Source organism: Aplidium turbinatum, chromosome 2 (assembly GCF_918807975.1).
Source record: "Aplidium turbinatum chromosome 2, kaAplTurb1.1, whole genome shotgun sequence".
Taxonomy (NCBI): domain Eukaryota; kingdom Metazoa; phylum Chordata; class Ascidiacea; order Aplousobranchia; family Polyclinidae; genus Aplidium; species Aplidium turbinatum.
The window spans coordinates 47,973,192-48,030,563 of NC_137473.1; the positions used below are offsets into that span (position 1 = coordinate 47,973,192).

At 36.8% G+C, this 57,372-nt stretch overlaps 1 protein-coding gene across 2 annotated transcripts; it reads right to left on the reverse strand.

Annotated features, from left to right (window-relative positions):
• Positions 1 to 4,275: 4,275 nt before the first annotated feature.
• LOC145764983 (dual specificity calcium/calmodulin-dependent 3',5'-cyclic nucleotide phosphodiesterase 1A-like) lies at positions 4,276 to 47,217 on the reverse strand. Of its 2 annotated transcripts, none has more exons than XM_082576702.1 (15): positions 47,093 to 47,217; positions 28,907 to 29,204; positions 28,474 to 28,590; positions 28,016 to 28,134; positions 26,097 to 26,248; positions 24,345 to 24,461; positions 23,823 to 23,963; positions 15,645 to 15,745; positions 14,334 to 14,459; positions 12,184 to 12,285; positions 10,870 to 10,953; positions 10,516 to 10,634; positions 8,846 to 9,029; positions 6,943 to 7,058; positions 4,276 to 4,528 (listed from the first exon to the last, which is right to left on the reverse strand). In XM_082576702.1, the coding sequence occupies exons 1-15, from the start codon at positions 47,103 to 47,105 to the stop codon at positions 4,347 to 4,349; spliced, it is 1,971 nt and encodes a 656-aa protein (XP_082432828.1). In that variant the 5' UTR covers positions 47,106 to 47,217; the 3' UTR covers positions 4,276 to 4,346. The 2 variants fall into 2 exon arrangements, with proteins under 2 accessions (XP_082432828.1, XP_082432827.1); XM_082576701.1 differs by lacking the exon at positions 47,093 to 47,217 and adding an exon at positions 37,822 to 37,932.
• Positions 47,218 to 57,372: the final 10,155 nt, after the last annotated feature.

Genomic DNA, 57,372 nt, shown 5'->3' on the forward strand with positions numbered 1-57,372 from the left:
ACTACCAAATAATGGTCTGGCTAGGACAGGAGGTGATATGGAAACTTACGGGTGGGGTTGGAAACTGGAAGGCAGTCAGTTTGTGACAACAGAGTCGGACATGGATGCTGACCCAGATTCCCTCTTATAGAACCTACAGCAACTGTACAACTGGCTGTAGCACTGCCAGGTGGAGCTGTAGGCAGAATAATCTACCCTGTACCGCATCATGTGGACAGTGCAACTTGATGCCTGTAACAATACGTACAATCAGTCATTACTGGATGAAGATGATGACCAGGACTAATTGATGGAGGTTTTTACGTAATTTAACGTGGAAAGTAACCGCTCACACATCATTGGCCAGTTGTTCAATTTTAAGTTATCTGTTATTTTTTCTTGCCTTCAACCGCACTACAGTATATAACCTTGTGAAGTTTTATTTTGAATGTTATTCGCTCTGAGGATGCGCGTTCTCATGGTGCGCGAAACGTCAGTAAAGCAATAAACCATCCTGTTTGTTGTAGCTTTTACTTTCAATTTCATCAGATGAACGTTGCAACTAGTACTAGAAGCGATAATTGTCCTAATGAACACCCAAACTTTTCAGTATTCAACTGAATGTAAATAACTTAATAAGTGGTCTGCCATTCCTGTACAGCCAATGTTTCACGTTATTGGTTTTGTTTCATATAAGTCTTTCCATTAAACTAATGAGTTAATTTCATTTTCAATTGTTTTAATGAATTCTTTACCACCTTAAGCTTAGGGATAGACGCCAGAATTAAAGCTCTAGCATGAATATTAAGTGAATTATTGTCATTACACTGTTTTGTCGGCCATCTTGAAAATGACAACTTTCCGGTGCTCTGATTCTCCTAGATTTTTAATATATTATTCTTGATGATAGCCTAAATAGGCCTACTAGAAAAAACCTTTTGGAAAACCTTTTGTAGAAAATTTTTTTTGTTTTTAAATTTTTGTTTGAAAAGTTTGTTTATCCGCCAGTTTGAGAAAAAAATTGGCGGATTTTCAAAAAAAGCGGATAACTTTTTTTCACCAAAAGATTTTCACGGGGATTTTTTTTTGGTCAATGTACATAATCAACAGAAGCAATGTGCAAAGTTTCAGCTTTACACCAATTAAGTCAAGGTTCGACCCTTTTTTTCGCTTCAACGACTGGACTATTACGGCGTTGCTCTAGCGCAGATTGTAGGCTGTCCAATACTGCAAGAAAAACTTCCACCCGGAATCTATGATTGATTAGGGAACGTTCAAATGTTACGTAACGCCTTCGAGGGGGAGGGGGGGGTTTATGCAAAGCGTTACGTTAGCATCACATTGGGGGGGAGGGGGTTCAAGCAAAACGTTACGTAACGCTTTCGAGTACGGAACGGTAGTTTTTTGTGCTGAATTCGTACTGAAAAAGCGTTACATGGGGGAGGGGGGGATTGAAAAAAGCGTTACGTTGGCGTTACATGGGGGAGGGGGGGTCAAAAATTCGGAAAAAAAGCGTTACGTAATATTTGAACGTTCCTTTATATCACTGGTCTATACGATTTTTGCGCCATGAACTTTGAAAACTGATTTAAAGTAATTTTGGGGTGCTGAATCCGAATCTGACCTCAGATTTTGCCTATCACGTCAGGTTTGTGAGATATGGTAACAAAAAATTGTTACTTTTGTCAAAAGTGGAAAATTTGACGTTGCGTTTATCACACATACCTACCCTGTAAACATCACAGTATTGAGCCGATACTGGGCCAGTATCGGCCCAATACTATGATGTTTGCTGGGTATTGTGCTATATCCAGGCCATGTGGTGCATATGTAGCTGAAATAAACCCACAAACTACAATTTTAATACCAATTTGTTTTCTAAGCAACATTATTAACCATGCAGTAATAATAACAAGCTAAAAGTATAACTGACCCCCTCCCCGTCAATGTTTTGCATGAAACCACAAAGATTTAAGCAGGCCTATGACGATGCTTGTTCATTAACCTCATTTAAGCTGTTTTTGCCTGTCTAACACTAACCTTTCGCTATAGCACTGCACATATTGGTAGTAAACGCAACGCCAAATCTTTCACTTTTGGCAAAAATAAAGTAGCCTATTTTTGTTATCATATCTCTAAAATTTGATGTGATAGTAAAAATCTGAGTTCGGATTCAGCAACCCAAAATTACCTGAAATCAGTTTACAAAGTCCAAACCGCAGAAAAAAAATCTTTTTTTGTAGACCAGTGATTGCATCTGGAACTGAACGGCCGCTGCCTACATCCTCATCGCGCCTTCGATTTCGGACAATTCGTTTTGTGCCTGTTGGTCGGTAATCCGGCACTTGAGTCAGCTTCTGCGCCTCTGACTCAAAATTAGCGAATTGTTCTCTGAAAGTCTGTAGAGATCCTGCAAAAGAGGCACATAACGCTGAAGCAATGTTGAGATTTTTTTGCTTTGCTTGAAGAGAGGCTTGAGTTGCCTGGAAGCAATTATCGAGTAAGCTATTCCAAAAAACCGTTGGGACTAGTAATTTATTCCTACAATTATAATGTTCTCCTTTGCCATTCTAGTTTGCAAGCCAAAAATTACTTGCCATGTTCGACATTTTTTTGCAAAAAAAAAGTTTTGCTCGCCAAGCGCGGGGCCCGTAGCAGCTGCTACATCTGCTACTATAGTTAATCCGGCGCTGGCAATAGGATGGTATTGCATTGGCATAAATATTGTATAAAATTATATGTCGCATTTCAGTACATTTTTCGTTTCCCTCTGTAATGTCGCCAACTACGCAACAGTCCTCACTACATGGTGTTGTCTAATTTAACAGTATGCTTTCAAAAGCTTACTATGTATGGTATTCCATACTGCTGAAAACCAGCTAATGACGTGACGCTATATCGGGCACCTGCGTGAAAGGTCACAAATTAATGCAGTAAATTCGCCAACCGTATGAGTGTATGTAATGTGCTACAGATGAGTAGCAAGATCTCACCCAGTTGAGAAGTTTCGCGGGAGGGGGTAGGAGATCACGTTTCTCACATTGTTTTGTCAAAATCAATCAGTAGGCGAGTTTTCAAAAACATAAGGTTGGCGTACAAGTTTTCGAATGCTAACTTTTTAAGACAGGCTACTTTCTGATGGAAATTTGAGGAAACCATTACGTACGTGTTCTTGCGATAAAGTGCTACTTTCTAAAAATTGTCTTTATTTGGAACCCGAAAATCTCGTTGGTACCGGGCCCAAAGTATTCTCAACGGTCCTGAAGGTGGCGGCAAACGTTCAATATGATTTGCATTTTGCAATGCTATTACAGTAGAATTCGCCTATAAACGGCTTCGTTTATAACGTCAATTCGCCTATTACGTCACATTTCGCTCGGTCCCGGCAGAATTCCTATCTTTTACGTACATTGTAGTTCGGCTACAACAGCATCGCCTATAACGTCAATTCGCATGTAACAGTACCCTTTATTGGTCTCCAGACGTCTTTTGTTAGTTTATAACGTCACCAGCCTTCACCACGAACGGTCAGTCTTTTAATCCAGTTGGCGCTGCTACTTGCAAAATGTCTTCTCTTTATTTTGCTACGTCGTTCGCAGCAGGGACTTTAATTAACTGTAAATTAACTTTTGATGGCGACGATCCTGTAGAAGCCGTTTCAACTCCAGTAGAAGCCCTGAAGTCAATCAGACAACTAGACCGATACTTCCGAAGTCACGACGATAGCGAGCAAATCCTACATTATTTAGCAAAAACTGAACCCTATGTGGTAGAGAAATCCGTGTCAAAACCGAAACAGCTGAAGATCAATGCCTGTTTTGCTAACAATGAACTTCTCTACTACTGTATGTAATGAGCTGTATTGCGCAAATTTCCTGTACTTTTCGCTGTAGGTTATTTTTTTTAAACAATTTCTTTGTTTACTGTATTTTCTGCGTGACTTTTGTCAGTTTGGTAGTACACAATAAACCTGACTGGATTATACACTTCTTTCTTTAATCAAAAGACAGTTTTGGAATAGTTTGCGGTAGTTCGGCTATAACGTCAGTTTTTGCAATCCCCTAGAGGTGCCGTTATAGACGAATTCTATTGTAATTATCCTAGACAGTGAATCAATCTGTTTTGAAGGTTTGCCTTCAAAACAATGGTTTGAATAGAATTGCACGATAGCAGACTGACACTTTCCAAATCACTCCAGCCCCACCAGCTGTACGTCAGGCTACCCACTGTCAACATTGCTGTAAGTAAGAGACAAAGTTTGAAGTTCATAGCTGTTTTAAGCTCTCGAGGTATCATTATATAAAAAAAAAGTTTTATTTCAATAATCAACAAAGCAATGTCCATAAAAAGAAAATGTCGCTCGTTTGCTAAGTAGGCGCTGACACATTAGCGACTTGCAATGTTCTTTTCACAAATCCATTTTCGGAAGATGGATATCTAACAGACAAGATGCTGTCCAAATCCTTCTGAATGATCGAAGGAAGAATGTCTGCATTGATTCTTGCAGCTTCAGTAAATGCATTTTCTCCCAGTAACGATTTCTCCATCTCTATTACAATAATATGGCATCAATTTAATCTTAAGTGAACCATTTCTAGTAGTAGACTACGTACACATTTTTGGTTGGTTTTTGAATCTTTATTCTCGCATTGACAAAGCCTTGATAGGTTGGTTATTCCTGGTAGTTTCGCATACTTGTAGAGCAGTGGTTTCCAACCTGGGGGTAAATTACCCCCGGGGGGTAATTTGCTTATTTTTGGGGGGTAACGAGACCCGATTTGGAAACAGTGAAGGTTGTGAATTTTATAAAAGCGAAGGAATTGACCAGTCGTCTTTTCAAGGAACTGTGCAAGGAGATGGGAGAAAGATCTGAAGCATTACTGTACCACACAGAAGTATAATGGCTGTTTCGTGACAAAGTGATAATCCACCTGGTAGAACTTTGTGAGGCTGTCCATGTTTTTCTGATAGAAAAGCCTGACTTGGCTGAATACTTCACTAACCAACAGTGGATTTCCCAGCTGTGCTACCTGGCTGATATCTTTGGTGAATCGAAAATAGGCAATTCAAGGCAAGAATGTAACTGTGATCGACACCAAAGTAGCCGTAGCAGCAATTATCGCAAAGGTTAAGTTGCAAGCGAGTTGGAAGAGGCACAGTGGCGCAGTTTCAGACGCTCGACAATCGACATGTACCTCGAAGACAATGGACTTGAGTTGACAGCGGCGTTGAAGGAGGACATAGCTGACCACTTAGGCCAGCTAGCCAAGAAGATGGACAACTATACTTTCCGAATTGGACATGCACACGGCTAGTCTCCATTTGGTGCATAGAGCCCTTCACATGTGATGACAGCCAGGTGGATGATGACGACTTTCCGCCCAAAGAAGAATTGATCACTCTCCGAAAGAACGAAGCGTTGAAACTTGATTTCAAGGAGAAAGGCTTGGAACCCTTCTGGATTGGCAGACTCCAGGACGCACTAACAGTAGCGACACGGGCATTAAATATCCCGACATCTTTTTCAACAACTTATCGCTGTGAACAAGGATTTTCAACTGTCTTGGGAATGAAGACAAAGAAGCGCAATCGCCTGGATGTCGAAATCGACGCAAGAATCGCCCTCATTAGCCTACCACAAAGCCCAGGATCACAAAGCTGGCGGCTGAAGTCCAGGCCCAATCTTCGCATTGAATGTTTACCGCGCATTGTTATCTTGTATTCAGTGAAATACATAGCAATAAACACCTTTGTTTTTGAAAATTGATCGTGGGGGTAATTGCCTCACTTCAGGGTGTAGATTAGGGTAACAACCAAAAAAAGGTTGGGAACCACTGTTGTAGAGGCTCTTGACGCAGGGCCGGTTACCGAGATTGGCAGAGTGAAGTTTAAACTTTACGATAATTGCCTCTACCCAGAGATCGGTTTCGAGTAATGGGTAGTACCAAGTTTAAGTCATAAGTAGAGTAGACAACCGGAAACAGACATTGCCGTCGGCTGCAGCGTGGGTCAGGTGTATGTCGGAAGGCGTATACCGATGCATAGCGCTCAAGTCCGCTTTCCCGCAATGCAAGATAAAGATATGAAAAACAAACAAACAAAGACTGGTCAAGACTTAATAACAAAACTGCAGTAGAAAAATCTCACAACAGAGAAACTTGGCGCATCATTGCCTCCAACCCTCGGCGAGAGGAAGGAACTTAATGATGATAATGAAGTCTTGATGCCGGGTAATTATTCCATTCACTAGGTGCCGCTGAATGGAGAGCAGTCCTGAATGCGTTGCTCAAGCGCACACCCAAGCTATTTTTCTTCGCACAAAACAAAAATTTTATGCTTCACTTGATCACTATGAACTATAGCTAAAATATGAGCCTGCATTAGAAGTCCAAAGATAAGGGTATTTATCCAAAAATTTAGGAGGCAAGAAATTATGCACGCATCCAATAGCCTGTAAGCCATTCAAAGTAGTAGGCTAGGCGTGTGCCGTGTTGTAGATTAACGGAAAAACAACAAAGGTAATAATAGGCCTACGATATCAATTTCGGAGTATGGATAAAATACCCAACAAATTAATGGCCTACGGCTACGCAATTCACGATGTTTCTTAAAGGGAAGATAGTTTTCAGCACTTGATGAAGGTGTTCAAAGTTATTTTTGCTTGCTAATTTCCTTGAATTTTTGTAATAAACCGGGCTAAGCCTAGTTCGTATTTGTAACTAACGTGGTTGGTTGTTTATTGTTTATACTGTCAAATGTTGCAGGCATAAGTTGGCTATTAAAACAAAAGCAAATTGGTATTACGCTAGCCCTGACAAAGATAGCAGCGTTCAAAAACACCAGCATTCATTGATAGCCTATCTTGATGCAGTATTAGCATACAATGGTATCTTACATTATTATGCTTTCAGTCATATGATAGACATGCTATAGTAAGCAGTGCGTTTTAACACCAAACCTTACCGATAACATCTTTTTTAATCCACTGAGATTTGTTGTAATCGATGCATGAAAAACAAAGCTTTTCGAAGTTACTCAACCTGGCCTCTGTGACGTCGAAGTTTTTCATGATTTCATCGCTGAAACAAGCAGAAAGTTATGCTTGTTTGATGGCTTATGTATCGATACAGTCTATTGTTTGGATGGTAGGCCTATAAACTCGTTCTTTTACTCCGGAAATAAATTATGAATAAAGTGATCATTTGTTGAGCTTACGTTTTGATGCCGGCTAATTCTTTAGACTTGATTGTCGGCTACGTAGGCTAAAGCAAATCTACCCATTGTCAGAGGTGGGCACCCGCTATTTTTAAAGTAGCGCGCTACCCGCTACCACTACTTGGGCCAAAGTAGCGCGCGCTACCGCTACCAATTTACAAAAGTAGCGCGCTACCCTCTACCGCTACTCGGGCCAAAGTAGCGCGCGCTACCGCTACTTCTTCCGCTACTTTTGTCTAAAATGACACTAGGAAACACTCAAGTCCCTAGTGACACAAAAATGACCTTGAAAACGAATGTTATTCGTTTACACTGTCATTTTAACGTCGTTATAGAAAACACCCTCTAAGGGAAATTTATTGTTACGCATCTTTCAAAAGCACGAGCATTTCAAAATGAGAGTCACTAAGTCCTGCCGACTTTCGCTTAAGCACATCTTTTCATCGGAGAAAAGTCTCCACCGCAGCACTGGAAGGAATTGGGGTGTTGTATTTAATGAACAGATGTTTTAACTCGGTATTCGAAAAGCTCAAGGACTTGCTCTTGTCCGAAAAAAAGGCGTCTACAATTGTTGCTTCCTTCTGCACCGACGTTTCACGGGATGGCGCAAACACTCCAAAAAATACATCCTCGGAGTCATGATTGGTGTTGGTGTCACTCTTCTCGGTATCAACCTGGCTTGATGTCTCCCGCAACAGTCGAATTACATCTGTCTTGACGTTTTCTCGCAGTGCGTCAGCATCATCCGTGGAAACGTGGTGCAGAAATTGTAGCCACGACGTCTTGAAGGAGGGATGAAGACATGATGCCATAACGCATTTCATGTTGTTGAAGCACTTGTTGAATCGTTTCTTCACCCCTTCAAGGACTTTCACTTTCAACTCCTCACAGGTCACAAGATCACTGATCTCGGTCAACTTCTTCCCGCAAATTGCGATGGTTAGAAGCAAGACTCCGTAATATGCCTTGAACTCGCCCTGGAGAATGTCTAAAGCCTGGCAGATAGGTTTCATCATACGGAGATATTGCCCAAAGAAATTGACGTCAGCTAGAAAAGACTGAAACTTTGCAACCAAGCCGATTATATAGCTGTTTGACCACGCCAGTGTTGCAAAAAAAACAAGAATTTTTTTCAATTTAAATTAAAAAGTAGCGGGAGTGCGACTGAAAAAAAGTAGCGGCTCTCCCGCTACTTTGCAATAAAAATAGCGCCGCTACTGCAGCCGCTACTCCAACTAAAAAGTAGCGCCGCTACCGCTACTTTTACCAAAAAAGTAGCGCCGCTACAAAAGTAGCGCGCTACTGCCCACCTCTGCCCATTGTAGCGTTTTGCTTATAGGCCAATGCTAAACCAAAACCGTTAATAGATGCATTTTATGATGCATATTTAATTGCAGAAAAAGTACCCTAAGAAAGAAAAAGTGAGCCACGACAATCATTTCATGAAAAAACGAGTGAGAAATACTGCTGAAGTGGCCTATACCAAATTACTTAGGGGCTGGAGCTACTCAAAGGCTTTCATTTTCAGACTGAAAGTTTTTACAAAATAATTTAGGCCTACTGAATTACATCAAATGCATAGCCAAACGTTTTGTGTTCTTGTCTTTAACATCGGTTGCAAAGGTATCGGAAATATTGGTCATTAGCCTACCTTGCTGGAACATCACAAAACCGCAACTTTAAAATATCATTCGGAATGGTATTTGTCTCATCAGAAGAGGCGCCATTGTGTTTGTTTTGTGCTTCCACGGCTGAGCGCACAGCTGGACCGTTAATCGCACTGAAGACTCGGAGTAAGATGGAGAACGTGGGTTGAACAACACACTCGATGAAGCCTGGAAACACAAAGTGAAAAACATTCTGTGATTTTCCAATAGTAGGCTACTACAGCAATTCGATAGTAGGCCTAACCTAAATAAATCGGTATTATTAAAGTTTCATTTACGGCTGACTTTAATCATAATCTTTTCAATGCGTGATTGGAGCTTCTGAGTTTGTTCAGTCCGGTAGCGTGTTTAGGTACCATACTGTAAGTGAGCGATTACCGGGAACTTTCAGCCCATGATAGAGATTTCACTTAATTGTATTTTTGACTAAAATGCCATAAATCTGGCAGAAAAAAACTGTGTCAGTGGTGGAATTTAGCAGGTTCTCACCAGTTAGTGCAAAAAAGATCAAGTCAGGAAGGTCAAAGCAAGTCAGGAATTTAGTTAAAAGTAGCATATCCCAACTATTCTTGTTGCATTAAAACTAGACCTACCATACGTCCCGGTTTGGCCGGGACAGTCCCGGTTTAAACGTCTGTCCCGGTGTCCCGTCCCGGTTAGCAAAATGTCCGGGAATTTTACTTTAGTGAAATTTTCAAAATTAACTCCAACCTGATGCAAAATTATGAAATAATTCCGTCCCAAACGGCATAACTTTGCTTTAACTCGAGGCTTATTTTAATATCCTAATTTTTTTAGCTTATTAGGTTGAGTAAAATATCGCGCATAGCTTGAGAAATCCTTTAGTTAGGGAATAATGAGTGACGTTTATTGCGTCATTATTCTATTGACTTCAATGAAACGATGAAGCCAATGGTTTCTGAATGCATCCCCCTATAAATGTTTGATTTGTGAGTTAGTGTTATTTTTTTGTTCTCAGTGTTTGTTCTTTCTTTGTTTTTTATAAATGTCTGATTTGTGACTTAGTGTTACTTAAATTAACATGTCTTTTCCTTTAAATAAAGTAATTAAAAATTTTATTCAATCTAAGTAGAATACTTTATTATGCAATATTAAAGCTTATAAATATAAATATGGAATAAAAATTTGCCAAGCTCAGGCCTTCGGCCTTTCGTCCAGTTATTTCATTCATAGTTTTGAGTTTGTTCCGGATTATGCCCAAGAAATTATGGTAAGTCTAATTAAAACAGGTTGGTACAGTCTGCGTAGCCTACACTTGGTTGAAAACGGTTTGAGAACATTTAGGATCACACCACGGACTTGGGCATCAGGATTTGTGATGCATAGCTTATCGCTTGGGAATTTTTTTTATATCTAATTTTATTTCTTCGTCATGATGAGCTAAACACATCAAGGATGTTCCATTCACGACCATCAGACTTTTGATAATGTACGAAGACCGAAAACATCCAGTAGCAACTTTCTACTATTTTTTGTTTTTTTTAATCATAGAAAATTTTGAAATTTTCCCTTGCCAAATTTAAAACGGATTTTCTTGTTTCGATCTCAACCACATAACATTCGCGTTTTGTCGCTCTTACTTATTTTAGAATTAGGCCTTTGATATAAGTAAACGGTAATGTTATATATTTACTTATTTGTGATTGCGCAACTCGAGCGGAATGACGGTCACACAGGGGCGATAGAGGGAGGCTTTCTACTCTTTCACGATCTCCTTGATCAAAGAACTCGAACATGAGACGTTTCGTCCATCTGTTGAGACATTGCATGTGACTATTAATTTTAATTTTGAAAACTAACATAACAATTTTAATTAAAATCGAAATGACGACAGCGAACCTGATAAACAATTTTAAAAAATCGAGAAAAATACAGCATGTAGCATCAAAATCGAGTTTAACTCCATATAAATTTGCAATTGCACGTATAGGAATCAGAAGAAGAAAAACCTCCATCAAACGAACTTTTAAAACTTGATTTTACTTACTGGTGATGGAGGAACCATGGCTTGGATGGATGGTTAATGTCAGATGCATGAATCAACATACACATTGTTTTCGACTTTTCAAACCTAAATACATATATATCTGGTATTCTGGTTTCAATATCAAATATAGTTATTACTTTCTAAAACTTCTACAGCCTGTTTCACCCAAAAAGGGAAAACATCAAAAGGTCCTTATTCAAATAGAATCTGGTTTCAATGTGCACCACATAAGGTTGGCGACTTTAGTATATCTTCAAACTAACGTCAAATGCGTAGACAAAACGTACACTTTCGAATTGAACTCACAAATATGAGCAAGATTCAGTTCTTATCTCTTAAGGGAAATAAAAACAACTACACTAACCAGTTAAAACAGTTGTTGTTTTGCACTTATCAAACGTCTTGTAAACGTAGACAACAAAACCAGAAAAATTTAAGGTTGTAACAAATCAGCAACAGAATTCATCAGGATGTAAACGACAAAAATGAGCTATGTTTTTTTTACTGAGATCCGACTTTGATTAAAGATCAATGCAACGTTGTTTTTGTAAACTTATTGGAATGCCAAACATATTAACGTAGGACTCGGTTAGAAGTTAATATTTTGCCATTATCTTTGTTGAGTCATGGTTGAGCCACAAGCAAATTTCACCAACCCACATGACAATTGCAAAAACATGTGCTCAAAACATCATTGCCAAATGTCAAACATGTTTTGAAGAGTACATTCGTATTTTACTTCTACAAAACAACGACAAAATTAAGTTATGAAAATGCAGTACAAACAGCTCATGGTTGAGAACAACGGCGCATTGTATCCAACCCTCAATACAAGGAAGGAACATAATGAAGATAACAACTTTTAAAGTCAAAGGAGTTTGTAATGCTGTAGGCCTACATCGATTTTAAGAATTTGTTACATCTGCTTAGTGTAGTCTGAAGGTTTCATTCTGAGGCTGAACTTTCTGCTTTAATTTTTGTTCCTGAATAAACTTTTTCATGAAAATTAAACTTTGTTGACTTTTAACAATAGAACGACGTGAGAAAACTAAACAAGAAATGCTCCCAACGGAGGGTAGTGGATTTGCTGCGAAGCTTATCACCACTCTAATTAAACATAAAACCGCAGACCACATCATCAATAATTGTACCATCTTCAACCCATCTAACAAAGTGGAAGGTCTACGTGTCTTAGATAATGACACCAAAAACTGGCTGCTCTCTAGTAGCCTTCCAATGTTGTCTCAAAACGTCGTAATCTGGGATAGTAAAAAGATAGACCCTGGGCCCCAGAAGAAAAATTATATAACTTACACGTCTGGACATTGCACAGCGGCCTCCATTCGTTGAACTTGCTCCAGATGTTGTTTCATGTCCGTAGCAAGAACCATTTCAATCACTAATGATCTGCAATCTCTGTCGAAAACAAAGTAGGTTAAGTTATGTTTGTCTTTTGCAAAAAACAACTTCAAACGACTGAGCAAAAAATATACAGTATATCCAGATTCTAAAGTTACAATAATTAATTATCGTCGATTTATCGCAACATTGTGCACTGTAGGCTACAACGCTCTTACTGCTGTTTGTCCGACATAAGCTTCAAAACCTGGTAATTTTGTGTTTACAATTCGCAACCGTAAATTAGTAATACAGCAGCTTTGCAGTAACATTCTTTCAAACGATGGATGTAAGAAGAAACAACCGACAATTGAATCCGGCTAAGTTAAATTTCACATTGTTAGCTGTGTGTCAATGCCAAATAAAAGCGCAAGAGAAACTTTCCTTGGCATAGCCTACAATACTTTCCGGGTTGATCATTGAGGATACTGTGACTTGACCGTAAAATAAGTTGCCGGTTTGATACATAGCACATTGATTTACAGTATTGCAGCCCTACTACAACCTTTAAAAAGTTTAGTGTTAACACATGGTTTAAAAATCTTGCTAAATAAGATTAAGATTGTTATCCAAAAGAAACAAAAGAGTATAGTGATAGAAATCATGCTGTGAAAGTAACTTAAAAGGCACGATTTCGGAAGATCTACGAAGACCTTTAATTTTGTCCACATCTTCACATAAAAAGGGTACAAAATTTGATTGATGTTACTCTATTACCGGAGTAACCAAGTCGGATAAAACTAAATTATACGATATCAAGCTATGAGTGGTGTACCAGTAGCTACATAAATGGAGATTTCTTTTTCTAGATAGACCATCGCCTCAGTAGAGGCCAAGCTGTAATAAAGTGTACAAACAATGGAAGGTTAAGATGTCAACCAGCAGATTAAGTGCTGGTTTACGAACATATCCTTGCTGAGATAACTTATTTTGGTCACGGTTTTTCGCTTAAAATTGCACAATCTGTGCAATAGTTTATTTTGTTAACAAGTGATAGCAAAGCTGACGTAATATTAGCACATAGGATATCTACGCCTTTGCTTTTAATACTTTGTCAAATTTACTCTGTTGTATGAAAATAACAGTATATTAAGTACAAAATGTGAGAGCAGAGATTAAAAAAACAACGCTACCAATTCAAGGTTTAAAGGAAGCAAAAAAAGTAGCATTTTTAACATTAAATAAACTAGAAATTGTTTTTCATGTTTTTGTTTGGGTGATACAGTAGGTTACTATTTTTGCATTATTCAAATTTTTTATAATAATACAAAAAAAAATACCTTTAATTAAAGAAATAGAGGCTGATGTCTCTTAACGTCTGCTCTAGTTTCTCGATGTTATTGAGTTTTTTTTCAGTTTTAATTTTATTTTTCATTGCTTACGCGAACATGTAAAGAACGATAAAGTAAACAGTAAAATATACAAGGATCCTTGATTTAGAATACAACCAAACAATTAAAAATAATAAATAACTTATTATATTACGTTTTGTTTTGTTTATAATGGTTGCCAATCCATGTTAAATTTTACTGTAGTTTTGTCATTTTTCCTTTTTGTTTATATAGTAAAAGACTTCGCTCAATATCAACTTAAAAAAACAAATTTTTATGATAATTTCTGATTTCCATCCGCAGCGCCAAAGCCAGCATCAGTGATTCAAAGATTCTAAAAGTAGCCTACACTGATTGAGGTTTATAAGCCTCTACAATGGACCTAAGATTGAATCAAGACGAGGTTTTCTAAGTCAGATAATAAATATTGTCTAAGAAAAATATACACATCCACGACTCAAGATATGTATCACAACATAACCTGCTTATTGCACGTGTAGAAATCCGGATATAGAAGGAAAGGAAAGGCAGTTGTTATAGGATTTGTGACATTTTAGGATAAGCTTGTGACACTTTATAATGCACTGTGGTAACATTGCACGCAGTACGTCGAAACGTCGCTTGTGTAATATCACGAATCGAAATTAAAAAAAAACATTTTTACTGTCTTGAAATATCTATTGACATCAAAAACAAAATACAAATTCCTTCTGTATGCGTCCTGTGATGACTTACTGGTAGTCTTCTTTCGAAAAATTTGCTAAAATATCACAATCGTTTTCCTTGAGTAGCCGGAATGCGGCGCTGACATGGTGATTTTCCAGCACAGACTTGTCATTGTACAAAAGGGCTAAATTTGACCTGAAATAAATCAAAATAGTTTGATTCAACAGTAACTTCGAAAGTAAAGACCTTTGTTGTCTTTTTGTGACTGCAACAATAAAATGATCGCCCCGTTAGCTCAGTGGTTGCGCGCCCGGCTCAAGATCACGCGGCGCTGGTTCGAATCTCGCGGTGTGCGCTTGAGCGACGTATTTCAGGACTACTCTCCACTCAGCGGCACCTAGTGAATGGAATAATTCCGCGGCAACAAGACTTCAACAATCGGAAATTTTACTCTGTCAATCTCTGTAACCGGCTCTGCGTCAAGAGCCTCTACAAGACTACAAGTATGCGAAGCTACCAGGAATAACCAATCAAGGCTTTGTCAGTCCGAGGATAAAAATTCAAAACCAACCAAACCGCTTGCTCAGATTAATTTCGTCTGCTCCTGCATTGCCATTACAAGCATGAAATCTCAGCACTAGCGGGTGATTTGCCCTAACTAGCTTCAACAGAACCTCGTTAGCCTACTGGAAAGATGTTCTAGAGTCTTCACGTCTGCACCCCGTTGAGGAGAGATTGATTTTTACGAACGCCGCCGAAGATATAAGGACTACTTTTACCATTACTTGAGTCCACATTTGAGAGAAGTGTGCTTTTTATAATAGTCATAAACTGGGATGGCCAGAAAAGGTCAGCTTAAATTACCGACAATGCTCTTAAGAAAGCAGCTTTGTAATTGCCGTACTAAATTGTCGCAAATTAGTTGAACAAAGTTCTGACGCAAGATTAGCAATTTTTGTTTGGGAAAACATTTCTTAAATCCCAGTTCTTCTTCTCTGTCAAAGTTTACTGACACCTCGCTTTATCACAAATAAGATCGTTATCCCCTTCCGATGTGGTTTCATGATTGTTGTCATATAATGTAAACGCATCGGAATCTCAATTTATTATTACCGCTCAAACAAAAGACAATCGGTGTCATTTTTTAAGTGTTTAATGTGGCTATACTGGCTAATCAATGTTAGGTTAGGTAGGCTTGGACTAACCGGAGTAAAAATTTGCTTTGGAGACTAAGAGCTTTAGTAATAACTTACAGTATTGGTACTTTAGTATTTTTAGTAATAGCATTTAGTAATTTATCATTAGTAATATACACAAGTAGCCTACTGTGTGACATAGCACAAAAATGTAAAACTTCTTTCTAGCAACGTTATGGCCAACCTTGTGTGAATGTGGAAGTTGTTTGTTGTTCCCGTGTGCTCTAGGTCGTGTATTATTGCCGCCATTATCATAGAAAAAATCTCCAAATCTGAGAACCAGCTCTAAACATAAATTTGCAAAATCAACAATTAGATATAACCTACAGCAAAGGTTTGTAGGCCTATTATGTCGACCCATAGATTGCTATAGTTCCTATAAAGGTATGGAAATGCAGTACACACTTTTCTACAAGTGAGTTGTGTGGCATTTTGTATGCATGCAAAACATTGCATCGATTCACGTGTTTTTCTCATTCTATTTATTTTTTCAGCATATCCTATTCCATCAAAAACGTAAACCATTTAAGTGACTTGATTTTTAATGTTAATCAAATTTTGAACTTTTATTCACTCTTGAAATTTAAATTTAAAACAATGGGACACCACAGTAAAATACCCATACAGTGTTTCCATTTTTATTTTTCTCTTTTCCATGTAAATTAAGACTGCTGAACTTCGGTCATATGTTACAAGGTGCTGCTTTTACAAATGTTTTCCAGTAATACTCTGACATGATATTCATCAACTAAACACTGTCACACACAAGAGATTAAACATCACACAAACACCATAAGATCGGAGTCCTCATTCGATTTTCAAGCACAGTTTCTGGAACTATAACAACTGAAAAGTCACACTGGCATAGATATCTACTATCCAAGTGCAAAGTACAAGTTCAAAGCATATTTTTGCACACGGATGTTGTAAGTCTATATGAATAAACATTGGCTGCTGGTGAAGAGTTTTGTATTTGTGATGGATTTGGCTACTGATGAAAGTGTGGTACCGCATGTCACCACAAATTAAGAAAAACGACTGAAACCTATGATTTGAACATTTTATTTTAAAGTAACAAGATTGCAATAAGATAATGCGTAATCGTCAAGTGACCTGGGAAAATCTTCCTCTTGGCAAGCCAAACGCAAAAACTGCCTTTTTTGATTGAAAACCTGAAACTAATCTGCGTTGTATAGCATATTACAAATTTGCAACTAACCCTTTTCTAGCATTAAGTCCGAGGTCTAAGCCGAAGCTAAGGCCTGTATTAGTAACATATGTCAAGTTAGTGAGGAATAGTTTTTAAACCGCCACGCTTTGCAAATTATTGTCGGCAATATATTTTGGAAGCCTGCTATATCAATTCGAAGTAAAATAAACACATAGCTTACCAATGACAAGCAATCGCTGTTCATGATTAAAATAAAAATGCTTAAAAAAAAAAAGGGAAATCTTATTTCGAAATGAAGAAGAAAGCTGAAGATAAAAATGTGTGGGTGACTGAAGAAAACCAGACCTACTACGTAGCTACAAACAATTTATCATGCCATGCCTGTTGTTAATATTATTGATCGTTTGCCGTAATCACAGTTACGTGTCTTTTCTGCAGAAGCTGCAATCCATGCTGCGAAGAAATGTAAAGTGTTTACAGAAAAAATAATAAATCGATCAATTTGCCACCTACCACGAAAAGTTACAAATTGCTTTCAGAACTGAGAAAGCTTTACAAAAATTGACATTGATTAGCGTAATTTATGTCAAATTATCTCTTTCTTATAATTGATTTATTTTAAGGCATAAAAAATAAAAAACGAAAAGTAGCAATGAAGTTTACAGCAATGATAAGCCGGTAACTTCAGTTTCAACAATTTATAGAAAATGTTCAGTCTATATACGGTTATGGTATGCAGGCTTGTGAAGACAAAGAACAAAAGCCAATGCTGCAAATTTTTCAAACGACTTCAATCACACTTTGTTGGGATTATCTTTATTCGAAGCTGTGGTGTCTGAAAGCAACGACCAGAAAATTGTGTTTCTGATACGTGCGCAGACCGCCTATCTCCTCAGTGAGATCAAGATCAATGCAAAATGAATTATCGGATTTTTAAAAAGTGAATATATTTTTCAATGCAACTCCTTCGATTCGAAAAAAAAACGGAATAATTTCACGACATAAAAGTCGATTGGAAATGAAACTGCATCCTTTGCAAAAAAAGTAATTCGAAGCAAATATTTCGTTCCGTTTCAAAACTGTAAAAAATGAGACATCTGGTTGCCTATGACGTTGTGTCAGAGATGGGGCACCTACTCTTTCTGCCGACAGCAAATATGCCGCCTGTCAAACATCACCATATAACAAAAAATTAGTTGTGTCAAGTTTTTAGTATTTTTTTAAAGATATTGCTAATTAAAACATGCTTCTAGCAATTTTTTTCCACAAGTGTCGTTTAAAAAATATTTATTTAAGGTTTTTAAACTTTTAGTACCCTATTTCTTAAGCTCTTATTCTAAATTCCTCATAAGGTCGGTAAAGTGTGACGTCATAGTGGCTATCATTTTAGCTTCATAACTGTAGCTTGCATCATAACAATGATCTTTGTTTGGTCATAGTCGCGGAATAGAGCAAGTACAGAAATTTCAAATTGTTTTTATTTACTATCAATGTAATCAGAAAATATAGAACTTAAAATGTTACAATCATTCATTGTTTCTTACAGTGTCCTGTAAAAAGCTCTAGCCTAAATTGCAGATAAGTTGGGAATTGGATCATCACGTGAATGCAAACTTTCTACGGATTCAAAAAATGAAGGGGTGTACCAGCAAACATCTATAAGATTGGCCCATGATACAAGAGAAGGATCCACAGAGGATACAAACTTAAAAAAACTTTTTTAAACTTTAAACTTTTTTTAGAGGATTTAAACTTTTTTTTTAGACTTTATTTTTAAACAAACATAAAAGAGTTAAAATGTCTTTATAGACATTATTTTTAAACAAATAAAAAAAGAGTCAAAGTCATGTAAATTTTACTCTGTGTGGAGCTACATGTACTTGAGAGGTTAACTGTATTTCTTTATTCACTTGTTTTTCTACTGATTGTTTTGAAACTGTTTGCTATGTCTGTGGTCTATCTATATCAGTAACCATATCAGATTAACAAGCGAAATGTGCAATGAAACAAAGCTAGAAGCAAAGCTTTTATACTTATGAAATGTATTGTGGTATGGAAATTAATGACCAAAGTAATCAAGTAAAAGCTGTGCACCTTATGTGATCTGCAGAACACATCTCGCCAATTTAGATGGCTGACTAAGGGAAAACGACATTTGATACTACAGTATTTGCTATTTCAAGAGTTTGGAGAGAACCCCGAAACCATACAGAAGACCGTTGTTGCTATATGGTTGCCAGGTCACGGTTTAGAAAAACAAAAAACCGACATGACATTGCATATTCTTCCATATTATGTTCTATTACACCTGTTTCGCATAGCAGTCAGCAGCTGAGTTGCCGATTCTCAAACCCTCGAGCAAAAAAGCTGCATAAGACACGGTAGTGTCTCAAGATATAGAAAAAGTCTCTCATGACGAATTCAACATACCTAATACAGACATAAATTCAGAATTTTGGTAATAGGCTCAACGAAGCAATAACTAATTATCAACTTTTGGAAACAATGTGATGAAAGAATATGAAAAATGGTGTGTTTCATGTCTATAAAAATGCATTTTTTGCACTCCCATCTTGATTGTGTTGATCCTTGTATGGGTGATTGGTGGAAGCGGAAAAGATGGTGAAAGGTTTCATCTTATATGGAAAGAAAATATCTAGGGTGGTGGATTTGCAACATGAAAGAGGGGGGGGTGTATGGTCCGCAATACAAGAAGATTTCTCAGTGTATAGACGCAAGTCACACAAATGTGATCACTTTTGAAGTGTTTTCATCTTTGCATGATGCATAATATATGGCTTATATTTGCATATTATTTCTTTGTGTTTGCATGCTTACACGTTTAATAGAAAACTATGCTGGTTAATACAGAAAATCTTTGAGTAAAACTAACAATCAGAAAAAGTGACATTTTATCAAAAGTAGGGACACTTCAGATGTTTTTTTGCTATTTTGGTGATTAGTTTGAAGTAACAGAACACAATAAATAAAAAAAATTCTGGAACTACAAATTTTGCGAAATTTTGTTAAATGGTAAATCAACGACTCTATGGACCTGTGCATAAACCATTTTTAAAATTTTATTATTCAACCACAAAAAAATGACAAACGTTTCCTCTGGAGAAAGCTTATAAGTATATTGGGGCAATGCAGACTAATGCATTGGAGATTTATGAAGGAATTGATCCACCAATGCTGTATGTTTAATGTTGCCGCACGTTTTATTGACAATGCTGTGATTCAGACATCTTTGGGTTTTCAAGTGGTTCTGACACGTTTGACTGACATCTGATGTTGCTTGCTTGACGTGAAAAGAATTATACGACTCGAATAAACCGACGCAAAATACTGTAAAGGACTTTTATCATTTTGTGAAAATGTTTTCGAAAATAAATCAAAAGATTTTGACAAACTGTTTAGTAAAAAACACATAGACGAAAAAAGAGATGCGTTGTTGTTTTGATGCAATATTGATGTTATGTATCGAAAAATAGACGTACAACTTGCCAAGGTCACAAACAATAAATAAATTGCCAAACGAAATTACAGTAGGTTAGAACCAACACTGTACGGTATACAAGGTACACATAAGAAAACCGAAAAACTACCACCAGACAGCATCACCGCATTCTCACATAGGCTAAAGTTTTGTTAAGAAAATACTTTGGCTCCTCATGAGTCCAACTGAGTTGTCCTGCTTAACAATCTCAACATAGTTACGTACAATCGATTAAGCAAACACAATGACGCCAAAAGCAGTTACCATCACAATAGAGAATGTAGAATTATTTTTGGAAAGGCTTTTGAACAGCAGGATGTTAATTTCAAGCGCTTGAAAAGGAAGCGTTTGTTATTTTGACATATATTCTACATCCCGATGACTTCAAATCATCAAAAGGGACAGAGAAAACTCATAAAAAAATTTATTGTCCAGCAAAACATTGGACAATAATCATTCATACATACATTTCTTTTGGCTCTCTTTTGAAATGTACATCAAGTGAAGTTTAACGTTTTTCTCCTTTTCGTCTCATGTTTTAGCAGACACAAATCGATTTAAGTGAAGTGATGCTACTGAGACAAAGATGGAAAAACATTCAGACACCCATATTTTGCTATTGTTTCTGATAATGATCTTTTAATGCTGCAATTGCCTCTTTCACTGTGGTTCAAAGTATTTCTAGACTTAAAACGATGTGAACTACAAGAAGGAAATCATTTCGTGAGACAAATCTCATTACTTATTTATGTTATTCTATTTTATGTTGTTTTACGATTTATTGTAAATCAAGAAGAATGGTGTTCATAAAAGGCAACAGCTTTCAAATTAAAGTTCACGGACCTCTTCGATTTTGTTGAATGGGTGATTGATAACAGCTTGATAGGACTGAATTGCATAATTCAAAAATAATACATAAAACTAACAAAATAACAACATTAAATACGAACGTGTTCGGCAAGAATTCCAGCCGTCGTCAGAAAATAACTTAGTTCATCTACATTCTACACAAAACAAAAACTATAAATGAAGCTATTTTCTGACGAGGGCAGAAAGTCTTGCCGAAAACATTTGCATTTGATATGTTGTTGTTCTTACCTATCGTTATTAAATTGTGCAATTCAATCCTATCGAGTTGTTATCAATCATCTGTCTATGATGTTCTAGAACAGGGGTCACCAAACTACGGCCCGCGGGCCGGAACCGGCCCGCGAACTGATTTTATTCGGCCCGCCACGTGCTGTGGAAATAACAGCTGCACTACAACTGTTAAGGAAAAAAGTTACCAAACTTTTTGCAAAGGACTGACGTTGCTGTTGAGCCACACGCCGCAACCTGCTAATGATTTTTCCATATTGTTTCTTCTTATGACATCACAAACTTTGTTGTTCAAAACACCAATGTTTCATCACTGTAATGTTTTTTCAAAAGCACGATGCCCTGTAGTGTATCACAGCAGGGGATACCTTTTCCAGGAACCTTTCGATTTTCATCACAACACAACTTTGCTATTCCACAGCTGACTTTGTTATTTATTGTGCTCAATTCAAGTCAATGGAGATTCTAAATAGTTGTATATCTTTTCGCAATTTGCATCCGGCCCGCAGCTGTTAATCTCGCAGCAATCCGGCCCTCAGAGAAAAAAGTTTGGTGACCCCTGTTCTAGAATTATCTCTGTACCAAAGCTATACTTTGAAGGGGATCTGTGAAATGCATTGTTTTTAGGAAAAAGTACTAAAATTTAAAGATCAAAGTTCCTACATTTACAAAAAACGTTCCGAAATGTACATTTAGGGTTACGGAAACGTGTGAAAGTCGGAAGGCTAGAAAACTCTTTGAAAGGGTTTTGTGGCTTTAAAAAATTGAAAACCACTGAACTTTTGAAATATAGAGGTCCATGTCCGAGCCGATCAAAAGGGAAACTTTTAAAAAAATGGAAATTAATTTTATCAAACAAACCAAAATGTTTATGAATAGAATGGAGCTTCTGTTTTTTTAATTTCAAAAGCAATGCACCGAACCAATCAATAGCTTTCAAGAAAAAACAGATCAATGATGCAATTTGGGGCGTCTTGTGGGCAAAGGTTTTACAAATAATTCGATTAAAGATTAGCTATTAAAAAGCATTAGTCAGCTTAAAGCAATGCAACAATATATTAAAAATTATTCCTTTCAATCTTATGTTCATCACGCCAAATTGGAGACAGATTTAAAAAAAATAGTTTTTCTATATTATGCTGCAGCGGATCTTGAAAACCTTTTTCATGAAAACATCATAATTTCAAGGAAGTTACAGTTGTAAAACGCTCGCTTTTCAATTATGGAATTTTGGTTCGACACCCAGCTTAGGCTGGTTGTTGAAAACATACTGCTCATTTCTAGCCAGGGTTGTAATAAATCGGGTGGGCGCGCTTGCTGAAAGAAAGGTGGCCGAGAGAATGGAAGTGGCCACTGGCCACCATACTCTCATTAATGCCGAAGGCAGTGTATGATGAGAACCTCATCTTCTCACCTCCGGATGTTTGGATCAAGTATGGGAATATCTATATTTTTTACTAAAACATCTTTCTTCTTTGGTGACCCATCACCGGGATAGGTCAATTACTATGTAAATTTAAAATAGATGAGGGAGAAAATATTGGTTGACGCAAAATAATTTTTTAAAAGTTTGTTGGATGGCACCTGACCAAGTATTCGCCTTCCTTGCACCTATTACTGTCTATTTCACGATAATACTCTTTTGTATATCAAAAAATGAAATAAAATAACCAACAAGGAGATGTTATGGCTTGCAAATAATGACTGTCGTTGATTAGATTACATATGCTTCAAAGCTTGCTATTAATACTTCACGGGCCTTGTAGAAGTTTAGCCTGAGTCTATCAATAGATTATTATCAGAAAAGGAAAATTGGCTACAAATCAAAACCTTTGAACGGATGTGACGTTTCAAAGGCAAACGAGTTTCATCAGCAACAACAAACTCAAGTATGGAAAGTTTCGAAAACATAGCGTTTGTATGAAAAAATGTCTATTGAAATGTTATGAAATCTATCATTAGCATACAAGCTGATTTCAGTTCGAAGTTTAGAAGATGCAACACGATTTGAAAGCGGAGACCTTCTGCAGCATGTATATGCGTCATAAGCGATATTAGTCACATATAGGCATAGCCTAGTCTTGTGCTTTACATACCGAAATTTGGGTTTTTAACAAACCGAAAAGATAATGCACTTAACACAGTGAAAGTATCGGAACAAGCGACCAAATTTCAATCCAGAAAATTGATTTGTTGAGCAAATAAGACAAAACTCAATATACCCCTTTTCACTTATTTCTTTTTATAAATCCACGATTGTCATTACAAACAGGATCTTAAGAGCAGCGTTGACAGGGGGTCCAGGGATCTTTGGACTCGGACCTGAGAAGATTTTAGAGGCCCGCAACATTTTCAAGAGGCCCGAAAAGAACGAACCACCTCGTATTCTTGAATAGTGCGTTTTTTCTAAGAACTGTCTTCGTTTGGGGCCCGAATATCTCATTAGTACCGGGCCCAAATTATCCTCTCAACAGCCCTGAACGTGCGAAAGTGCCATACCAAACTACTTCTGCAACTGTCATAAAGTCTTATCCATTCAATAACATAATCGTAACACATACCAAGCCGACTACCAAAAAGACGAACAAACTTACCAGTAACCCAGTGTGAACAAGTAAACAGTTTAAAGTTTGAGCCACATCTGCAGCGTGGCAAGGGTTATGGTACCGATTTCCATGCTTGTTGTAGCCCATCTGAAGTCGGTTACAGTAGGTGAATAAAACAGGAACAGGTATCTGCAACACAACTCGGTCAAAACTTGGCCCTGCCTATTTGAAAACTCATGTTAGCTTTGGAAATCCAGTTTGAAATGTACGAGTGCTGAGAATGATTGGAAAATCATGTACGCTACATTTATGCATTCATGCTGCGAGTGTATTTATTAAAAGAAAATGAATATACAGGATATAGAATATAATTTAAAATTAAATGAATTTCTTGCCTATTTCCAAAACGATCCGTAAATAGAAGCATTTTGTTGCACCAACAAAAAAAATTAGAATTTCAGTAAGCCAAGTCATGTTCACCAAGATAAACGACGTATGAATATAAAACTAAAATTAAAAAAACAGCAATACATTTTACAAGGCTTCGCAATAAAAATAGTCTCATCTCACCTTAAACTTTCTAATAAGATCATACTTGGTCAAAAGTTTGTAGCAAGTGAATCGGAGTGCATTTCCATTGCTAATGCAGTCGAGTTCAAAAACGTCAAAGCTCCATTTGTCAACATTCTGATAAAAAACATCAATGAAGTTTCGAAAATTTGAGTGAATCCTGAAAGCTTTCAAATCAATTTCGGGATTAAAAAGTGGTCGTGGGAAAAAGCACGCGGAGTTGATATGTTATGAGCTTGAAAAAATAATCACAATTAATTTAATATTCGTGCCCTTGTCAAAGATAAGAATATATGAAAAAGATAAATTGACTATTGCGGTTGATCACAATGATCAGTTGTTATTGAAAAATGCTGTTAAAATGAATCTCCACACTTTTCTCTATGCTTGGATGAATAACATTCAGTGCCTAAAAAAACATGCAATAACAAACAACAGAAACATTTTTATGCTTTGTAGGCTACGATAAGTCTCATCAACATGGGCCACATCACTGTGAGTAAACTTAAAGCATGGTTTTTTAACCGGGGCACAATACCGAGGCATTTTCTGACCATAACTGGAATATTGTGTAGTAGAAATTATTTTTTCATTCCGTTTTCTGATCTACTTTGTCAAAGAAAAGTTATTATTAATTTTTATGTTACAAAACCAAAAATGAAACAAGCTATGTCGCACTTGAGTTCACAAAATACTCCAGTAAATGTGTCACCGATACCCCTTTCGATACATGTCATCCTCGGTAAAAATCCCCTCGATAAAAAACAATAAACGCAAGTAGCCCTAAAACGTTCGAGCAAAACGAATAAAACATCAACATTAGGTTACGTACGTACGGGCTGAAACAGTTGGGACGAACAGACTACATCGACAGTCACTGCCCATAAAGACATGTGACTTTTCGGTAAAAAATATTTCATTTTAGTTCAATCAAGCAAAAATATACCAAATTTTCATAATGAGCCTCAAATGTACTTTAATTGTGTGCTGGCTTCATGAATAAAGGAACAATGTTGTCCATATTTAGACTAGGCCTACACAAAAACAAAATGCCAATTAAGGTATTCTGTAAACAATGCAATTTATACAGTCCAGTCGAATTTCAAACATATTACTTTACGTTTAATTTCGCGTCAACTATTGCGCAATAATTGTTCGCTGTCTTCTTCGTTTCAGTCTCTGGGGATAAGAGTTCATAGATTCATAGAGCCACCCTAGATTGGCAGCATTGATTGCTGTATGAAACAAAATAACCCGAAACGTTTTCGAAACAAAGCTCAAACAAAGCGTTGATTGCGAATTGGTAATAACAGTATCCTGATGAAAGCCTAATAAGCATTGGTATTATATCATCTTTTTTACCAGCTGTATGCCCGCACAACTTTACATAAATTGAAATTACAAAAACTAACTATACATTTAACTTCCATTAAAAATTGGAGACAAATTATGAATCTTTCAATTTATCTAAAATGGTATTATTATGTGACATTATCATCTGCATAACCAAGTGATAAGAGTCCATCTTCGACGATCGAAGGGGCGCCGGTTCGACACCACTCAAAAGCATGCGGCTGTGTCTTTGGCAGGACACTTAAAGGCATGCCTGAAGGTGGACACGAAGGTTGGCTTCCTTGCCATTCCGTCAATTTAAACTAAATCTTCAACCACTGTAAGCCTGAATACGATACAATTACAGCATATGACAATAAAAGTTTGATACGCGGCGTTAGTCTGCCGCTATTTGAATACCTGCAAGTGAAGCTCCACCTCACGAGGCAATGCACTGTCTCCATTTTCTCCAAACAGTTTTCCAAACTTTTTAAAAGCTATTCCTGCATGCACCGCTTTAGCAACACAGCGGAATCTTTGTCTCTCCCCGGGTGAACGCTTCTTTTCAGCGGCTAAGTCATGAAATAGATCGTTTGAAAGAACAATTTTTTCAAGTTGGTAAGTTTAAGATACATACAGTAATACGTAGGTTCTATACCGTGCTAGGTCTATTTTAAGATCTTATAAAATGGCACTATAGTTTTTATCAGCTCAGCGACCATCATTGAAAGAATTGCTTAGGTTGATGTAGTTGAGTCGTTTGGTTTGCACATCTCATATGCAATATCTTTGGCGCGGTTAAGCAGTGGTAAAACCAGCCATAAGCAAAAGCGTTGCCAGAGAATCCAGAGGATACAGGCCAAAAACATATCTGAAGGGTGTGTGAATTAAAGAATCCAGGCTATATTTTTTAGATTTAGTGTATTTGCTTCTAAAGTCGCTCTGTTTTTTGGAGAAAACTCTTGCTTTTGGTGGAAAACTATCAAAATCATATCTCTCTTTGATGGTTTTACCAGCAGACTAATTTTCTTTTAAATTTTTTGAAAAAATCGTTTTTAGAGATATCTTGAGTTAGGGGCCCGTGGATCGCATTGTCACTGGTATCGAGCCTAATTTTTTCTCTTAACGGCACTAGGCATTAGGTTATTATTATCGTGAAACAGTTCAAGCAAATTCTGTGAGAAGCCAAAATTCGTCAGTAAAGTAAAATTTCAATATGTTAAAACTTCAACACTCTGTAGCATACACATTTTTGTGTAATTTTCTATGCGAAATATTATTTCAGGCAAAAGAAAAAAAAGCAAATTAATAATTTATCAGTATTTACTAGTTCTCGGTGCAAAAAATGCAATGATGTCTTGCTGAACAGAATCTTTTGGAAAAAGCTGGTCCAGTTTAACTTTCAAAATCTTTACTTGATGAGAGAAAATATCAAAAAAATTAAATAAGAAAAACTGAAAAATATTGAAAAAATGATCGTATGATAGTAGGTGCTCGTGATCTACACATGATCATAATACTTTAAGCTGGTGTTAATATTTAAATGGAAAAACCTGGGACCGTAGGAAAGGGGCCATCCATAGGCAATGTTAAAGAGTCATGTAAATAAGATGTTTTTAATGTATTTTATCAGTGATGAATAGGTGGGGTCGTTAGGCTGTGGTGTGGAAGCCAATCTACTCTTCTTTTAAATTCACAACGGGAATTGTCACAGAAAATTTGCTTCAATATAAAAATAAGTCTTCAAACACTTAAGACTTAAAATAATAAAAACTCATTTTGGCCACTAATTCAATTAATCGATATAATTTGCACTTCAAAAGCTTCGTTATTTTTGTTACGTCAAAATGGCAGGGAGGATAGCTTTCAGACAGAAATGACATTTGCTTGATGACGAACTTCTAGAAATTAAAAAAATACAAACGGTTCTTGAAGGATTTTAAGTTTCATGGAATCGATTGCGAAAATAAGAGCAGACATTCATTGAAATTCAAATCAATTCATTAGAGCTGTTTGAAATAGGGCATACTGAACCAAGTTGTGAAGATCATCTTTTAGCAGCGGACATGAATGTTGTTCATCAAGCAGCATTCTATAGTGATCAAAGGATCATACAACATTAGAAATTATAACGTTACTAACACAGGTAGGACATATAAATTTTAACAGCAATTTTCCATTGTAAGAGTCATAAAGAATAGATCCATCCATGCCATATTCATTCTACGCTACCACAACGTAGGTGACGTTTAGGATAGAAAGAGCAGCAAAATACGACCGCTTTTCTAAGAACCAAAAGACCTCTACCTGGCCAAAGCGGAAGGTTTTAAGTGTCTTACCTATTCTTTTTTTACTAAAGGTTTCCACAAGCCAACTTTTAATCTCTTGGGGTACTGGAGCTTCCCCAGAGAGGTTTTCCAACATTTCATCATCTGCTGATGGTAGAGGATCCGGTTTGCTGCAAGAAAATGGACCTAATTAAAAAAAGCTGATTCTGCGTCAAGAAAAGGTCTTAGCTGAAGTGACGAAATAAGAACAACGCAACGTCAACACTTGCCCCAAGAGACGTTTCGCTTATACGCCATACCATTAAAAAGGATACTTGGAAAAGTTCAATTCTTTAAAGGTCATCAAGACTTACTGAAAGATTAAAATCTTGTGACATGTGCTTTCTTGACAGTTACAAATAATGCCACCAGATTAAGATACAAATAATTTTTTTCTGGCATTTTACGTTTTCCAAAGCTTTTGCAATGGCAAACCAATGAAAATCTGCTTAGTGTCTGAGAAACTATACCTAGTTGCCTTTAAGTAACTTGATTCTAAGACAGATATAGCGTATTCCAGATTTTGCTGCAATACATCCTTTGATAAATTAGTTCCTCTTGCCACTGCTGATACTAAGTTTCGAAGTCTGAAATTGAAGAAGAAAAGATTAAACAATTCTTCAATGTCATAAAGCGAGAGTAAGACAGTCTTTGCTGTGGAAAAGGAATGGAACGTTATTTTCTTTTTCACTCTTTGCCGACATTCTATAAGGATGATTTATGTCTATCAAATATTTTCGAAACAGATTCTTCACAATTCTTATACATTTTAATTTTCCGTTGTTTACGTTTAATGAATCTAATTGTATTTATTCACTCTTTCTTTTTTAGTAAGGATAGCCTTTGGTTAAACTTGTGAAACCTTTCATAAGTAAACATTGAAAATACGCACATACAGGTCACCTTAACGCAGCATGATCCAGAGCTTCGGTTTTGTTTGGATCAACAAGGTCATGAGAATCACAGTGATTGACGTCCATTACTTTTGATTTCTTAAGTCTTTGATCATGCCAACAGTCTGGTTGATCGCTACTTTTGTTTGACGCAGGCTTGAAAAGGTCATTGTTTACTTTACTGACACCGTTGGACATGGGACTTGAAGGCTGGGACTTTGTGTTCTGTTTTAAAGATCGTCTATCCTTGGAATCTCTCTGTGCTGATGATTTGCTTCCCGGTTTGAAGTTGGAAGATCTGGGTGGTTCTACAATAAAGGACGGAGGAAAAGTTAAACATCAAAATTTCTGATTTGCTATCGTATAATAATAATAATGTGTGTTTTTATATAGCGCAGTTATATCTATCGCAGACATGTGTTGCTCTTCAGCGCTTTCCAAAGCAGACAGTATCAGAGCAGCCGTATAGAGGCGCAATCAAGTATATCATTACCCGAATCTATTCCATAAGATTTATAGTACCACTTTTAAAAAGTTTTTGGTATGACTCGACAAGGTATCGAACCCATACCTACCGATTCAGAGGAGGATACTCTAATCACCAGGGCCATTTTTATTTTGACCAAAAAAATTTTTTTTGACTTTATTTTTATCAAGTTTTGACTTTATTTTGACCTAACGAAATTGCTTAATTTGTAGAGGTCACAGTTCTTCCTTGAATTGATACCAGTTACCCAAACATAATATTTTGTCGATTTCAGACCTAAACGTAATATTTTGTCGAAAAGTCAAGGTGTTTTATGAATTACAAAAAGTGCGTAGTGTTATTTGGTGATAGGAAAATCTCCACAAATCTGTCTAACTTTTGTTGAAGACAATTTAGCTAACTCAGGCATTTTTGTATTATAGAATGTCAGTAGGCTATTCCTAAAATCCAAACTGGTGATCTTCGAAAAGACCACGTTTGTGAAGAGGGAGTGTTTTATAAAAATTATTTGAATAAGTAGCAATAAATAAACAATGGACAATTTGCGATAAAAGTTACTGCTGATCCGTGGGCAATGGGCATTGTGACATATTTTCTGCTTTTATGGGTTAATATGGTTTCATTGTGTCGCAGTTCCTGATTTACAATGCTACTATACGAGGATTTTGACAAAAATTACTCTCAAGAAACACAAAAAGTTTGTCAAAAGCCATAATTTGACAAATTTTGACTTTATTGTCTATTTTGACTTTATTTTGACCTATAAACTTTTTAGAAACAGTCCCCTAGGTGCTGAAAACAACTTTATTCTTTGATTCGTGAATAGACGAGGTCCTTAAAGAATTTTCACTTTATTGACTTTTGCGGGCCCTACTAATCACTAAGCTACCGAGCCAGTGTACCATGGTGAACATCAAGGGTCTCAAACTCAATTTACTCTGAGGGCCAAATGAGCACTTGTAAATTAACCCGAGGGCCGCAACAATATGAAATAACAGTTAAAACGCAATAAGAAAGTTAGTAAGAACGCACCAAAAACGTTAGATCGCAAGAAAAAGTAGTAAGAACAAAGAGATGGGAAAACACTGTATGAACCCAAAAAATGCAAACGAAACGACGGACCTGGGGAGTAAAAATCTTGCCATCAACTTTCAAAAAGCGTGAAAAAAACTAAACTCTTGAATAACTGACTTGAGCAAATACCGAGGCTACTATTACGAAACGATACAACAAGTGAATAGGCAATGTGATTGTGATGTAACAATGCAAGTTCCGGACACGCAATAAAATAGCGCGATAGTAGTGCTAAAAAGTCGGGTGAAGTTTGATGAGCATTTTATCTTTCTAAATTTGTAAAAAAAATTATATACTGTAATTGTTAATTACTTCAAAGTTTAAAAATGCACCACGAAACACATTGAGTCCTCGTGGGCCGCATGCGGCCCGCGTGTTTGAGACCCTTGGTGTACGGCGTAATACCATGCAATAAAAGTAAAAGCTTATAGGCCACAAAATACGGAGTTTGAAAAGCCTTCTCAATCTCAACACTTAAGTGAACTTTTATGACACAGTTTAATATTTTTTTTGTAGATTTGATTAAACGTTAGTTCCATAAGGTTTTAATTTTTATGGGCTGGGAGCGGTGAAAGTGACAAAATGGGTAATTTATTTCTATTGAATCAACAAAGAGCATTGATGCACGTCTATCAATAAAGAAAATAGAAAACTTTGACTTTAAACTAATGAGGGAATCCAGATTAATCGATCAAAACAAAATGCATCTGACATTTCTTAATAGCCTTGTAGTGACATTTTCAACAGGAGATAGAAAACGTTTGCAGACATTTGATGAATGTCAATAAAACTGTTTTTGTTGGCTGACAAAAAAACCAAACAATTTCAACAACAAAGCAGAATCCACCAAGCAAAAAATAGTGTATAAATACAATTTGCGTAGTCAGGTTGTTTTTTTGGAATGTGCATGCTGAGGGACATTGCATTGTGGGACGCGCAGCTCCGCTTTTTCGGCAACATTAGAAGAGTCAACTGCCAGTTTTTACGTTGCGCTATACTAGCTTGCTTTCAAAAAACACCTTAAATTACTTTAAACTCACCTTTACTCTTCTTATATGACCCATAAAATGTACATTATTTTGTAAATGAGAAAAAAACGTAGCCTAACCATTCTAGTGTTGCGAATAAGCCAAAAGCGGATGTAGTTTAACATACCCATGATCTTAAATCCCCAGTAAACGTTATTAAAAACATCATCCGCCATGCCTGAATAAGGCACCGGCTACCGTGATTTTATAACAGTTCTAATGAGGACGCCAGGGATACATACACCCAGAGCGTCTCCACACTTCTTCATTGGTAATCTTATCAATCCAGTTAATTCCCATCATTCTCCGTATGAACCAAATTAGCAGCACTGTAAATCTTCTTTTCTATCTGAGGACAAACAGTCCAGGATTCATAGCCATATAGTAGAACTGATCTATATTAGTAACTTAGTAGTAGTAGAACTATCTAAAACATTGAAGTACATTTTTTTCAAGGTAAAAGGTAAAGGTGGTCCCATACTTGATTCAAGTGTGAAGAAGTAAGGTTTTCATTGTACTAAGCCTTCGGCAGTAAGGAAAGTAGGGTGGCCAGTTCCTTTCTCTCGGCAGCCTTTCCTGCAGCAATTACGCTCACCCAATTTATTATACCCTAGAGGTGAGCGGTGTTTTCAACAACCAGCTGAAGCCGGGAGTCGAACCAGGTTTGCATAATTGAAAAACTAACGCCTTATCCGCTGCGCCATCCCACCGCCATTTCGTTCAAGGAGTGGGTTCAAATTTGATCAAAAGCAAAACTCGCATTTTGTTATCGGAGACAAAACATGATAAAAAGGCGTGCACATAATCACAAATAGCCCAATAACGTTTTTGTTGGAATTAGCTTACACACAAATAGCTAGGTGACTGCATTAGGTCTTCCTCTTGAAAGTCTTCCAAAACGTTGACTTCACTGCAAGCAGGCCGCTAGGACTGTTCGAAAGGAATTGGTCAAAGTGAAACGACCGAAAGTCTTTACAAAGTCTTAATTTGAAACAAAATCAGGACAGTGAATTTTGTGTCGAAACGAAATGCTACAACGTTTAAACAGAAAGTATGGGCCCAAATAGAAATCGACAATTCAGCATGTTGCCATCACAACTAAAGAATGTCACTGTAAAAGTGAATCTGTCTAAAGTATGGGCAAGTAATTAAAGAAAGTCACAAATCAATTACATTTCTCAAACTTACTGAAGCATGACAATAGTGTAGATTTCTTCATAATATCTGACTATTGTTTCTTCCTGGTAGATTGTAACATCAGATTTATTTACGCAAAGCAACTGAAATCATCAAGAGCACACCAAAAACAACTTAGCCTATTTATCATAACAAAACTGGAATTTTATGAAACTGTTCACCAGGCATTTGTTTTAAACCATGGTTTCATATGTAACAAGCTAAAATATCACAAAATGTTAGGAGTAAAGTGGTTAGAACACCAGGTCAATCTGAACCAAAAACTCAAGGCCTAAACCGCCAAAACTAAACTACTGCATAAAGAACAAGAACTGGAGGCTCCGACCTCATCAGTTCAGTGATAACCAGCAGTGCCCTTGAAAGCATAATTTGGATTAGGTAACCTACCAAACAAAGGTCCGGAACCCCCAAACAAAACAACAGGACTCTAAAGAATACGCAATTCTTTTTTTGTTTCGAGCCTCCTGGAGGAGTTCCGGCCCCTAAAATAACTATGGGATCGGGTCCAAAGGCTAAGTAAGGTTACTATTTTCTGGGAGAAACGTTTCCTAAACTAAACTTCGCTACCTGAGACCGTTTTTTGTTTTTATTTGTAATACTTATTTGAACCCTTTTCCCTTGCCATCAATCGTAGGCTACTACAGTAGCAAAAATTTTTCGAAATTTTATACGGTATTGTTCTACATTATTCGTTTTGATGATACACACTGTCATGGTGAGTGAAACGTCAATGAAGAAATTAAATAAATTTTATGCTTCTGCCTTTTCTTTCTCATTCATTTAGATTAGATGACTTGATGAAAAACAACGCAAGATGCCCTCAACAATTCCGTTCTAAGTCCGCTACTGCTCGAAATTATTGCATCACTCAAAACATCTTGTGGCACTGCACTTTAGCTTATTTTACACTATCAGAACATTTCATTCTTTTCAAACGAGGTTATTTTTCAACGTAGCCTACAGACTTTACATTGCGCTTCTCAACAAACTAAAGTTGCTTTTTGTACAGCTTTAAAATCTGAAGGAAACAAGCAAAGCAGAAGTTTGTAACATTCAGTTCAGTTGTTTTTTTTATTTCTGACCATCACAGCAAAAACAATACACGTCAACATAGCAAAGATCTAGAAAAAGGTAGAAGCGACAAAACGCGAACTTTAAAACGTGCTTGAGACCGACATAAGTTATCACGTTGAAAGAAAATCGGCATGGTTGCAACACTTTCAACGTTTTCAAAAGTTAAAGCGATATAAAAAGCAATGTTAGATAGGTTGCTTTTAATAACTAATACCGATTTTTGAGTTACACCACTTCCAGCAGCCTTTGTTGATATAATAGGCTACACTCAAATTGACAGATTATATCAAGCTTGTTCTTTATGTAGCCTACCTCATTAGTCTTGTTTTTCACATTTTTGTATCTACAGTATAAATCCTAATTTTATCTTGGTTTCGTTTTTCTAACATAACACAGACTAGACCTAAAGCGAACAGTCACAGTTTTTTTTATGCTGAGCCTACTAAGTTCACTGCTAGCATACTGAAAGAAACACACGCACTTAAGCGCGATAGTGACATGACATCCTGACACAATCGTGTCTGAATTGCGTCGAAGATCAATGCAAACAGAGTAGAACAACTCGCTCAGCGGCATGCAGACTCTCGAAGACTAGCCAAAGTTTTGCAAATCATATTACGAAGCGCAATGCACTCCAGTGAATACCGTGCAAATTCGATAAAAGCTGCTGGCAAGCTTGGTGAATTTTAGTTCTTGCAACGTCGTTACTTGTCGTGTCTACGCATAAAAACGCCACATTTATTACCTTGTACATTTCAATGCGCTTAGCAAATGATGCAGCACAAAAAAACTCCAGACTTAAAGGAAAGGTTCGTGAATAGTGTGATGATGATGCTTCATCTATCACAGTAAAAACGATACATGCTGTGCAGCAACAAAACGGAAATGTCAAGACCTACAGAATGCTGATGACCAATACTAGATAACAAAATGAGTTAACACGATTGCATCCCTTTGGAAAGCCATGAAACGCAAAAAAGGTTGCCTCAAATAAAATAAAATGACAGAAAGAAGTAGATGACGTGAAGATGGACTTTTGAGCGTCAGCAAAAGTGCATTTGTTTAACCAATGTAAGAAAGAGTGATTTCCTAACTAGGGTGTTGAACTTTTTTTTAGTCGGTGTATGGAACACAAATGTGTTCATCTTATCATAGAGATACTAATCAAGACAGATTAGAGAACCATACATGAAGAAACCTATCATTAAGTTATTTTAACAAACATCATTTATGTAATGTTAGTTTGTCTCTACAAAACTACTTTTTGACGTTAATCGTCCCTCCAACCATCTAGGCTGCCTGCTCAATTGCGAATCATAGCCTCCGAATTTGTTATACTAGAAAAATGCCATCATAGAAATGAAAGCTAATGTAGCAGATAAAGATTTTCATGGCATCTTTGTAAAAAAAACTGAACATGATACAACCGAAACATTATAATGACTAAAACTCATTCTCACTGAATTGCGGTTTGAATTGTTCATAACCGTCATTGCAACGTACATGTTGGATGATTAAAGCAAACATTACCACCATCAGTGATCACGTATTCTATTAAAACTTTGCTGGCATTGCCAACAGCTAGGCCTACCCAAGAAAAATTGCAAAATCATGCTCTTTAATCACCAAATAGTCGAAAAGGGGTTAATGAAGTTGAAGAGATTAAACATTTCACATTCAAAACAAACAATCCGATATCAAAGAAATATAATAATCTGTCCGAATTACTTTTGGTTTCTTAATCTTTCGTATTCTAATCTTTTGAAAGGCTTCATATATTTGAATCGATCTCCGCTTTTCAAATATTAAAAAAATGCCATCATTGGTATGAAAGAAATTAAAATAAAAGTCCTCACTTGAAGCCTTGAACTACTGTAATCGTAGAACTATTACGGTAGGCTATACCTCAGAAGTATTGATCACTTGCACTAATGTTTAAACAATAAATAAATGATGATATTGATGGTGCAAAATATTTGTGTAAAAGATTTTCAATGCCAAAAATGTTTTAGAGGAGAAAATCAAAGTTGACAAGAACACAAAATAATTTAGATACCATTTAATGGAATCGATTATATTAGAAATTCAGAATATATTTTTACATCGTTTGCTATATTTTTTATTATTTTCTCACAAAGTTGTTCCAATAGCTTATGTTTAGCATTTTATCATTTTTTAAACAACTTGTTCACCTTATTGCTTGCAGCAGACAACAACGAATTCAAAACGAAAATTCAAAACAAAAATATAACAAAAAATTCAAGACTTTTATGAAAACTTTGTTGATTAAGCATTAAACTTTTTTTGTAAAAACTATTTACTCCACTTTTTTTATTCCTCACTCACACATTCTACAGTAGAATGTTCTCATCCGAAGCTTCAGTTCAGTTGTTTTTATCTTTTAGGCTTATAACTTATTTTATTATGGTTGAATGTATTCAACCGAACGTATTCAATGTACACATAAGGTTAGTTACATTTTATTTGTGAAATATTTGGGAAAAGATTTGTTGTGAAATATTTAACTGAGAGAATGACAGCAATACCAGATTCTTTGTCAGTCAAAGTAGAAAGAAAAGCAATACGCCAAAATGACAGATGCCAATGCTTTATATAATTTGGCAAGGTTCGTGTTTTCAATTGAAGATAATTTCAAACGCAATCGAAAAGCAGACATGCAATTAATTTTAAACAAAAAAACATTCTTTAACGTTTTTACTTTGATTATTGAGTATGTAAATAAACGAAGCCATCAAAAGCCAAGCAATAACTGATGACAAAGAAATTGTTGACTGTAAATGTCTTATTTTGTTCAACACGACACGGCTCCAACGTAAGAATACATCACTTATTCTGATCTTTTTGTTTGCAATTTATTCTTCAATTTCATTTCTGAGATTTTATTTCGTTTTAAAAGTGGTGAAATTAAAACCATTTTTAGCATCCTAAAATCTTCCACCCTGTATATCAGCAGTTGGCAAAGTAATAAGACAGATTGCAAGAAAATGATGACCAATGACAAAACTACATCTCAAAATATAGATAGACTGCAATAATTCTATGCTATTTGAGATATGAAACTAAATCATCGTCTTAGCGGGCAAAGCCTTATTAAATAATAATAGGTTAATCATGTTTCATTTTGCGTCCATTGCGATGAAACATGTAACAGAAAGCAGCAAAGTGACATGTCTGCTACTCCTCTCATTTGGCATGTCTTTAAGTATCTCTACCGAGACGCAGCCGCTTACTCTGGAGCGGTATCGAACCCACATCTTTTCAAACAGTGGCCAGCAGTGGCTGTTGGCAGCAGTGGCCGAGTGGTTAGCGCGTTGGGCTCGCAGTCGAGAGCCTGCATGTTCGACTCCAGCCACCCGCACTTGCTGTTGTTTCTCTGGGCAAGAAACTTCACTATAAGTATAATTGCCTCTACCCAGTGATCGATTTCGAGTAATGGGTAGTACCAAATTTAAGTCATAAGTAGAGTAGACAACCGGAAACAGACATTGCCGTCGGCTGCAGCGTGGGTCAGGTGTACGTCCAAAGGCGTACAGCGATGCATAGCGCTCATGTCCGCTTTCCTGCAATGCAGGATAAAGATATAACAAACAAACAAACATCGCGCAGACGTTCTAAACACTCGGCCACGCAGCCGACATTTCATGTTGTAATCTTCTTTCCTCTTCTCACGAAATAAAGCAAACGATCTGCGTATCACAGATTAGTCCGGCCCTATGTCAAGAGCCCTGGCCCTGAGTCAAGAGCCTCTACAAGACTACAAGTATGCGAAGCTACCAGGAATAACCAATCAAGGCTTTGTCAGTCCGAGGATAAAGATTCAAAATCAACCAACTAACCACAGTTGCTTCATGGCCAGCAAGGAGTTGCCCTCAAGTAGACTCTCACAGTAGGCCGCAATAACACTGAAAACCATGCGGGTGGTAAAAGAACAGATCATGTTTACCTGGAATCATTGAGAAACCTTTGGCCCAGAGGTTCAAAGAAGAAGCGATATACAGAAATGTACTTTTAACAAGTGCTATAGTAATCGATTAGTTCACCTACCTATCGGAGTGTTGCTGCTACGTTTCCGAGTTAAACTTCTGGTTTGTAGTGGAGAGATATTTGAGAGCATATTAGGAAATATATTTGTTTTAAACAAAACAACAAATAGAATCACTTCAAAACACTGAAAGAAATACTCGCATAAAACAAAACTGCTTTCATCATCTATGCAAAAAATAGTTGGATACAGATCTCATTCTCAACTTGCAAATAAAATCAAAAACTAAACATAGATTGAAAATTGCAGATATGCTTCATCAAGGTAAGAATTGTCAAAAAATGAATCTTGTCTTGGTCTTGCAATGACAAGGTTTAATGTAACGTAATAAAGTAAACTGCGATAAAGCTTCGGAAATGCTATTTTCAATCTCAGAATACTGTTCAATCAATCAAGCAAGCAAGAAAGATTTCAGAAAAAGTCATTTTTGGTTGATAAAAATTCGATTCATGCAGTCAGCTAAAAATTCGTTCAGTTGTAGCTGGTAGTGCACTTACAACAATATCATTTGTTAATTTTGCGTTAAAAGTTATTCTAATTTATTAATTCGTACAAACATTGACAAATTCCAAGAAAAAACAAACCGCCAGTTATAGGTTTTGTGACTTTGTCGGTTTAGTTGGGCAGAAAAGTCGATAAAAACAGTTAAGAAAAGTGACGCGTTTGGCTATAAATGTATCGAAAGCCAAAGTTAAAAGTTGTTCACTGCAAATTAAAATCCTTTTATAATCTTATTTCAGCTGCAACGAATGAATGCTGGGATGTAAACTTCCATATCGAATAACGCTGCTTAAAAAATCCTTTTTCAATCAAAACAAATTTTGTTGCAATAAATTGAATTTTAAAACAAAATCAAGACAAGAAATGTTGTGTTAAAAAGAAGCAAATTGGCCTGCTGAACACTAAATGATCAACAAATCGTTTATCTGAAGGTAATAAAGCTCCAACGATTCTAACGCGTTGAATATAGGGCCTGATATTTCTGAAAATCGAACAGTCTTATACACTGGTGGCTTCCTGCTAAAGCTTATTCTTGCAAGACTGCATTGCGTTTGCTGCAACTGATACACCTTTGTGACACTAGATTATAAGTCGACGTATCCACTCACATGCAAAAGGCTAAACGTCTTTCAAATATGTGGAAATCATCTCATCATCCCATACAGCTTTCTCGTAAAAACTAAACAGCTTAATCTGACTTATATACAGTATTGTGCAAAATAGATTAGGTTAAACCTTTTTATTCTGAAAAGTGAACACACAGTTTGCAACAGTATCAGCTGATAACTGCGCCTGCGCAAATATGCTATAAGTTTAATTGCAACAGTTGAAAACGTAAATCCCATTTTCTTTCTCAAGCGCTTGCCATTGCATTAGGCTACTAAGTTAACACTAATCTGTTAACCTGTCCTATTATATAAATGCATAGGAATGCAATGCTGACTAGCCAGCAACTAGATCGCACTCAACAAAATGATCAAGAGTATAAAATACGACGACACTTTCTTCCTTGGGGGCTTGCGTTACGAAGAACACGCGCAGCGGCAACAGCAGCTGTCAAAAGTACAAGTTGATATAAAAGGATGCACTTAAGGCTTCAACTGAAATGTAATCGGCAACAGCATTAATGGTTGAGCACGCTATTTTAACAGGAAACGAGGCACAAATGACTAACTTTGTTATGCAACGCAACGTCCTGTAGGCTATATATTTTTTCTATTCTGAATAAACTAAGATTAGCCTGATCTGTCCTTTTCTCAATCGCCCTATTTACTGTACAAGCTATATTGTGTACCGACTGCAAAAAAAAAGCGGCAATGGCTAAATTCAACAAAAAATAAAATTAATTTCAACTTAATCACAATTTTGCAAATCCACTGTTTCAAATCAATAACTTCAGCCATGGCCACCTAAAGATACGGCCTGATTTGTCACATTTTGCAGAAATTTCCAGGTTTTTCTAACTTTGAGCGAACGTTTAAATAAATTTTTCTAAAAATTATATTCTTACGCTTTCTTTATTCTTTTCCCCAGATGACACAATAGGTTTTAACATTCTCACATGTTGAAAAACAAAGAAAATTTGATTTTGAAGATTTTAGTCAGACTGTTATATAATTTTCAATAACAGTCTGAATTTGCGTTTTTCAACTTACTTTTTCTCATTTGCTACTGCTTCCCCAAGGCAACAAAAAAGTTTTATGTCATTGGGAAACCGTAAAAAGTAAAAACATCTCAGAAAATGTCAGTCAAACACTAGCAGTAGCTGTAATCAAAATTTGCAAAATGTGACAAATCAGGCCGCATCTCCAGGTGGCCGTGCTTCAGCTAAATAATCTTTTTGTCTTGTTGAAGGAATTTGATGTGAACGTTGAATTAATATCAGGCAATTAAATTTGAAACCTCCTTCCACAGAAGCAACATTAATATAACACTCACATTTACACATTGGACACAGCAATTTTGCCTAAAGGCTTATCAAGTAAACAATTCAGAACAATTCTCAGCAATTCGGCAGCATGCTCGCAAGCTCTGTAAGCCATGAGGGACAGAAGTTGAAAATTTATTTGTTTGAAAAATATACAAATGAATGACTTAAGGGTCATTTTCAACCTCGTGCAAGTATCGGCGTATTGACTTTGTAGCAAATTTGCATAACGCACTACAATCGTCTCGAAATTTCAGCTTTTAGTGATCAATGTAAATAATCCTATCCATAAATAGCATATCTAAATAACCTGCCAGAGTTGTTCGAAACGAACTTTCTGTGTTTGAAATGCAACAAAAGTGTGAACTAGAAAATTGTTTCGAAACGTAACAAAGTGACATTGAGATGAAAGAAAACTGCTTTGACAACCAAATGAAAGGAAATTTGGTTTTGTTTTAAAGCTTTTTTAAGTATTTTGTGTCGAACATTTTCAAGCTTCAGGCTAAAGCTGATTAATAAGTCAATATGGAAAGGGCATGGTACAAGATTAGCAACTATAAATAAACTAAACAAAACGTTTCGTTGGGAAGCTTCTTTCTAAACCAGTAAAGTAAGATTAAGAAAAAAGAATTTACTTTTATTCATAGCAAATCATTTCCAAATGACTCCATTTCTTGAGCTAATTGATTTAAAATAACATTTTGTGTAAAATGTATAAAAGATCTGGCAACACTTTTTAACAACATATTTTACGCTTTCAAAACCAAGATGGCACTTGCGCTTCCCGGTACGCTCTGAGCTTCCCTGGCCGCAGAGGAAATACAATTACCATAATTATTGGTGTATGCAACGGTGGAGTCTTAGGGGTCATAACCCTACCCATTGAACTTGATTTGTTAATATTTTACTAATTATGATGGGCATGACTTTTTTTTACGTAGGTCATGCTTTATTTTTTTCTTTGTCACTACGACCTATTTACGCCTTCCTCAAGACGTGTTTTGACAGTCATATGGTTCATTAAGGGGAATCTTTATCCTCGGACAGAGAAAGCTTCTTTGAGAACTCAATCATGGCAGTTTTGCATACTTGTAGAGGCTTTGACCACTGACGCATGTCCCGTCACCAAGTTTGACAGAGTGAAGTTTCCGATTGTTGTCTGTGAATTATTCCATCCATTACTGAGTGGAGAGCTGTCATTGAAGTGTGTTGCTCAAGCGCACACCACGAGAGAGACCTAACAAGCTGGTAGTAATGATTCAAAAAAAAGTAAAAAGACACCTAACTTGGCTGGTTTAGAAGCATGTAAATGTTAGGCCCACTGCAGCCTTGCTTGGGTTGTTTATTGATCTAGTAGAGGTGTTTGAAGTAAAACTGGGCGCTGTTGTCCCAGGCAGGCCACCCGCGTAATCAGTAACGTAGCTAGAAAGACATTTTAGGGCGGCAAAATCAACTGTCGGGGAGGTCCAATGTCATTCAAGAAAAATTACTATATCTAAACGTTGTTATAGCATAAAAACACATGTTTAGGGGGGAGCAAGATACATTTTTGGGGCGATTTCCTCCTCCAACCCCTCTCCCATGGCTACTTCCCTGTGCAAAATTAACTTGTGTATACAAATAGACTACATTTTGTAATCTGCCATAGTTCTACTTTCGTTTGATCGTTTCTGACTTTGAGAAAAAGTGGTTTACGGCAGTCATAGCTTCATCTAGCTTCATTCAAATTTTTCAAAACCTTAGCCATGAAAATTTTCTGCGGACGCCACTGACAACTTGATCTTTTAGTAAAAGCAATCAATTTTTCTCTTTGATAAAATCAGCCTTTTGCAAAATAGTAAATCACTACAGTTCAATTTAATTTTGTTTTTGTTTGTTTCAAGATATGTTTGCAACCCAATGACGATACTGGATCAAATTTATGATGCTCAAACTATAAACTAAAACTATTAATTGTTGAAAAAAATTGTCTTATTGTCTTTTTCTTCTTCTAATGCTAGTTAACATGGCAAGTTTGGTTTAGGCGCTGCATCATCAAGAAAGTAGAGAAAAATTTCATTTTGTTTGACCCACTTTTTTTCTGCCGTATGCCACTACAACCACCATTTTTGCAACAACATGCAATCTTTAGGTTTTATGGGGAAAAAAAACGTAACGTTGGAAAATCTTACTCGGCAACCTTCTAGCTTTGAGCCCTGATCATTAATAGGCTACCATGAAAGGCCTCCATTTTAAATACCTTTTATCAGGGCTGTTGAGAGGATAATTTGGGCCTGATACCAATGAGATTCGCGGATTTCAAATTTAGAAACATGTAGGAAAAACGCACTATACTCAAAGAATACGAGGTGGTTTCTTCAAGTTTTGGCCCATTGGAAAGGTTTACGGGCCCCTAAATTTATCTGGGACCTAGGTCTAAACGTACCCCTTGCACTTCCTTGCCAACGCTACTGCCTATCATGGACCTACTTTCCTTTCTGCCATAGAGTTAGTAGGTTACCATAATTTAACCTAGCCTCAAGCAAAACGACATTTTTAAATCTTTCCAAGGAAAAGTGTTGTGCATATGCCTCTGGTGGTTCTGAGAAATGGGAATAAATCTTTGTTTTTGATGACGCCAAAAACCTGAAAAACATTGGTGCTGCTCAATCACCGATCTGCTCACAATCGGATGACGCAGCATATCAGACGCAGAGCCGGCTTTCCTGGATGCACTACACGACCCTGGTTCGATACCAGGCTAAAGCTGGTTGCCCAAAAATCTTCTATACTCAGGGTGCAACAATTTGGGTAGTATAGTTCTTAAATGAAAGGCGACAGAAAGGAACTGGCCTCCCTATCACAAAAGTGCCGAATGCACGATACAATGAGATACCTATTCTTTCATCCACCGTCGCTCAATAGCCAAATGAGTATGAGACCACCTTTACTCACTTATCACTATCAGCTAAGAGCTTTACAGATGCCAGTTAGAGCAGTCTCGGCATACTGTACTTTTTAAAGCAGCAATAAATGGGAAGTTTAAGCTATGACCCATTCTTCGTGAAACTGATAACTGACTGTTGAATTAAGATATATTTAAAAAAGGAACGGTTCACTTTACTATGATACCACGAAATAGTCAATTGAATACTATTCCATACAAATAAATTACACTTGTCAGAGACGTAAGACTAAAACTAACCGTCATAAAGTTGCAACACTCTTACCTCACAACAGACACAAGTCTGTTCTGTTCTTGCTATTACTTGCTCGTGAGCAGCAAGCATTTAACATAACCGGATCGCGAAAGCGAAAAACAACAACTATATGATTTTTGAATGATGATAATATTCAAAGCTCAAGTCTAATCCAGAACTTTGTCATCTAAACTTTTTTGTCTAAAAGGTTTCTGCTTTCTTGAAACTATCTTTTTTTTTTAGTTGTATTGCCTGTACCTTGACACGTAGAGTAAACTGGCTGGGCAATATGCTACACATCACTAAAATTACATAATGCTGCAATCAAATAATGATCATATAAAATTTGAAAGAGTAAAATATTAACCCATTAGTGCCCGCGCGTCCTTACAAGGACGTGAAAAGTGGGTATTTTAGATTCCGAATTGTTTTCTTCAGATTGTTAATTTTTTTCAACTTTTTTTTTCTTCGGCTAGAATAGCATTATAGCTATAGAAACAGCGCAAGAGCGATTTCATAAATAAGTTTTAGTGTTCACTAGGCAACGTTCAATGTGGACGTTTTGTAAAATATGAAGCCAGCACATGATACACGAACTGTGACCTGCAAAATCGAGGTATGTAACATTGTTTTTAATGAACTTTTTGTTTTGATAAATCTATTAATATGTATAGCTATGTGCCCAAAGCGAAATATTTTATTTTTCCTTTATTATTTTTTCTGAATATAAGTTAGAAGTTAGGTGCGTCCTTGTAGGGACGCTTGGGCACTGGCGCGAACGCTTTGTGCCAACTGTAGACATATTGGCAGGTTCGCCTAATGCCATAGGATTTCGTATGTTTTCATTTTTGGGCAAAAACGAACGTTATTTGTAACGTGCTGATATTCAATTTGCAAAACTGAGCGTTTTAGTTCGAGTAGTAAGTTAGGTTAGGTCATCACTTTCGTACGCGGACGATGAAGCTTTAGAATCTAGGAGTAGGCGCTTTCACTGTTTTTGTACTGTAAATTGAGGTCTTGTTATAAATATTCATGTATCTTTAATTTATCTTTATTTTTAAAAGTTCATGTATAATTAAATTTTTGCACTTTTTATAGGAAATTTCGTTTCACTGTTCAAGAAATTTTGGAAGAGGCTTCACCCAAGGAGCCAACAGATATTGTAATTTTGTCCTCCTGATGAATCCGGCAACGTGAGCGATGAGGACAGAAAATGAAGATGAGGGTGTCAAAAACGTTAACAATGTCTGGAAAGGAATCCTGAACCAGAAAGGCGAAATAGTGATTCATCACAATGAAGATACTCAGGACATGGATTTCGTAGAAGATAAGGAGAAGCATACATTTGATAACGATGAGACAGAGCCGCTACCGGGACCATCCAAAGCCAACCCATTGCGTTGGAACCCAAGAAGAAACGTAAAGAAAGTACTGGCAACACAAGAAAGTGGGTCAACGCCCGTTGCGTTACGTGACCTGGAAGAAGAACTATCGTGTAACAAGCCTGCCAAGAGAAAGTTTACAGAATTACCCAAACTAATTGGAAAAGTCACACTTGTAAGTAAAAAAAGAAAGGGCCGTCATGGGCCATGAAAAACTGTGTCTCCTAACTCATCATCAAGTAAAGAAGAGTTAACAGAAGAAAACATACCACCTGTAGGCGTCAGAAACAAAGATAGGATCCAGTCTACAACCAAAAATCAACTGAGGAAAAAAATTCCTCCTTTTCCTGAAGCTGAGAAACCATGGTAATTTACCCATTGATCCTGATAATGTGAAAACGCCGTATGATGTTATGAAACTCTTCATCTCTGACTGATGGGTTTGTGAACAAAGTAGTGAGAGAGACCCAGAGGTATGCAGCACAACATTAACCAACTGGCCTTCCAGTCAAAGGCGGATAATTCCTTAATACGAGCAAGTCATGCAATAATGTTTATGATAGGATACATCACCCCTTTCACACGCAGGATGTATTAGGAGAGGAGAGATGATACGAGCAATGTGATGGCAAGAAGAGCCATGTCAATGAATATTTTTGATGAGTTAATGCGCTATAGCCATGTTTCCAACTTAAACCACTCTAAAGACGACTCATTTTGAAAAATTACCCTTTTTTTGAGACTTTGAATGAGATAGCAGCCAAATTTGTAGAAAAGAAATGAGTGCGTAGCTGTAGACAAATCAATGATCCGTTATTTTGGCCCCCACCCTCTCAAGTAATTCATAAAGGGCAAATCAACAAGATTCGGGTTTAAAACTTGGTCTATGTGCACTCCCTCAGGAGAGCTAATCCACTGTGTCCCTACGCTAGAACAAAAACAAACATCTTCAAGTATGGATTGAGTCAGGGGCCTGACGTTGTTTATGGCCTTGTGGAAAGTGCTCGACTGATTCCTGGTTCAAAGGTTGTGTGCAACAATCTTTTCACGAGCCTGGATTTGATAGATCATTCGTCTAAGAAAGGGATAGGTGTTTTGGGGGCAATGAGGTGAAATCGAATGAACAATCTATCTTTACTATCAAAGAAAGAAACCAATGATATGAAGAAGGGAGATATGAAGCAACTTTGCCTTGGAGATGATCAAACCATTGTTGTGTGGACAGATTCTTGAACACGGTACTGTCTTTCAGTTCTAGTAGGTAGGCTAATCATTTTATCAAATTTTAGATACTCTCGTGATTCAATAAAAAAGCTGGACATGGATCAGCCTTACTGATTCAAGGTCTACAATAACAACATGGGAGGTGTGGACCTGTTGGACAATCTCAGTTCCTGTTATTCCATCCGCTCAAGAAACCACAACTGGTACAGGGGTGCGTACAATTGGATTCTAAATATCAGTATGGTGCAAGCTTGGAGGTTTTATAGAAAAAAAAATGGTGCAATCACGGAGGAGAGAGAGATATGGAAAAGATTAGCCTCCTTGAATTTATCCGATCATGTGTAGAAATGACAATTATGATCAATGGGAACAAGACATTTTCTCTCTTACCATGCACTTGCCAACCGTGAAGAGATCAGAAGGGATCAGGGCAATCACCTGATCATCAAGACGGACAAAAAAAGTGTCTGCAAACACTGTCACAAATGAACGTCATACAGATGCCGTCGGTGTTATGTTCGACTGCATCCAGATTGCTTCGAAATGTATCATAACTGAAAGGAATTTGTAATATTATCTGTTTAGATCGAGTTTCGTTTGTTCGTTTCTCAATAAATCTAATGAAAAAGCGATGCATTTTTATTAGAAAGTCATTTTTAACGCATCTCAGAGCAGCAGTATTGCTTTTTATGACTTCAAAAATTCCATTACCGGAAAATGCTAATTTCGTTTATTTTACATCAAGCCTTCGTACGAATGCCCAAGCGTCCATAGAGGGACGTACCATTTTCTGCATTCCTGGTACAGATATCAGAAAATTTTCTTTTGAATATTCATATTCAACCCATAAGGACCTTGCATGAAACTTTTTATAAAAATATTCCGACTAGAACGATGACCGGGCACTAATGGGTTAAGTGCAAAATAAAATAAAATGACTTGTTATGAAAGAACACCATAACCAGTCCAAAACTTTTGCAAGTTTTACAAAGCTTAAATTCATGCAAAAATCCTTTTCACACGCAAAAAGCGTTTGTTTGTTGTCTACTACTGTACTTACCCATCGTAACCATGTAGTTTACACCGTCAACTTTAATGATTTTGGACAGTCTTCTGGCAGATGCCTTGTTTTGATTTTCTTCAACGTGTGCCCCATTCTGTTGAATAACAGGCAAAGGGAAAGTGGTGGAAGTGCACGTTCCTTGCAAGTTCTTGGAATTTGTGGATTTCCAACAAGTTTCTGTCGATCTGGCTGAAAGATGCAGCTCTCGCTTTTTGTTTTCAGTTTCTTTAGCATCGTTACCATCTTTTTCTTTCACAACTTTCACCATCTGTCCACTGCTGGTTGTCATTGCGTGAAATGTTGACTTTTTGGGCGAACAACGATTCGTAAGACCATTACAATTGTACGAAACAGAAGAGATAGTGTTTGAATTGCAATCAAGCGTAGGGTTGTCACGCGGCGAAGAATTGCAGTTATTTTCTTTCTTTAAACTGGAAAAAGGGAGATAATGCGATTTCTTCATGACCTGAGTATTTTCGCATCCAGCAAGATGGGAAAAGGTTGCATTCGGAGTTGAGTGGTTCGATGCTTTGCTACATTCGTCAACGTGTTTTCGAGTAGTTCTTTCGTTACTATAGTAACGAACTCGGTTGCTTTTGTACAGGCACGTGTCTTGACAGGTGCCACAGGTAATCAAGCGTTCTTTGATGTGCGACTTTTCTTGCGTGTTAAAAGAATATGGATTGAGTTTTCCCGGATAAGAAAGACTTCTTGTTTTTCGTTGACACTTGCCTGTGTTTGTTTTAGTTTTGAAGGCCTGTCTGACATTGTAATAGTCCGATTTAATTTCGGTAATGCTTAAAACTGACTCATTGAAAACAGCCTTTTGCCCATCGTTCAGTGGCACGGAATGAAATATCAAACCGTTTTGTTGATTTTGTGATTTACCACTGATGGAACTTCTTGAAGATCTCATCTTTGTTGGGACTTTAGTGTGCCCACGAGTGCAATGCTCCAAATAGTCTAATGTGCCGTTCATAGTCATTGCAATATAATAATATTTCCTTTCAATACCAATCACTTCAAATCAATCTAACAAACATTCAACTGCTGCCAAACGTCTCTGAATCTAAAATATTTTTGTTATTTCGTCATTAATTTTTTGTAATTTTCAGCTGCCTACCGGACATTTAACTTAATCATGTATTAGATTTTTCAAATCGATATGCTTGGTTTATTCTCATATATATCACTATTTATTGCATTTTTCTACTTCTTTTCGTTGCCATTAGCATTAAAAGCATTAAATCGATTTCAAAAGAATAGATCCAGTAAAAGTGAAGCAGTCTAATTTTCTATTTAAAATTAGGACTAGACGGTGCCAGCGCCTCGCATAACCTCCAAACTTAAAGCAACTGCTTTTGTACACAGCTTTCTGCTTCGATTTTCTCCTTTACAGTCCACCCTAGAAGCGTCAATCAAAGAGAAGGTTTATAATCTTTTCTATATTTAACTTGGTCCTGGCGTGCGGTTTACACCGCGGTTTGGTTGTGATAAAATCGTGTCGAGGTGAGGCGCAAATGTTGATACTAAAGAAGTCTTTCGTCAGGTGCCAAGTAGTTATTGTAAACAAGCAACCACATTTTGCTTGTTTGCCGTTTCTCAACATAAAAAAAACATTCAACGAAAACAAGATTTAGATTTTGGTTTGGCCCAGAACAGGTTGAAAGCAATCAGTAGTATTGCCGAACGCGAAATGATAGCCTTCCACTACTGCATTTGATTTGTTATTGCAAAGTTGGGTCACAATTTAACCATTGAAATGTAAACAATATGTTTTGATTGATTGTAAATTGACGTAATTTAACAACGTGATAAGCTACTTTGTTAGGAATCAATCACTAGTTGATCGATTCATTTGCATTTGTTTGTGACCGTGAATCAGCAGAATGACGTGTGCAGCAGTAGCATCACAGCTAAATTATTTTGCTCGTTTTAATGCTCTTGTTGTTGACTACGCCGTTACGCTTCTCGGAATTGATTGGTCAGAAATAAAAAAAATGTCACTCCTGCAAAAACCGTCAGTTTTACATTGATTCAACGTCTCTAAATCATAGAGTTTCGGTAGAGAGTATGTCTTGTTGAACCATAGGCATACGAAGCCGAGCAACGTGATCAAGTTTAACATATTCAAGTTTATTACATTGTATTTTATTCAGATGTAGTTACACTGTATATTATTCCTGAAGAGGACATCTTGTGATGTCGAAAACGTTCGATATTTAATTTGTTGCTGTAGTTTTGTGTTACTGTAAATGTAATAAACTTGAATCTTGGTCACGTTGCTCGGCTGTGTATGCCTATGATTCAACGTCTAAAAAAATCAACGCAAAAATGACGGTTTATGTTGTCTGGGCTGTTTTTGAGATATTTTGATTTCTGTTTTTCAAAAAATATGGACTGAAATTAAATATCTCCAAACGATTGTTGGACTGCTACAGTATGGTAAAACGATTGCTAGCATATCAATTACATCAGTCTGGGAATTTCTTCAATAAAAGCAAATCAGAACTAGGGTCAGCTGCTTGATTTCACCAACTGTTGATTTCTCTGATTTCTCACTTTTCTCATAAATCTTTCAAATAAGAATGTCACCTGTGTCATCGCCACTACCATTACAAAACAATTCAAACAACTTTATCAAAGCAGTATTTGACAGGAGCAAACAATTTATGAACGATAGTGACGCTCGTTATTTCACAAGTATCGCTTCCAGATAATTTGAAGACATCCGCGAAGAAATTTTACAAGTCAACTTGGTAGCCTACGTCGCAAAACGAAGCTGTATAAGAGTATTAAACATTCTTTGTAATGTTTGTGTAACGGTTTGATGATTTTATATAGTTTATATCAACCCAACAAACGTTTGTGTGACAATTTTGTATCAACATTGGGGTTTATGTAATGATAAAGGTATGGAAGACCTAATGACACAAGTTGAAGTCTGCAGCTACTATTTCCTGTACTGTAACTTCAATTTGCATTAACAGGTCAACATAACATAAATGAAAGATGATAAAAAAAGTTTGCGTATCGTCATTTAGACTTGTAATCCACAACATACATTTTTTGCATTTAAAGTTTTTAAGGTATCTGTTAATCAAAACTGAACTTTTGCTTGTAGGCTGCATTTGTCCAAGCATGGCTCATCGAAACACTAAGTAGCCTAAAATCGGTTACAGCAATTTTTGTTTGTTTGATTGGGAAAAGTTTGTGGTGTTTCTACAGCCTACTCATTGTTTGGAACCAACTGCCTAGAATACAGCATTATATGTTTGCACCAGTGAGAATGAGAAGTTGGATGAAAACCATTGATTCATTTTCTTTAATGCATGAAATGGGCGACAATACCGCCTTGAGCCGTTATTTCAGCCTATAATGGTCATTCATGTCATCACGTTGACTGGCTTCTCCATTGCGGTGTAGCCTACAGCCAGGGCCGTTGCGAGAATACTTTGGGCCCGGTACCAATGAGCTTCTCGTGCCCTAAATCAAAACATTTCTACGAAAAACGCATTATATCCAAAGAATCCATGGAGGTTTTATTTGTTCCTGGGCCCTTTAGAAAAGTTTCGGGCCTCTAAAATTATCCTGGGCCGGGTCCAAAAGTACCCCTGGATTCCTTGTCAACGTTACTGCATATCGCGCTTAATATGTTTTAAAAAATAGGAATAGTGAAGGATTTCAGTGCTTACTTTTTTGACAGATACAATCCACTGCATGAAAACGTTACTGCTGTGCAATGTTACAATCCATAACTATTCACAGGTATCAACAAAAATAGTGCAGTCCTGGGAGTTTAAAAGGTGGTGTTTGTGGGAACAATTTTTTATCAAGCTGATACTTTTCTCAGACCTTCCCCATATTATGCAGATGGCTCAGAAAAAAATCCCCATCAATCGGATGATGAGAACCCCCCTTTTGGACCCTTTTTCCAAATGACGTCACAATCCCTTTATGAAAATTTTAAGTTTTTCAAAATAGGACATATTATACATCATTTTTTAGCTTTTTTCAAGGGGAACAACTTTTTCTATTAACAAGAACCCTGAAAATGTACAGAAAAAGAGTTGTTACCGATTAAGCAAAAGGATAAATCTGTCAATTTCAGGCAAATTTGAAATTATTCGTCACTGTTGGACTTATTCTTTTATAATCTATAACAAGAATTAAACAAAGTAAGCGAAATGTAAATTGAAGCTATCATCAAAAACGACAAAGATGTTGCTTTCCTCCTCGTCTTGTCCCGTTTCATATCTTCATTGTACGAGAATTCTTTTTCTTCGGTACCAACATCGACGTTACGCAAAAGTGAAAAAAAGTCTTCATTCTTAAGTTTTTCGTCTAGTCTCTGGAATATGTCGTTCATACAAATTATTACTTAGATACGAAAAAGATGTGAAACCATCTTTGTATTTCAAGCATACTTAGGCTACTATACTATTACATTCCACACCATGACATCACCACATGAAGAAACACATGCCATTCCATAATTGCGACAGGTGCAAGTTTTCGTTCCACATGGATTTTTCGTTGATTTCTTACATCTGCATCTAATTACTTTGGTAAATGCTTCTGGTGCTATAGGCATATCCGTCATTATTGGGACAAGTTCGTTGTTGCTATTGTTTCTCCATCCCCATTCACAAACATTGAATTTAACTTCTAAAGACGTAACCCATGGAAGCAGGCTGCTCTTCGGCTGGGTGGTAGCTTTTCGGTGCAATTATCTCTTCGCATGCCATATACATGTAATTGTCATGTCTAAAAGTAAACAAAGATAAACATTACATACAGGGTATCTAGAATTGGACAATATCTTGAAAGTGTAAACATTGTTATATAATCCCTATGTAAAAATACATACCTGAGTTTAGTAAGCGTTGAATCTTCATTGCCACAATACCAGATCTTGAATGCAGTTATAGAGGCTTCTCCGACCTCGTTTTGGGAACTCCAGACATTGCTGATAATTGCAGAATTCTCTTTCAGCGTTTCTGATTTTCGCAAACTTTTTTTCCCTTTTTCAAATATCGATGACGTTGTGTCGCATCCTGACCATGCATGGAGGAAAAGAAGATCTTCTTTAATATCTTTAATACTTGGGTTGGCTTCTTTGATTCTCCAGGCTTTGTTGAAGCGCTCCTTGGTCGAAGTAAATATCATCATGAGTGTCAGTCTCCCAATGATGCAGTAACATAGTAACTACATCAGTATCATCAGCAATGACATTTACTGGACTTTTTCGAAGAAGAGCATAATCAAGGGATTTCGCTACGATGGAACCGTCAGCATCATCAGAGCATTTTGCCTCGCGTAATTAACCGCCATGCGATGTACCTTTTTCCTCTGTTTTGCAGTTTTATTCTTGTGCATTTCGTTTTTCAATATTCATTGTGTAGATCAGTTATTTTCAATGTAGATGTTATTGTAAAATCATCAGAGCAGTTGTAAACTTCAACTTCGGATTGTCTCAGAAGGGTAGAAACAAACTTGATGAATTCAGCCTTGGTTTCGATGCAGCTGAGGTAGCGATTTTGAGTAAAAGGAAGTGAATTGCTCGGATCAATTTTCACAAACGTGCTCTGTGGAACGGAATTTCGGCGCAAGTGCTCGTGACTTCTAGTACTTTCGTCATGATAGACATCAAATACAACTACAGCATGGGTATAATGTTTTTGGATATATTTCACATACGAATTTCAAACTTCCGAAAACTTCATTCCTTTTTTCCAGCGAACTTTATGTGGTAGGCCTAATGCACCACCGTCGATATAATAGAAGTTGCTTGTTGATTTCCTCTAAAGCATGCGACGAAGAAGCAGGCAAAAGAATTTTTCGAAGAGAGGGTTTGTCAGGCTTTCTCATCATGCCTTCCTTGAACATCGACATTGGCTCTGAAGTCAACTCGAATTCGAAAAATTGCTCAAGGCTTTCCTCGCTTTCAGCAACAGCAAACATCCTGTTGAACATGACTTTCGAACCAATACCACTTGCACTACTTTTTGTTTTGTTTACTTCCATTAAGGATTCTAATGGTTTGAACAATTGATTGATGCGATAGTAATTGCTACCCCATCTAAACCTTTTTGGATATTTTGACGAATTTGCTCCGCTTGTTCACAATTGACGTCATCTTTTCCGGCGATGGACACTAGACCGTTTGAAGGAGAAGATAGGTTTACATCTGGTACTAAGAATGGGTTTTTCGTTGTTAACCAGGCCAGAAACTTTTACAATCTTCGTAATCCCTCTTTTTTCTTGAAGCACCCACTCTTCATGCTGGTTAGCCTACTTCATAGAAACTGAGCCTTGTTTAGTTGCGTCATTGCTTCATGAATACTTGCCGAGTGACTCACACCAAAAACCCAAAGATGTCGAACACTTTCTGCATACTTTTCCTTCCGTCAATCCTCCACGCAACTTAATTGAGCGCATAAGAGCTTACTCGATCGCAAGATCTTTCCAAATTCCGATGAAGCTTTTTGCTGTCCTCTTTCCTGTGTGCTGCTCGGTTAGAAGTTGATCGTAGGCCTACAACCATAGATGAAAAGAGAATTCTGCAATTATCAGCAATATCTGGAGTCATGGTGTCGAATGTAATAGTATAGTAGCCTAAGTATGCTTCAAATACAAAGATAGTCTCACATCTTTTTCGTATCTACGTATAATAAGTATGAACGACATATTCCAGAGACTAGACGAAAAACTTAAGAATGAAGTTTTTTTTTTCACTTTTGCATAACGTCGATGTTGGTACCGAAGAGGAGCGCTCTTACAATGAAGATGAAACGGGACAAGACGAGGAGGAAAGCAACATCTTTGACGTTTTTGATGATAATGATAGCTTCAATTTTTGTTTCGCTTACTTTGTTTAATTCTTGTTAACGAATGTAGAAGAATAAGTCCAACAGTGACGAATAATTTCAAATTTGCCTGGAATTCATAAATTTATCCTATTGCTTAATCGGTAATAACTCTTTTTCTGTACATTTTCAGGGTTCTTGTTAATAGAAAAAGTTGTTCCCCTTGAAAAAATCTAAAAAATAATGTATAATATGTCCTATTTTGAAAAACTTAAAATTTTCATAAAGGGATTGTGACGTCATTTGGAAAAATGGCCCAAAAGGGGGTTTCCCATCATCCGATTGATAGGGATTTTTTTCTGAGCCATCTGCATAGTATGGGGAAGGTCTGAGAAAAGTATCAGCTGGATAAAAAATTTTCCCACAAAAAACCTTCCACGACTGCACTAAAACATTTACCGTACAAAAAAGATTTTTTCTATAACGTTGGTTGATGATGTCATCAGAGGTAGGCTACTGGTACAAGCTACAAAGATTAAATTAAAAGCTAATCATCAGTTAAATGCAATGTTCAATCGTAACGTGCTTTTAGTTTAATAATTTATTCTTTCGGAAAAGATTTGGTTATTTTTATGAAACCTCAAAGGAATTAGTTCGATGAAGAAATGGCTTACTTCATCAATCAAAGTGAAGCATAATCAAGCGATTGGAGTGAGCGATAAATTGTGAATGAAACCTTGACAGAATTGCTGCTACTTACGTCCAGAAACAAAACTTTACAATATCACTCCGTAGCCTATGCAGGGACGTAGCTACGGGGCTTGTGAGAACAATCCTCCCTCCCCCTAAATCTTATTTTACTCCCCTAAAAATTGGTTTTTAATGCTATTATAACCTTTTGATGACAGTGTATTACATGTTGAATGACGTTTCATAAATGTTTGACTGCATTCAGTATATTTTTAAACAACCTCTTTATTTTAAATATTGAAATGTTTGCTCCCCAACAGTTGCTTTTATTTCCCTAATTTTTTTTATAGGTATGTCACTGGCCCATTGGCCTACAACAATGCCACACTAATAAATTTGTAAAACATATTAAAAATGCGTGACTGATTATGGTGTTCATAACTTATGTTATCATCAATCGAAAAACCTGTAAAAACAGAAAGGGTTACGATTGGCTGAGTAGGCTTACCAGCATAAAAGATCGTACACCATAAAGACTTTTTCGAATAAAAATATTTACTATTTAATAATAGGCCTGCTTAGTTTTGACCAACAATTTTTTTATGTCCGTATGTCCGTTTCGTTTCAAATCCTTTGTTTGACAATTGTTGTTTCTTGTTTTTGATAAAACACTGTTTCGAACCACCCCATACTATATTACCTGTTCCTTTTTGGTTTTGAGTTTTCTTCATCTCTTAGAACGTATAATAGCAGTTTGGTTTTCTCATCTTGGTTTTAGATGGAGCTTTTGAAACATTAATGCTCAAACACCACATTGATATAACATCATTTACAGTTTTTCTAAAAAAAAAACATTTCACATTGCAAAATATTGTAACATCGACCGCGTACATAAAAACGTATTTTTTCACAGTTGTTTCAGTTTGGTCAAATTTTAAAAGATATGGCGTAATTTACAAAATTTGAAACTAAATTGAGATTTTTTTAACAATTGCGGCTCGTGAATTGACTCTTCTAAAGCGAACGAAGTCACGCCTCACAGAAACGTTCACAATTTTGCAGTTTTTTGCTGGCTAGTTTCACTAAAAAATTAATATTGTCAAGATAAAAACGGGTAAAGTAATATGGGATAATATTGCAAGTAAAGCAGAATTGTTAGAGGTTTTTCAAAAGTCATACGACTCCCTTTGTCAGATGAGTCTTATTGCGTTAGGTAAGTTAGCAATAAACGTCGTGTTAGCGCCATGTAGAGGTGGGTATGGAAGAGCAATAGAATGGAGATCCAAACGTTGTTCAGCGCATTAGACTTTTGGATTCATCAAATGGGATCAAGGTTTAAAAAATTTTTGTTGATGAATTTGATTACGGATAGCATAACTGCATAGCCTACTGAGAAATCTTTTATTAATCATTTTTTTCTACTTCTCGACATAAGCTTATTACATAAGTCTTCTCATAAGCTACTTCTCATTACATAAGCTTATCGTTCACAAAGCCGGTTGGTATTGGACTACTGTTGAGGAAAACTAAACCTATTTTAAAGGTCATCGGACCACTCGGCATGCTTCAACTCAGCAATTACATTTCAGCTACTGCTAAGTCAGCAAATGAGATTTACGTGCTTGCGCCGGACGTGCTTGGTCATCGCTTGTCAGAATCATTTTTTTGACTTGTGACATGCCAAGTTTCGACTTGCTCAGTTATTACTTGCTCAGTTTCATTGTTTACCAACTTCAGCCACTTGCTAAAATGTTGCTAGCTCAGTTGTCTCTTGCTCAGTTGTCGCTTGCTCAGTTCACAACTGCTTACTTGTAAGAGCCTCTGATCCAAATGCTCCGTAAAAAATACAAAAAACGTTATTTATTAAATTACGAAAATCTTCATACGCAATAGGCATTACAACTGGTCTTTACTACATTAAGTTGATTCATTCATTTCTTATATGGGCTACTTACTGTAGAGTGTAGATTTTAATATTATTCACTTGACAAAATTTCACTGTGAGAAAGGTAAAATTATATTTTTGTTTACAGGCAACGGTGAGTTGCAACCGTAGTACCAACCTAAGTTGTTCCCTGTTATTAAAAACTAATCTAAGCCCAAGTAGAATAATTTAACAAGTGAATAATTTACTTCATGTTTCAGCTTTAGACTTAAGATCTTCAGTCTGGTTCAATCTCAGACTGCATAATTCTGCATTAAAAGCAGCCTTTATAGAATTCAGCTAACCAGTGCATGGGCAGTGAACTTGTCATACGTTTACCTTATAAGATTATAAAAAGTTTTTGAACCTTAACGAGATTTTAAAAGATTCGCTCAGACTTGAGAGTTAATTGCAACGACAAAACTGTCGCAACGATAACTCAATGGCGAGTAGATTGAGCTCAAAATTAATCTGGCACGCATTCGATTTTCAACGATGTAGCATGCACCCTAATCCTTAATGATTTTTCAAGCAAAGCGTTTTCGATTGGTTATTCGTTACACTTACTTGCATAGCCGTAAGAGAATAAAACATTTTGAAAATACGAACAAACTTTGCCCAGAATTTGTGTTTGCAAACATATTTTTAAAAACGCAACAATTTACAACTTTTTGTTTGTTTGTTTGTTTATCTTTATCCTGCATTGTGGGAAAGCGGACTTGAGCGCTATGCATCGGTGTACGCCTTCCGACTTACACCTGACCCACGCTGCAGCCGACTGCAATGTCTGTTTCCGGTTGTCTACTCTACTTATGATTTAAATTTGGTACTACCCATTACTCGAAATCGATCAC

What these genes read in the sequence shown, in the direction of transcription:
- LOC145764983 (XM_082576701.1), bottom strand. Translation starts at nt 37,891, where the DNA reads ATGCTCTCAAATATCTCTCCACTACAAACCAGAAGTTTAACTCGGAAA. An exon ending in AGGTGGAGCTTCACTTGCAG is followed by an intron (nt 24,462 to 26,096) that starts GTATTCAAATAG and finishes GTTTTTTATCAG; the next exon opens with AATGTTGACAAATGGAGCTT. An exon ending in GATTAAAAAAGATGTTATCG is followed by an intron (nt 4,529 to 6,942) that starts GTAAGGTTTGGT and finishes TTATTGTAATAG; the next exon opens with AGATGGAGAAATCGTTACTG.